The sequence below is a fragment of the Nelumbo nucifera genome, chromosome 1 (assembly GCF_055504915.1).
Source record: "Nelumbo nucifera cultivar China Antique chromosome 1, China Antique-T2T, whole genome shotgun sequence".
Taxonomy (NCBI): domain Eukaryota; kingdom Viridiplantae; phylum Streptophyta; class Magnoliopsida; order Proteales; family Nelumbonaceae; genus Nelumbo; species Nelumbo nucifera.
The window spans coordinates 128,842,717-128,914,805 of NC_142649.1; the positions used below are offsets into that span (position 1 = coordinate 128,842,717).

At 38.3% G+C, this 72,089-nt stretch overlaps 3 protein-coding genes and 1 non-coding gene across 4 annotated transcripts; 3 read left to right on the forward strand and 1 right to left on the reverse strand.

Moving 5' to 3' along the window:
* Positions 1-35,917: 35,917 nt before the first annotated feature.
* On the reverse strand, positions 35,918-36,024 carry LOC148803817 (small nucleolar RNA R71). Its single transcript, XR_016081627.1, has one exon. It is a non-coding gene; the product is annotated as a small nucleolar RNA R71 (small nucleolar RNA).
* Positions 35,996-37,978, forward strand: LOC148803818 (uncharacterized). The gene is made up of 4 exons (XM_088897924.1): positions 35,996-36,414; positions 36,597-36,822; positions 37,005-37,804; positions 37,894-37,978. Exons 1-4 carry the CDS (start codon positions 35,996-35,998, stop codon positions 37,976-37,978), a joined length of 1,530 nt encoding a protein of 509 aa, XP_088754050.1.
* A 28-nt stretch (positions 37,979-38,006) lies between these two features.
* Positions 38,007-40,784, forward strand: LOC148803819 (uncharacterized). The gene is made up of 4 exons (XM_088897928.1): positions 38,007-38,576; positions 38,667-38,796; positions 39,454-39,753; positions 40,348-40,784. The coding sequence occupies exons 1-4, from the start codon at positions 38,007-38,009 to the stop codon at positions 40,782-40,784; spliced, it is 1,437 nt and encodes a 478-aa protein (XP_088754054.1).
* A 25,355-nt stretch (positions 40,785-66,139) lies between these two features.
* LOC104613165 (GDSL esterase/lipase At5g45960-like) lies at positions 66,140-71,947 on the forward strand. The gene is made up of 5 exons (XM_010280880.2): positions 66,140-66,738; positions 66,869-66,999; positions 67,251-67,484; positions 69,263-69,530; positions 71,627-71,947. Exons 1-5 carry the CDS (start codon positions 66,432-66,434, stop codon positions 71,818-71,820), a joined length of 1,134 nt encoding a protein of 377 aa, XP_010279182.1. The 5' UTR covers positions 66,140-66,431; the 3' UTR covers positions 71,821-71,947.
* Positions 71,948-72,089: the final 142 nt, after the last annotated feature.

Genomic DNA, 72,089 nt, shown 5'->3' on the forward strand with positions numbered 1-72,089 from the left:
ATGCTTGATAAGGCCGAACGTGCTTTCTGCTTTGCTAGTGGAGTGGCTTCTCTCTCTATTGTCACACATCTAATTGGAACCGGTGCTTATTGATGTTGTTGAATTCTCTATTTTAATTGCTATAGGGCTTTCCTTGTAATCTTCTTGACTTGTCAATTCCCGTTCGGCCCAGGAATTATCCAGGCAACCGATTCTGTTTTACCCCAAACTCAATCCATGGCAAAAAACCGTTAAATCGGTCAACGACCTATTAATTGAGACGGTCAACCCGTTCAATGGTTTTTGGCTGTTTTTTATTTTTTAATTATTTTTTTTTAATTTTTGTTGTTAAAATGGGCCATCTTTTCGAATCAAACGATCAAACTATTAAGTCGAACACCGATGGCCAGAATGATTCCTTTTTCGGGTCATTTTTTAAAACCATGCCTTAGACTAAATTGAAAAGGCCACCATTAGCCCAAAAATGTATGGTGTTAGTAACATCATTTATAATTTGTTAAATAATGAATAAAATAATAGAAAATACTAGCATTACATTGTTATATTCAAAAAACTAAAATATTGCATGTGGATGTGGATCCACCTTTTAGTTTTTTCTTAAAGGATGAAATTTTAAGTCGAAACCACCTATTACTTCTCTCTTAAAAGAGAAAACTTCAAGTGAGTCCCACCTATAATTTCAAGTTGAACCACTTATATATTATTATCAACATTTATTTATTATTATTAAATAGATTTCATTTTATTCAGTATGACACACTTGCATTTTTTTAGTTTTTTATTTTAGTAATATCATATTAGTATTTTCTATTATTTTATTCATTATTTAATAGATTGTGAATGTTGTCACTAATACCATGCAATTTTGGGCTAACAGTAGTCTTAGTCTAAAATCTAAATTTGACCCCTCAAATTATAAAAGGGTAAAAGTGGTTTTTTTCACAAAATTCAGGGGTTGTCAAAGCCAATAATCTCAATGGTTTTGTTTTAAACAGAAACAACTGTAATGTCAGTTAAAATAATACAGTGTCAAACACCTCTATTTGTAGGATGAGCGATCTGAGTTGTCAAAAACTGACTAATTGCTAGTATTACAATAATGGGCCCATATTAACATCAATGAAGTAAGCGCTGAGATCGGCTTCAGTCAGAGCAAGGTTCATTCCAACACTATTCGAACAGCCTTTATAGCCTGTACCGGGAATATTTTCATACTTCTATACTTTATTTCATGAGGAGATATTCCCAATGCAAGGCTATGATGGATGTTCCAATGGAATTTGCTCTGACTGAATCCTGTTTGGTAAGTGCCATAGAGACTTTTAAGTCTCAAAATGGGAAAGAAGAAAACATTGAGGTCTGTTAGGTTGGACCTGGAATAAATGTCGTTATATATGAATTTTATTTTTTACACTTTGAACAATAATAATTAGAAGACTAAACAAAAGCAATTTATTGGTTGCAATCTCACCACCAACACGTACAAAACCAGACCCAAAGCCATAACAAATTCCTGGATCAAACCGTCCCACCATCCAATGTAAAAGTCTATGTAATATAAGGTTTTAAGGTCCAAATGGAAGTAACTTCAAATAGTTGGGCAAGCAATGGCAATGGGGACAGGGTTTTGCCTGCCCTGTCCCCACAAGGACGGAGATCCCTGACTTTGCCCCGCCTTGATCATTCTTACTTGTATACTTACAAATATATATATTTTTTATTTTTTTTGAAATCTACCTAGAACTATATTATGTAATCTATATATATTAATTATTGCATATATAAGCAATTGTATACATCAAAATTCATATAAAATTAAAATTTTAAGTTTTTTTTTCATTTTTTAAATAAATAGCTTTAGTCCGGTCCATGACCCGACCTGGCCCAAGGCTTAATCCACGAGCAAGCCCGACCCAGCATGGCACGACATATCATGTAAATAGATTAATTTCATGCACAACTTATAATATCACCAGTCAAGACGTGGTGTTTTGTTGTTCCCCACTAAATGCCATAAAACTCGCTTCCCTCTCTCTCCTCAGGACCGATGTTATCTGCAACATGTTATTTGTAGACTACCGAGCTTCAATAATAAATTTAATAATTTATCTTATATTTAAGTTAAATTAATTTTCTATAAATGTAATTATTTTCAAATTTTTTTGAAAGTTTAATCTATCTTTTATTTTCAATAAAAATTAATCAACAAATTAATTATCTTCTTTCTTCTAAAATAAATTAATCAATATTTTTTTGAAAATTCAATAATTATCTATAATTATTTTTTAAAACACAACAATTTATCTTCTATTTTTCAATATAGATTAATTAATATTTCTTCCTAAAGAAGTAATAATTTTTTGACAATTTAATTATTGATACTTTATTTTTCAATATAAATTAATCAATAAATCAGTCAAATAACTAATTATCTTTTATTTTCAAAAATTAATAATTTTTGATGAATTGTTAATTTGTCATAATTAACCAATATTAATTTACAGAAATTATTTTCTATTAACAAGTTTCAATAAATTGTCATAATTAACCTATATTAATTTACTGAAATTAATCTTTTTGGTAAATTACAAATTTTTTATTAATTAAATTTTTGGTAAATGAATTTTACAAAATTGCCAAAACTAATCTACAAATATTAGTTAATAAATTTACCAAAAATGATATATCTAAATTAATTACGAAATTGAACAAAAACAGTTTACCACAATTAATTACACATTATCAAAATTAATTTGTCCAAATTCACAAATATTAATTTCATAAATTAACAAAATTGTATTATATTAATTTTCTCGAAAATTACCAAAATTAAAAAAATAATAATTTTACAAAACTATCAAATTTATTGATAATAAGATCTTAAACGGCTTCCCCTTCCATTACTTCTAACCTGTTCAAAGAACACCGACAATTAAGGACCAAAGCTTTGAACCTTTCAGTTCAGGCACTACTAACGTCGCAAAAACATATTCGCAACGGTTATATATAACTGTTGCTAGAAGTAACTATCCACAACGTTTGTTCGTAATGTTTAACGTCGTAAAAACTCTTTCCCGCCATCCCCTCTCCCTCCCGCCATATGTTTTCGGTGACGTTTGTCTTTGAACCTATAACGACGTTTATTTCAAACGTCGTAAAAAGTATTGATTTTTAGTTTCTTAATCTTTATCATTTCTTAAATTAATTATTTGATATAGAAGTATGTTTATATATTAGGTGATAGTTTTAATTTCTTGCAAATTACTTTTAAGTTTTATAAGTATAACTAATGTTTTGAAGTAATTAAATATTTATTTTTATTAGTTTTTTCATTAATATTATAAATTTATATTCAAATATTAAGTATACTCTCATTTTAATTAATATTATTTTGAATATTAAATATTTAAATATATCCATATGATGATTAGTTATAATTAAAATACTTATACATTAATTATAGTAGTGATAGATATATAAATAGGTGAAAATATTTACATTTGATTGGTCGGCTTAAAAAAAAGAAAAATAGTAGGTAAAGCAACCCTAATAAGAATTATATTAATGAATTAAATGTTCAATATTAGTTTAATTAATTAATTAATAATATTTTCTATTATGTTATATTTTTTATTTTTGTTGATAATTATTAATTAATTAATTAACTAATTTGTTCATTAGGGGTGAGTGTTCAATTTAGATATCATGACCACGCCTACAACTTGAAAAAGTTGAGAAGGGTTGGATCAGGTTAATATTTAAGCTATTTTTTTTAGCATATTTAAGTTAAAGTTAAAGTTAGTATGAATCCAACCTAACTTGAAGCTTTCGAGTTGGATTAATGTTATGGTTCCACAACTCATGTTGGGTTTGGTTTACCTATACTTGACGTAACGTAGCCTAACTTATATTAGGGTCGGTTTCGGGTCCTAATACATTATCCCGAGCCCGATTCAGTTATATGTTTAAAAATTACAAACCCTGTTGAGCCCGATTTAGTTATAGGTCCTTAAAATTTATTATTGAATCAATTTTGATTCCAATTAGACCTAACCCAGACCCAATCCATTGACAGCCCTAACTTGCACCCCCTAATCGTGATCTAGTAGAGCGTGCCAATAAAAATTTATTGAAAAATACTCATGCAAAAATTACTGAATAACAAAAATTACTGAAAAATACTCACGCAAAAATTAATTAAAATTTTGAAAATTCTGAAAAACCTAAAACTTTATTAAAATACAAAAAATATTAAAAAATAAATTAATTATATTTTATTGCAAAAAAAGCTTAATAACAACGAGTGGGGAACCCACCCCCGTCAGGGATTAGGGATGGAGGACAAATTTTATCCCCGATAGGGATCACAGATAGGGATGGGGTTAATTTCAGTATCGAGGTCAGGAACAGAGAATATGATCCCACTACAACAAATTCAGCATATATCAGTGGATTTCTTAGCAACACAGCCAACACTAAAAAATTTGTCGCTATACATCTTTTTTAAGTGACAATTAATAAAAATCGCTGCTATGGGAACCAACGTTTTAAAAAATGACCCAGAAACGGAATCATTCTAGCCACTGATTTTCAGGTCAACGGTTTGACCATCCAGTCCGAATGGACGACCTGTTTCTAACAAACAAATTAAAAATAAAAAGTAATTAAAAATTAAAAAATGGTCACAAACCATTGAACTGGTCGACGGTTCGACCGCTCGGGTTAATGGTTTGTTGGCTTTGTCAACGTTTTTTACCAAAAGCGGGTTTTAGGTAAAACAAAACCGGTTGCTTGGACGGTTCAAAAACCTTGGTAGGAACAATTAAGCATGGTTTTTAAAACCGACTCGGGTCCAGGTGCCGGGTCGAATGGTCTGACCAATTGAATCGAAAGATCGGCCCGTTCTAAAAAAATAAAAAAATAAAAAATGGCCAAAACCGTTCGAATGGTTTGAATGACCACTCAGGTCAGCGGTTTTCTGACCAAAGTCAACGATTTTTGAAGAAATTCTGGTTTTGGAGAAAATCAAAACCGGTCACCTGACTGGTTCCCGGTTTTTATGATCCGACCGTCCGGTCCGGTCCGGTTTTGAAAACCATTGAAAACCCTAAACATTCACTCACACATTGAAAACCCAAAAAGAGAGAGTATTCTCTCCCGCGCAAACAAAACTTCCACAGTCCGCTCGTCATCCCTCAGTCTGCACCAGTGAACCTCCCACTTCCGACCATCTCTCCTTAATCTCTTGGGTCTCCTTCCTTCGGCGTCGGAAAAGAAGCGATTGGACTGAACCAGAAATCTTCACCGATTTCTTTGTCTTTCCCCTTCCCCTTACATCTTCTCTCCTTTTTTCATAGTCGAGTGCTCCATCTCTGTCGTGTGCTCTTCATTCTCTTCTTCTTCTTCTTCTTTGATTTTTATGGAATTTCAATTCTAGCTAAGTTTTCTACCATCTCCATCTCTGTCGTGTGCTCCTCATTCTCTTCTTCTTCTTCTTCTTCTTCTTCTTCTTCTTCTTCTCCTTCTTCACCCTAATAATTTTAAAATTCAGTCCAAAGACGGTACTTAATGGAATTTTTGTTTAAGCTAGCATGCTTCTGTGTGGTACATTTGACTCTTCTACACAAATCATTTAGAGATAACACTATTCAAAGAACCATATTTTTATGAGTAGTAAATCCATTGCCCAAATACCTCCATTCCAAGTTTGAGATGGAGTAAATAAGGTGATATCTAGAAAAGTGATGGAATATTAGAGACCATGTCTCTCACATGGTATATTAGAGACCAGTTTTGTATGCTCTTAGCTTCAATCAGAATGATGTACTTTATGAGTTTATTGTAAATGAATAAAAGTGCATATTTGATTCATGTTCCCTTGGTATGTTTCTGTGTAATACCCTTAAACTGGACACTTAATGAGACTCGTGTTAGTTTAGAATGTGCATAGCCAGTGGGTCGGTCTGGGGAGACCTATCCTGATAAGGCTAATACTGTTGTGCCACCAAGTCGGTTGGGGTGGCCTGTCTCAGCTACCAGGGTGGGACCCTAGGCGCATACAGTGTAGGATTAATTGAATCTTTGAACTGGACCAGATTTCCAGTATTGCCCTAGACCTTGCAGATTAATGGGCAAAACTGGAAAGTTACACCCGACCCCTAGACTCGATTATGATACTGCACTAGGTGTCGGATTGGGTTGTCTTTGATGTACCAATCAGTGAGATCCTTAGCGGAGGTCAAAACCTGAGTATGTGGGACAATCTGAGAATTCATCTGAGTGGGTGATCATAGTGACAGGATCAGCCCCTTTGTCGGACAAAGGTAATAATCGGGGATGCACTCTCACTGATGGAAACCAAGACCGCCCGACAACCGATTTCAATCGTTGAGATTTGTTTTGCAAAATATATTTTATATGAGATATAAAAGTATATATATTATGGTTTCTAAAATGTTTGCAAAAGGTTTTAATTCTCGGGATCCATATAAGCAGAGAGTGCAACACTATTCCTTCCAGCCGAGGGTAATACCTGATGGGCTAATCTTGCATTTGCCCACAGTCCCTGGATGTTACAAGGTGGCTTGGCCCAAAGACCACTTAGGGTAAGTGTTGGGCCCATAGAGCCCATTTTATGGGTTTTCAGGGGGTGCACTGTCCATAGCAATGTATTTGGTCAGGCCTTGTAACAAAGGCTGGGCCAAACCCATGTGGCTGATGTGTAGATCAATGCTTGGGTCCCACGCCATACAAGGAAGCCCAACTGGGCAGCAGTTAGGAAGGCTAAGTGAGCACATAAGCTTAATGGGCCTAAAGCTCATTTCGAACTGGACTAATTTAATAAGTTAAATATAGGCGAATTCTGAGATGGATCAGTAGATAGGATAGGGTCTTAACCCCATCCACTCAGAGAGTCCAGATCTGAAGATGATTCAGATCTAGAAACCTCCTAATGAGATTAGGAGAAGGCTGATCTAATCTGCAGATAAGATAAGGGTTTATCCTTATCACCTAAAGAGATGTCTGATCCAAATATGATTTGGATCAACAGCTTCTAATTGGATTAGGAGATGATCTTTTAGGGTTACAAAAGAAGGAGGGGGCGTCAACCTTTAGAAGAGACATACTCACATCCTCTTCAGAGCTGAAATCACAGAAGAAAGATTTCTGCAATCCTTGCGAAAATCTTTCTTGCCGCCTCCTTCCTACAGCTGCTAGACATCCAGTTCGATCTCCAACTTTGTGGGAGAATGTCAAGATTCGATCTTGACATCAGTTCTTTGTGAAAGAATTGATAGGAAGCTGTGCTCACGTACCATTCTACTGTTTCTTGCGAAGGACAGAGTTCTTAGAGAAGAACGCTGTTGATTCTGCTCCATCCTACACTGCACCATCTTCAGTGGGAACAGTCTTTGGATCCTTCCTTGGGCGTGAACACCTTCGTTGGGAGATATTATTTCTCCGTATCAGGTATAATCCTCTCCAACTCCTTTTGGTTCAGATCTGGTTTAGTTCATGGTTCAAGATTGATCATTGAAAATATGATTTTCTAAATAGGGAATGTGAGTCCCAGTTGAAGGGAGAGAAAAATTTTTGAAATTCGTTCCTTTATTCCGCAAGATTTGGGCGTCCATACGATAGATCTCTCATCCCTTCAGTGGTATCAGAGCCATGGTTCAAATCTTGAACCAATTTGTTTTAGATTTGAACCCGCGCAAATGGGCAGAAGGCGTTCTACCCAATTTGCGTAGATATGGGTTTTGGGAAATTTGCTCTCAAAATTATGGGCGAATAATCTAAAATTAAATTTTATATAAATCTTATTATTATTTAGAATTGTTCTTTTTGATTTTCTTGATTTATGGGCTGGTCGTACAAGAGGAGATCGAAATCTTGATTTGTGCAGGGAACCTGCGGTTTTGTAGATTATGTTTTATTACATTTGGTCTGTAAAATAATTTTTTTGATTTTTAGACTGAATGTATAGGTATTCGACCTAATGTAATTATTTATAGAAATTAGGATTTCTATTTATTTATTTTGGATCGAAGATGGCGGCGCAAGGAAGGAGATTTCGCAGATGGGAGAGTCGCAATCTGCGATTTGCAGTTTATGAAACTGCAAACTGTGATCTAACCTCTGTTTTGCAGGATGGGTTGTGCGAACAACCCTGTTTGACTGATTATTGCTTTTGTATTATCAGTATTTAATTTCATATTATTTTCTTGAATTAAAGATTTAATTAAAGATTAAACCCTAGACCCATTCGAACCAAGATTGGTTCAAATTGTTTGGACCAAATCTAGGGTTCGATGAAGGCTGAAAGTCAGCCCTTATTTTTCCCACTAATGGGCCTAAGGATTGATATTTAATTAAATGGTTAATTCGGCCCAACTTGTAAAGGCCCAGTTTTAAATGGTTAAAACTGCTAAAAGCCCACTCTGCGGATAAAGCTATATGGGCCAAACCCATCAACCCTAATTCGGCCCATATACCTAGATAATATTAATGGTTAATATTATGGATTTAAAATGGGCTTCAAATGGGCTTTACAGATAATTAATTGATCGGATCAATTTATCCTTGCATGTGATGTATGGATGTGTGATGTGCTACGTACATGGACCATAAGTACTTGGCCCATGCTCGATCGACAGTGGCTCTTGCGCACACCATGGCTAAATGCACATCATTGCCATGGTGTCCCTTTTTGGTCATTGGATGACCTCCCTCAATGGTGGGCCCTACACCTCATCGAGAGGTTACGTGCAGAACCCTAGCCGATTTAGGCCCACCGAAATCTGGCTTTATGAAAGTTAGTGGGAGCCACTTTGGTTTGACCTAGATCAAAATAGGGTGTAATTAACTGTTCCCTCCAGCTAATATGAGTGCATGTGATAGGGAGATTCATATGATGAACTCTCTAAAGGCCTTCCATCATTAGCATGAGGATGGGTCCTTCAGTAATGAGGAAACACACCAGAAAATGGGCTATCCATTTGCTGTTAGGTTTGTCTGAGTGTTTCATAAGATGATAGAGGCATCATAGACCAATGTGGGAGGGGCTTCACTAGAAAATGGGAACTCTCTCACGGTACCTTGGCGTTCACGAATATGATGGGTAAGCACTCACTGGGCAGAAAGGTTTACTTGAAAACGGCTCTGAACCTTGTCTGATAGAGGCCAAAGGGAAAACTCATATGATGAGTGGATATGATCCCTCACAGAAAGGTGGTGGGGCTATGCAGCTGAAACAGTTGGCTCCATGCACCCTATGTGATTTCCCACATTTCTAGAGACAACCCGCAGTCTCCATCACTGAGAAATGAGGGAAATCTCAGAGATGAATAAATGGGAATGGAACGTTGATTAAAATCCATATCTATGTAACGAACATGAATCAAATTAGGTTGTGGACTCATGTTTGCTTTTTTATCAGAAAATGGCAAATGGACAATTTGCAAAGTTGCTTGATGACAACAAGTTGAAGGGCCCAAGCTATGCCGATTGGTACAAGAACCTTATGTTGGTCTTAACCTCTGAGAAATTGGATAAGGTAGTCAAGAATCCTGCCCCAGATCATCCGGGAGATAGGACTTCTGAGGCCCGGATAAGAGAATACCAAGAATGGGAGGAGAAAAACTCCCTTGCCCGCTGCTATATCATTGCCTCCTTGGACAACCCAATTCAGAGGCAGTTCGATCAAATCGAACTTGCTAAGGACGTATTGGACAGTCTCAAGACAATGTACGAAGAGCAGAATCGTTCTACTCGGCAGAAAGTCTTGAGACAGTTCATGACCACGTAGATGTCCAAGGGCCAACAGGTTCACGATCATTGTCTCCGGATGATGGGCTATATCAACGAACTGGAGGCTCTTGGATCTGGGCTGGATCTGGTAACACAGATCGATGCTATTCTCAACTCTCTGCCTCCATCCTTTAATCCATTCATCATGAATTACAACATGAACAAGCTGAATGTCAGCTTGCAGGAACTCAGCAATATGTTGCAGAGAGCTGAAGAATTGATTAAAAAGGATGAGCCCATTGCCATGCTTGTTGAAACTGGCAAATCGAGCAAGAAAAGGAAGGCAAAGAGAAAGCCCTAGAAGAAGGCTGCCAAACCCAAGAAACAGAGGAAGGACAAGGCATCAGTTTCCTGTCATTTCTACAAGAAGACCGGCCACTGGAAAAGGAACTGTCCTGCCTACCTGGAATCCAAGAAAGGTAATTTCAAAACTTGTGTTATAGAAACCAATCTGTTGGTAGTTTCTGGGTGGAGGCCATGAGAGCAGAGATGGGCTCAATGGAGACCAATAGAGTCTAGACTCTAGTATATCCGCCCTCCGGGGTAAAAGCAATCGGTTGCAAATGGATTTACAAGAGGAAGAAGGGCCCCGATGGTCGGGTTGAGACCTTCAAAGCTCGTCTGGTGGCAAAAGGGTACACTCAGAAAGAGGGCATCGATTATGAGGAAACCTTTTCGCCTGTAGCCATGCTTAAATCCATTAGGATACTGCTAGCTGTAGCAGCATACCATGATTATGAGATTTGGCAGATGGATGTCAAAACTGCATTCCTGAATGGAGATCTTACTGAAGATATCTACATGCAGTAGCCGCAAGGCTTCATTGATACAGGTCAGGAAAACATGGTATGTAAACTTAATAGATCCATTTATGGACTTAAGCAAGCTTCTAGAAGTTGGAACATCCGTTTTGACTCTGTTGTCAAATCGTTTGACTTCAAGCAGAATTCGGATGAACCCTGTGTTTACAGAAAGTACAGTGGAGATAAGGTTACCTTCTTGGTTCTGTATGTAGATGACATTCTACTCATTGGGAATGATGTAGGAATGTTAACTACGGTGAAAGTATGGCTTTCACAGCAATTCTCCATGAAAGATATTGGAGAAGCCTCCTATATATTGGGTCTTCGACTCTATAGAGATAGATCGAAGCGAATAATAGGATTATCCCAATCTGCTTACATTGACAAAATAGTCAAAAGATACAACATGGAAAACTCCAAGAAAGGAAATGTTCCTTTCAGGAATGGAGTCACTCTCTCCAAGAATATGTCTCCCAAGACCTCTGAGGAGATTGATGGCATGAAAGACGTTCCCTATGCCTTTTCCGTAGGGAGCATCATGTATGCCATACTATGCACTCATCCTAACATTGCTCAGGTAGTGAGTGTAATAAGCAGATTTCAGGCCAACCCAAGGCAGGAGCACTGGATTGCTGTGAAAAACATACTTAAGTACCTTCGAAAGACAAAAGAGTTTTGTCTAGTATTTAACGGTAGCTCACTATAGATCCAAGGGTATACAGATGCTGATTTCCAATCGGATCTAGATGATAGAAAGCCTACATCTGGATATGTTTTCACGATAGGATCGTGTGCTGATAGAAAGCCTACAGACTCCACGACCGAGGCCGAGTACATTGCCGCAAGTGAGGCTGCCAAGAAGCCGTGTGGATGAAGAAGCTCGTTCACGAGTTGCGAGTAGCTCCGTCCAGCACATCACCCATCCCGTTGTTGTGTGACAATAATGGAGCCATTGCTCAGGCTAAGGAGCCACGAGCCCACTCGAAGTCGAAGCACATCGAGAGGAAGTACCACGTACTGCGGGAGATTGTTGGTACAGGGGACGTCCGGATTCAGAAGGTAGCGTCAGCGGAAAATGTAGCAGACCCATTGACAAAGCCACTATCACAGAAAGTGTTTGAGAAACACATGGAAAGCATGGGACTCTGGCTTGTACCTGATTGGACCTAAGTGCAAGTGGGAGCTGTTAGACATTTTTTCTATGCCCTTAGCTTCAATCAGAATGATGTACTTTATGAGTTTATTGTAAATGAATAAAAGTGCATATTTGATTCATGTTCCCTTGGTATGTTTCAGTGTAATACCCTTAAACTGGACACTTAATGAGACTTGTGTTAGTTTAGAATGTTCACAGCCAGTGGGTCGGTCTGGGGAGACCTATCCTGATAAGGCTGACACTGTTGTGCCACCAAGTCGGTTAGGGTGGTCTATCTCAACTTCTAGGGTGAGACCCTAGGTGCATACAATGTAGGATTAATTGAATCTTTGAACTGGACCAGATTTTTAGTATTGCCTTGGACCTTGCAGATTAATGGGCAAAACTGGAAAGTTACACCCGACCCCTAGACTCGATTATGATACTGCACTAGGTGTCGGATTGGGTTGTCTTTGATGTACCAATCAGTGGGATCCTTAGTGGGGGTCAAAACCTGGGTATGTTGGGACAATCTGAGAATTCATCTGAGTGGGTGATCATAGTGACAGGATCAGCCCCTTTGTCGGACAAAGGTAATGATCGGGGATGCACTCTCACTGATGGAAACCAAGACTGCCGACAGCCGATTTCAATCGTTGAAATTTGTTTTGCAAAATATATTTTATCTGAGATATAAAAGTATATATATTATGATTTCTAAAATGTTTGCAAAAGGTTTTAATTCCCGGGATCCATATAAGCAGAGAGTGCAACACTGTTCCTTGCAGCCGAGGGAGATGTCCTCTCTTGTCGGACAGTGTTTGATCATTATGGACTAAGAGGTTAAGTATAAGACCATTGAGGGTAATACCTGATGGGCTAATCTTGCATCTGCCCACAGTCCCTGGGTGTTACAAGGTGGCTTGGCCCAGGGACCACTTAGGGTAAGTGTTGGGCCCATAGAGCCCATTTGATGGGTTTTCAGGGGGTGCACTGTCCATAGCAGTGTATTCGGCCAGGCCTTGTAACAAAGGCTGGGCCAAACCCATGTGGCTGATGTGTAGATCAATGCTTGGGTCCCATGCCATACAAGAAAGCCCAACTGGGCAACAGTTAGGAAGGCTAAGTGAGCACATAAGATTAATGGGCCTAAAGCCCATTTCGAACTGGACTAATTGAATAAGTTAAATATGGGCGAATTCTGAGATGGATCAACATATAGGATAGGGTCTTAACCCCATCCACTCAGAGAGTCCAGATCTGAATATGATTCAGATCTAGAAACCTCCTAATGAGATTAGGAGAAGGTTGATCTAATCGGTAGATAAGATAAGGGTTTATCCTTATCACCTAAAGAGATGTCTGATCCAAATATGATTTGGATCAGCAGATTCTAATTGGATTAGGAGCTGATCTTTTAGGGTTACAAAAGAAGGAGGGGGCGGCAGCCTTTAGAAGAGACATACTCACATCCTCTTCAGAACTGAAATCACAGAAGAAAGATTTCTGCAATCCCTGCAAAAATCTTTCTTGCCACCTCCTTCCTGCAGCCGCTAGACATCCAGTTCGATCTTCAACTCTATGGGAGAATGTCAAGATTCGATCTTGACATCAGTTCTTTGTGAAAGAATTGATAGGAAGTTGTGCTTACGTACCATCCTGTTGTTTCTTGCGAATGACAGAGTTCTTGGAGAAGAACACTGCTGATTCTGCTCCATCCTACACTGCACCATCTTCAGTGGGAGCAGTCTTTGGATTCTTCCTTGGGCGTGAACACCTTCGTTGGGAGATATTATTTCTCCGTATCAGGTATAATCCTCTTCTACTCCTTTTAGTTCAGATCTGGTTCAATTCATGGTTCAAGATTGATCATTGAAAATATAATTTTCTAAATAGAGAATGTGATTCACAATTGAAGGGAGAGAAAAATTTTTGAAATATGCCCCTTTATTCTGCAAGATTTGAGCATCCATATGATGGATCTCTCATCCCTTCATCTCACATAATTAATGCTCTCTCTACAATTTGTCAGATAAGAATTCCGGAAGTTTTGGTTGAAACGTTCTCTTTTTGATAAGTCCAAGATGCCTAATTGTGGAATGTGGATCATGCAACATGATATATGCAACGTAGATTTTATAAGGTTCAGGGTGCTCCAGAACCAAGGTCCATGAAACCAGAAGGAAACCAACAAATGGATGAGTTGGAGTAATATGGACATAGCTTACTTAGGGATAGAGTGATAATGTATTAACCCTGAAATGGCTCACCAAGATCTTGAAAGGTGGTTCAGCTATTATTGAGTGCTAATTGGATAACCAAAGAAGCATTCTCGTCTAGCCAGCAGATATCTGTAATTCCATACAAGAAAATCCTTCAGTAAGTAGATACATAAAAGTGATATGTATCCATTAGCATAGGTTCAAACTATGCTAATGGATATCATAGAAAGTGGAGGTTGAGGAAGACTGCCAAACTATAATTTGCTGGATGGGGAAACATGATATGATTTCTTGAAGACCGTCACAGTCCTTAGGTACCTTATTGAATGGCCCATTCTCACACTTATCAGCTGAAGATTTGACCATCATACTAAGTAACATCCCTTACCAACTGTCTTAGATGTTGACACAAATTTATTCATCCAACACTTGAATTTAAAACTGAATAGGCAGCTTTCGGTGGCAAGATCCAATGACCCAGGCTGACAAACCTGAGATTCTGGACTCTAAATCCAACACATGTTCTTTGGATGCATTGTTCTATATATTGCATGTATAAGTGACTAATCGCACTATTGACTTGTTAGTATTTTAATGTGAAGAGTCCTTGGGCCCAATGCATGCAAAGTCCATTTTCATAACAGTTTTGGGCACTTTTGTAATGTTGTCTTGGATCAGTTTATATTTTGATTTCTTTGTAACTTCTTGTTGTATATTAAAGTTTCTTAATTAATGAAAATTTTCAGAGTTATTGATAAAAAAAAACATGAAAGCACACACACAAACACAAAATATCTCTAGGCCAAACCTCAATAAAGAGAACTCCATAAGATATACTATTTATAAACATTCACATCATCAAATGATACAACCTTATGTTCGCACCATATATTGAGAGAGATTATCCACAACTCGACAACCTTTTTAATGGAAATGACCACTAGATTGGAATGATATCAACATACATTGCATGCTTGTACAGGAGTCAGAACTCTATCACCCAGTTAGATGCATGGAGAGCAATTTCAATCCAAACCCCAAATGGGTTTCATTTTCAACCTCCTTTGGACTAGAAAAATCATAATCTTCTAATTGAACTACCACTACTGAACTGAACTGAACAAAAGACTCACTCTTTCTGCTACACGTGTAGGTATTTCATCAAGCTTTAGTTTGCCCCATGTGAACTACCAAGAGGGGTAGGTTGAGTACTTGAGTCGGAGCAATCTGTGAAACGACTTTTCTCTTTGCCATCACTTGGTTGAGGTATAACCCAAAGCCACTTGATTGAAAAAAAAACAACTCTTTTACAACTATGCAGAAAAGTAGACAATAGCAAAGGCACTGAACACACAGAGCTCTGGGTGCTCACATCACCTTGACCTCTTATACTTCTCAACAATTTCATGTTTCAAACCAGAAAAGTCGACCTGATAGGATTAGGGATTCATAAAATTAATTACACTTGTAGTCTTAATTAGAATCAAATTAATATGGCTCAAAGTTGCTTACATTTTAGCTAAAAAGGCCCTTTCAAATCGATCCCTAGAATTTTATGACTGTTTGGGTGTAGGTCTGCATTATTATTGAGGTAGTGGCATTCTTATGAGAGAGAGAGAGAGACAGGCTAAGGTTGCAGGTCAATAATCACTATGACCCACCGTCCCTGCAAAACTGTCTACGACCACCACATGAATAAATAAATAAATTAATAAAAGCTTATGTTAAATGAGAGAATTCCAAAAAGATGAAACCCAAGACAAATCTGTTATGTTCTATTCATATAAACAGAAGTCCAAAGTATATGCTAGCTTTTATATGAATAGGGTAGGAGTTTGCTAGTCCAGTCTGACCCGGGAATCTTTCACGTGACATTCCATTAGGGCTCCATGTCTTCCCCTCCCTCAGAAAGAAATAAAAAAAGAATTGAACTTTAAATCAAAGAATTGAACTCGTGTAGGTCTGCACTATTATTATTTAATAGTTTTCTTTTCTTTTTTTTCCTATACACTAGAAGGGTTATCTTTTTTTTTTTTATTTTCTGATGAAGAAAAACAACTGTTGGCTTCCCTTTTGAAGAATGGATGCCCAGAAGAAAGAAGAATCTAGTTTAAGAGGTTTCTATGTTATAATTGTGGTTTACCTAACTCAGAAAGTCATGTCGTCGTAGTGTTTTGCATCTCAAGTGCTATCTCATGAACTCCACAAAACTGAAAACCCTTACTATGACAATTCACAGTATACGTGTCCTGTTTTCTAACAATCAGATAGGGAGGAGCTATATTTTAAAATGCAAAGTATACAAGCTGAATTCTGTAGGTTAGACCATTGAATGGTATGTCCCCAAAACAGTGATCAAGTACAGCTTTGAAACCATTTGAAAAGTGTAAAGGTCCCCAAAACATCTTGTATATGCAAAGCTTCAGTTTGCACTCTGTTTTCACAGAGATCAAGTACAGCTTTGCAACTGTCGAGCGGGGTTAGTACAAATATCTCCTTTAGGCTCAGCTTATGTATCAGTAAACCAGCCACCCACTCCAGTCCAAAACAAGTTTGTTTGCTATCAACACCAACTTCTTGGCCGACTGTTCTTTCTTGAAGTTTACAGCCAAGCTATTTTTTTCTTTGAATTTCAAAAAATATATATTTTGTGTATAACCATGGATCGAAAAACAATCCTAATTTGGGTGAAAATTACCTCCATACCTCTCATGATGCTCTGCTAGCAAACCCTGTAAGCCATCTCAACTTTATTTTTATTTTCATGCATTTATAATTTTTGTATAAAAATAATATTCTATTTTCATTGTCTTTTACTGGAGACCCAATAACTTGGATTAGGAGCATCTCACGCACGTGAAACAAGCAGGAAAGGGAAGGAGCATCTTATGCACATCAAACAAGTCGAAAGAGGGAGAGGGGGAATGTAAAGGGGAAGAAGAAAGTTCTCTTTAGATGATGGATCTTTATTTTTTTTTGGTTTTGAACATAAAACTATCAAATATTTTCTTGTAAAAAGGATTGTTGGGCTTAAAGATTATTGAAAATTTAATATTTAAGTTTATTTTTAAATTAGGCATTGTGTATGAATGTGAATTCAAATTACATGTTGATAAAATCTTATTTGGGCAAATTGCACAAATAGGTGATGTATGGTTATTAAATCATCTAATAAACTTTCGACGATGTTTAATTAAATGTCAGCAAAAGTGGGTTTTGACGACATTTGCTTAACGTCACCAAATATATCACTTTCAACGTCAAAAGTGATATATTTGGTGACATTAAGCAAACGTCATGAAAACTCATTACTTGCATTGTGAAAACATTTGATTTGCGACATTTGTCAAACGTCGTTGATTATTTTATAAACATCGCATAAAGTTTCCACAATGCTAAAGATCGCGGCGTTTGCGCATATGTTGCCGAAAATGTACCATGACGCCAAAACCCTGTTTTTTTTGTAGTGAGGTGTGTTCGGCTTGTTATTTAGTTCAATTTTTTTAGCATCTATCCATTGCAAATTGTTAACAAATTCTCTCTCTCTCTTTCCTCAATCGAGGCATCAAGCCTTAACACCAAAGGTAGGGAACTGATGCAACGTGGAAGCAATGAGAAACCGGGCTGGCTATGCAAGCACTGGGCGATCGCTAGCTTCTAGCGAAAAACACCGAATTCTCTAGGAGAGAGAAAGGTGGCGAAAATAGGAAGAAGAGAACTTGAAGAAATTCTGAAAATATGAAGTATGAATTGATGATTAATTTTGGGAAAATAACAGTATTTATAATACATTTGGAAATTGTAAAAGAACTATGAAATAACAAATAGGATAGATCCAAATATCTAATCTGATAGGATCGAACTCTCCTTGGTTTGATCTCCACCGTCCGATCTCCCTAGATGCATGAATCTTAGATTATCTTGCTAATCTTGATGCTTCTTGGAGTCTTTCTTGATAATCTTGGAAGAGTTTTGGAAAAGTCTTGCTTTATCTTGATAATCTTGGAAGAGTCTTGGAAGAGTCTTGCTTTATCTTTCTAATCTTGGTAGAGTCTTGCTAATATTGGATTCTTGGATCCCTTGCTTATCTTGAATTCTTGGATCTTAGTTAAAATTATTCTTATCCTAGGAGCTGCCTCCCCTAGGGGCGAGATGGGCCTTGTAATGGGCCTCCATCATTCTCCCCCACTTGGAGAGAACTCGACCCCGAGTCATGACTAGGATAGGCAAGTGTTATTTCCGGCAGGTACCGATGAAGGTCAGCAACGTTGAAGGTCTTGGATATACCCATATGTTGTAAGTACCGATGGGCCTTCCAAGGCTTCAATTTGTTGTAAGTACCTACGGGAATCATTTCCTTCCTTAAGAAGACCATAACCTCATCACCTACATCAAACACTTGAGGTCGGCGGTGCTTGTCTACGGTCATCTTGTACTTGGCGTTGGATTGCTCTAGCTTCTATTTCACAGCCTCTTGGACGGACTGGATTTGTTCTGCCATCTGCTCTGCTGAGATACTGGCGCCGGGTACTTTGGGTAGCTTCACTAAATCCAATGCATGGTTAGGGACCTTCATGTATACGATGGAGAATGGGGATCTGCCTGTAGAACTGTGCACTGCATTGTTATAGGCGAACTCAGCTTGGGCAATGGCGAAATCCCACTGTTTTGGCCTCTCCCGGCATATGCTGCGGATTAAATTCCCTAAGGTCCGGTTTACCACTTCTGTCTGTTCATCTGTCTACGGATGGGCTGTACTGCTGAAATTAAGTGATGAATCAAACAACTTCCACAGGGTCATCCAAAAGTGACAAAGGAACTGTGTGTTACGATCTGAAGTGATGGTCTTGGGTACCCCATGCAAGCGGACAATCTCCCTGAAAAACAATTTGGTTGTTGCGGATGCATCTGCTGTTTTCTTGCATGGGAGGAAGTGAGCCATTTTTGAGAATCTGTCAACCACCACGAAGATGGAGTCCATGTTCCTCTGGGTCTTTGGCAAGCCGAGCACAAAATCCATGGACAAGTCTTCCCATATAGCAGTAGGAACAGGTAGGGGCATGTAGAGACCTGTGTTCTGGGTTTGTCCCTTAGCTGTCTGACAAACATAGCACCTGCTTACAATGGTAGACACGTCCCTTCTTAATTTCAGCCAGTAATGTCGCCCCTTAACTGCTTCTACTGTTTTGTCCCTTCCTAAGTGTCCTGCTAATCCACCCCCATGCAAATCCCTGATGATCTTTTCGTGGAGGGAAGTGCAAGGGATACACAACTGTTCCCCTTTCATAAGGAACCCATCATAAATAAAGAAGTTCTCTGATGGCTGCTTGTTCACACATTTCTCCCATACCTGTTGGAAGTCTTCATCTTGGGCATATAAGTCTTTTAGGCATTCAAAACCCACAATCTCAACACTAAGGGTATTGATGAGAGCTACTCGCCTGCTAAGTGCATCAACCACTTTATTTTGCTGTCCTGTCTTATACACAATTTTATATAGGAACTTGTCTAGGAAAGCAGACCATCTGGCATGTAAATCACTTCTTAATTGCTTTTGCCCACTAAGATATTTTAGGGCCTGGTGGTCAGTATAGAGAACAAATTCTTTTGCAATTAAATAGTGTTCCCATGTCTTCAAGGCTCTAACCACAGCATAGAACTCCTTGTCATAAGTATACCACTTTCTCCTGGATTCACATAATTTTTCACTGAAGAAAGCAATGTATCTTTTCTCTTGGGACAATACAGCCCCTATGCCAACTCCATTGGCATCACATTCAACTTCAAATAATTTATTAAAGTCTAGCAAGGCAAGAACAGGAGTAGTACATAATTTTTCTTTTATGAGCAAAACTTTGTTGTTGTTTTTCTCCCCATTGAAATTTACCCTTTTTCAAGCATTCAGTAATAGAAGCCATAATACTACTAAAATTCTTAATAAAACGCTTATAGAAGGTTGCCAACCCATGAAATCGCCTGACATCTATGATAGTGGATGGGGTCGGCCACTCCCTAATGGATTTCACTTTTTCCTCATCTAGTTTCACACCATCCTTGCTTATAATAAATCACAGGAATAATAAATTATCATTCATAAAGATGCATTTCTTCAAATTAGCATATAATTTATTTTCCCTCAATGTTTTCAGGACCTCCCTAATATGTCCCACATGCTCAGTGACAGATTTGTTGTATATCAAAATATCATCAAAATAGGCTACCACAAATTTACCAATGAAGGAGCGCAATACCTGGTTCATCAGCCTCATGAAAGTGCTGGGTGCGTTGGTTAGTCCAAAGGGCTTGACTAACCACTCGAACAAGCCATCTCTAGTCTTGAAGGCGGTCTTTCATTCATCTCTGGGACGGATCCTGATTTGATGATATCCACTCTTGAGATCTATTTTTGAGAAAACTATAGCTCCGTTCAGTTGGTCCAGCATGTCGTCCAGCCTAGGAATGGGAAATTTGTACCCAATAGTAATCTTGTTAATGGCCCTGTTGTCGACACACATTCTCCAACTGCCATCCTTCTTAGGTGTAAGTAAGGTAGGTACTGCACAAGGACTCATGCTGATTTGAATGTGTCCCTTTTTCAATAATTCTTCTACCTTTTCCCGTAAGATTTCATTCTCCTTAGGACTCATCCTGTAATGTGGTAGGTTAGGTAGGCTAGCACCTGGAACAAAATCAATATGGTGTTGTATATCTCTCATGGGAGGGAGTTCATTTGGTAATACCTCTGGAAATACATCATTGAATTCATCCAGTAGTTCCTGTACTTCAACTGAAATTTTATTTTCATCATCAACATCTTCTCCTTTTACTACTAATAGATGTATTTCATGAGTATCCTTACATTCTTTAACAAATTCAGCATGATGATGGGTGATGGTAAGGAAATTCTTCTCATGTGTTTTTGGAACATTTGTAATATTTTTTTCTGCTATGGGTAACAAAGTATAACGTGCACCCTCTTTTTCAAGTTGGTAGGTATTCTTCCTACCCATGTGCCATGCATCTGTATCAAACTGCCAAGGCCTCCCTAACAAAATATGGCAACCATCCATATCAACAATATCACAATATACTTCATCATGGTACTTACCAATAGAGAAAGGTACCTTGCAGCGTTCTTCCACTCGTACGCTGCCTCTTTCCTTGATCCACCCAATTGTGTATGGGCTGGGATGTTTTTCAGGAATTAGCTGTAATTGTTGGATGACATCCCTGCAAATGATATTTTCTTGACTGCCACTATCAATAATTAAATTAAATAATTTTCCCTTGACAGTACATCTGGTACGAAATAATCTATGCCTTTGAGAAGTATCCTTATTTTTCTATGACAACATTAATTTTTTTACCACACAAGTATACTCCTCATGTTCATATGGACCCTCTTCATCCTCCCCATCAGGTCCACAGTATACTTCCTCCTCTCTTTCTACCATATTAATTGCCTTCCTCCTGGGACAGTCACTGGATCTATGTCCCACCTCATTACATTTAAAACATTTAATATGAGCAGGCCTTGCATAAGGGTTATTGGGTTTAAGAGGGTTGGAAGGATTACCTCGAGTATGTCCTCCTGTAGTAGCCTTACCGGCATTACTTGTGCTTGCCAGGTGAGAAGGTTGTACTGTCGGGACTGATTTGTTCTTGTCGACAGTTGCCGGTCTGTTGTCGCTCCCGCTATACCGGCGGTAATTATCACTGCGTGCCTTGTCTTGGAACATTAATTCTGCTTTTAAGGCTAGGTTCCTTGCTTCCTGCACATTGAGAACCATCTATATACCAATTTTGTCCCTGATGGACGGTCTCAACCCGCTCAGATAACGGGCTGCCTGCTGGTTATCGCTTTCAGACAACTGGTTTCTTTCTGCTAATCTTAAAAATTTTGATGTGTACTCATTAACACTAAGCGAACCCTACGCACACCTCTGATAAAATTCAAACATATATTGTTCATAGTCAGGAGGTAAAAATCTACCTCTGATTAATTGTTTCATGCGCCTCCAGGTTCGAACAGGACCCCTTCCTTCTCTCATCCGGGTCTCTCTCATCCGTTCCCACCAAACAGATGCTTCTCCCTTTAATCGGAAAGCTACCAGTTTTACCCTTCATTCCTCTGGTATCTCCATGTAATCAAAGAACCTATTGACTTCCGTGATCCAATCCAGAAGTCCCTCTATGCCAAGATCTCCACTAAAAGTAGGAATATCTACCTTGAGTTTAAATTCATCATTATTCCTACGGGGATTAAAATTACCTTGATTGTGCCAATTTCTACCGTTTCTGTCGTTGCCGGGAAGAACTGGAGCACCACCAAATTCCAGATCATCATCACTGTCATCGTCCAGGACTGGTCGTTGTAGCGCAGTATGGACGGGTGGTCTATCATGGTAGTCTCCCTCGATTTGCTGTGGATGTTCCCGGTTCCGTGGAGCAACCTCCCATAACAAGGTTCGCAGTTGTTCAGTCATCCTGCTCAATGTTATGTGTGGTTGTACTCCGTTACGGGATGGGTTGCGACTGCTACTGTCTGGGTTGGACATGACTGGGCGAATTCCCTGCTCTGATACCACCTGACACAGCGTGAAAGTAATGAGAAACCGGGCTGGCTATGTAAGCACCGGGCGATCGTTAGCTTCTAGCAAAGAACACCGAATTTTCTAGGAGAGAAAAAAGGTGGCAAAAATAGGAAGAAGAGAACTTGAAGAAATTATGAAAATATGAAGTATGAATCGATGATTAATTTTGGGAAAATAGCAGTATTTATAATACATTTGGAAATTGTAAAAGAACTAGGAAATAACAACTAGGATAGATCCAAATATCTAATCTGATAGGATCAAACTCTCCTTGGTTTGATCTCCACCGTCTGGTCTCCCTAGATGCATGAATCTTGGATTATCTTGCTAATCTTGATGCTTCTTGGAGTCTTTCTTGATAATCTTGGAAGAGTCTTGGAAGAGTCTTGCTTTATCTTGATAATCTTGGAAGAGTCTTGGAAGAGTCTTGCTTTATCTTGCTAATCTTGGTAGAGTCTTGCTAATCTTGGATTCTTGGATCCCTTGCTTATCTTGAATTCTTGGATCTTAGTTAGACTTATTCTTATCCTAGGAGCTACCGCCTCTAGGGGTGAGATGGGCCTTGTGATGGGCCTCCATCAGGAACCCTTGAAATTTCTCACCATGATTCAACTCTCTTCTCTCATGTTCATTAATTGTAGGTAAGGCAAATAACTCTAGATCCATCATCTTTCTTTTCTAACTACATTCTATTGTTCTACTGTTACTAGTTTTCCTTTTAAGATTCACTTATATATATGAATTGCAATTTCTATAATGTATTATCTTAATGTGCTTTTGTTATTATTCTAAATTAATATATATATATATATATTAATTCTATAATGTATTGTTTGCAACTTTACATCTTAATGTACTTTTGTTCTTCAAGTTAGATTTGGTTTGATAGGAAGTTAGAAGGAAATAAAAAGTTGAGAATCATCATAGGCATTCAATCACTAGAGATGAGAGAAAGAGAAAAACAAAAGCCAATGAAAATAAATATTTTATGGATTTTTTATAATAAGTTTGTCATTCTCAATATAGATCTTTCTTCCCATCCCCAAACACATAATAATCATGGCACCACACAAAAATCTATCTATCTATTCCAAAATTTATGATACCTGAAAAACATGGTACTGGATATTCTTTGACCAATCAAATTATCCCCTTAAACTTTAATCTACATCATACTTCAAAATCCTCATTGTAATTTTAATATATATATATATATATATTCATTTTAATATTTTTATTTCCCTAATTAATGATACCATCTCATTGAATCACTCATAAAACCAGACCCTTTTCTAAAATTTCTCTTATACTATCTCTTCAACGTAATTTTTTCTAAAGCATTTCTTAAATATTATCTCACATCCCCAATCAACTATCTAACCTCTCTCTCTCTCTCTCTCTCTCTCTATATATATATATATATATGCACACATATATACATACATATACATATACATATACATATATATATATATGTTATTTAAATATTTATTTACAATTATGTTTATATCACATTTTTGTATTTTTTTATTATTTTTTTATAAAAATATGTGTTATATATGTGATGAAAATAGTTGAAGAAAATACTTGTATTTTTCATTTTTGTTTATATAAATTGTTATATATTTTTTAAATTTCCATAAACTAAATTAGATCGGATCATATTCAGATATCTAACATTATTAATGGACTCGAATTTGAATCCATGTCAATGAGATAAAATTGAATCTTCGGATCAGATTGAATCTAATGTTTAAACTATCTAGGCAAAATTCATAATTACAGATTTTGTCATTCACTTCATGGCCCCCTGCAGCTTCTATAGACCCTCTCTCCTTTCTCCATTCGTTGCGGCTCCTTAGACTCTACGTCTCTCTTCCCAAGTAACATATATTTTTTCTCCTTCTCTCTTTAAATGAAATCACAACCTTCCATTTTGATGCATTGTTTTGATCCCACCCTATGTCAATACATTGAGGGTCAAGATTCACAACTTTAGCCCACGACTAATGTAGTGGTAAAGTAGCTGATTTCTCAACAAAATAGTCCACTAGGTGCACCAATGTTCTTTGCATTTGGGCTAACTCTATTGGCAATAAGATAAGAATTGTGAGATTTCATACTACTCATCAGTCCTAGACTTCCCGAGAAGAAAGCTAAAGCTTTATATATTGCTCCTTTTCTTATTGCCACCATTGTAACTACTATTACGCCCTATTCAGATCAAATGGTGTATGTCATGTAATACCTCATAAAAATGTCATAAAAATTCCCTATCCCCACCTAGATGAACCTAAAAATTACCATATCATAATATGAATGGGATTATTAGTATTACATTTGCAATATATAATGCAAACACTTGCTTGGGCTAATTGGCTTCACATCCTGACGACCATGTGAAAATTCCCCTCTTGCATTTACCAACCAATCTATATTTATTTATTTATTTATACACACACACTAAAACAAGGAAGTCTATCATTTTTCTCATTTTTTAATTTTTGCTTTTATTTGATTGCATGTCATATTTACAAAACAGCTAATACATAGAAAAAGGTATAGTTGTTTTTCTTATCTCTAAAGGTGTGGCACCACTATCCCTTACTCTCTTCTAAGGCTGTGTTTGGCTGCAATACAAATAAATTTGTATTTATGCAAATTAAATTCTGGCCTTTTTTTGTTTCTAATTTTAGATTATTTTATTTGATTGCAATGCAAATTAAGTAAATTAAGGCATAAGGCAGAATAATGTAAAACCCAAAACAAAATTAAACAAGAATTTACATTTTTTTTCATTGCAATCCCATGCATTTGTACTAGTACAAATAAAATTGCACTACAACCAAATATAGCATAAATTACTTCTCATTAATCATTATCTGTAATTCCACTTTATCTACTAAATTATCTCTAATTTAGGAAAAGCATTTTTCTCATAAACTATCTATATTCCATATTTATCATCTCTCCCACTTTTCATCTATATATACACTAAAATAAAGCAGGCTATGTCAGATGGCCTCTCCTTGCTCTATTACACCAACCTGCATTTCTAAAAGGGGTGCATTATTCTTTTTCCAAGTATTCGGAGTAGCCATCTCAGATGACTTATCTCTTTTTTTTCCTTTCTTTTTTATTAGGAAACTTGATGAAGGGTAATTTGGCTCGACTTCATAACAGGGAGACACGTGGACGTGACTCGACATAAGTAACAACTCAGCATGATCAGTTCGCTACGTGGACGTGACTCGACATAAGTGACAACTCAGCATGACCAGTTCGCTACAAAGCAACCTCGGGTACCCTGTTACCCCGAACTAAAGTTACTTCGAGCCAAGGTGATCCCGAACTAAGATCACCTCGGCACCAGATCGCGACCAGGATAGCGGTGTCAGGTCCACTACAAATCGAGCCCAAACAGCTAGGCCACCTCGGAAAGAGTTCACCTCAGGACAAGCCTATGTCAATGCAAGATCACCTCGATACTAAGGCACTTCGGCATTCACCACAGGTTGGATTTGAAGAACACGAGCTCAAGTGATACCAACCACAACATGATAATTCCAAGGATCTCACCATCGTACCCCATGTCTTATGGGATCGTGCCTTGTAACAGCTATATTAGCTCACCCACTCCCCGATCAGACGGAAATGGGCAACCTTACCGGTTGGTGGCGTTATCCCCAACTAACATGGAAACGGATTCCACCACAATGGGGATCCAGGAATTACTCCACCAAACCCATGAGGACTCCGGTATATAAAGACCTCACCCCCTAGGGGCGAAGGTAATGCGTAATCTCTGCTCTCTAGCTCTCTCACAATCTATTATCATCTTCAAGCTCGCAACTAAGTGCTAACTTAACCATCAGAGTGTCCTTGCCGAGTTCTCTGACTCATCTCTTGCAGGTTCATCAAGCCCGTTGTTGCTGGTAGCCAGATCATCTCCTACAGGGAGCAGTCGGATTGCACTACATCATTTGGCGCCGTCTGTGGGATACCACTACTAAAAGCCCTTGTTTCCATTCAAAAATCTCAAGCTCAGAATCAAATTCATGGATTCCTCCAGCAACGCCAGACAAAACAACGAAGTGAATGTCTATGGGGGCAACCTCAGTTCTCGTCTATCTGCATAGGTCAGTTCACCATACCGCTCTCCGCGGGTGGGATCCCAGCATTGATTATGCCTCAAACAACTGTGCCCGTGAACGCCCCACTTCCCCCTGTAGTGGGTGTGACTCTTGCTGAACCAGTTGTGGTTCCCCCTGGAGTCGGACAGAACCAACTGAATGACCTGGTACACTGTGTGCAGGCTATTCAAGCCCAAATGTAGCAGGTCCAATAGTTTCAACATTACCACCAGCAGGTTCTACACCACATCTACCAGCAATAGTTCCCACCGCTGTAGCAGAATCAACAGCCAGCCCCGCATCATTGTCCGATCACTCCAAGCAAGCCTCGCCGTCATAACAGCCATCCTCCTTGTCGGGGAGAGACTTCCCAGGTCTCGTCCCACAGTAGGAGGGAAAGGCAAGTTGCTCCTCCCGCCTCACAGCAAGTGAACAGGTCGGGAGAAACTCGATCCACCAGACGAGGCCTTTTTGTCCATAGTAGCCAGCGTCAGCAGTCCGAATCACTTCAAGCCAAGACACTATCTGACAGCACAGAAGTCAGCAGCACGCTGTGGAACCAGTCAAGAAGCAGCAAAGGCGACATGCTAAGGCACATCGAACAGTAGATCCAAGCTAGCTCGGAGGACCTAGCCGACCCGGGCAGCCTAAAGGCAAGGTGGAGGTAAGCTTGGAAATCACAAAAACCGCTCCCCTCCTCTCTGTGCCCTCTCCTTTGTCCTCCGAGCTCCTAGCCACCCCAATGCCGAAGGACTTCAGGGTGCCTCCCCTGGATAAGTATGACGGGTCATTCGACCCAAATGATCATGCAGACTCTTTTCAATCCCAGATGCACCTCACTAGGGCTGACAAACCTTGCATGTGCGTTGCTTTCTCTACGACCTTCAAAGGAGTAGCTCGTACATGGTACAGAAACCTCACGCCTGGGACAATTAAGAGTTGGGTGCAGCTCGTGCAAGTGTTCACCTCGCAATTCATCACCAGCAAGAAGTGTCCGAGGTCACAAAAAAGCCTCCTCAGCATAGTCCAGAGGGAAGGAGAGTCGATTCGAAACTACATGAAATGCTTCAATGACACCTGTTTGCTAATCCCGGACTTAGATCCCATTGTAAGACTCGCGGCAGCAAAGAAGGGTATCACCCACAGGAAATTCAAGTGACACGTGGTGGCAAACAAGCCTAAATACATTACCGAATTCCTCAAGCTCGCCGATCAGCTCATCGGGACCGAAGAGGAGATGAACCAAAAGACTGAAGCCCCAGCGGAGAAAAGAAAGAGAGAAGACAACAACTCGAACAATGGTGACATTAAAAGGAGAAAAAGCAAGTCCCCAACCAGGGGAGGGAACATGTCAGATCTACGTTCCCAAACTCCCCCGGTTGAAAGGATGAACTTCACACCCCTCAACGTGACGCGGGGAGAAATCCTCATGGTAATCAAAGATGCCCCTTACGTAAAGTAGCCACCTCGGTTGAAGGGAAACCCTGCCACAAGGAATAAAAATGTATATTGTCACTTCCATAGAGACCACAATTATAGTACCGAAAGTTGTAGGACCCTCTGCGACGAGATAGAAGAACTCATCCATCACGGATACTTAAAAAATTTTGTACAAAAAAACAAAAAGAACCACACAGATCGACAGGGGGAGCAAAGGAGAGATGTTCCCGAGTCCAGCAGCAGGCACAATGAGCAACCCGCAAAGACAGTTGCCCGAGGAGAGATCGATCTGCGGGATGATCAACACGATTACTAGCGGATCCATAGTCGTGGGTTGCACCTCGACAGCAGGAAAGGCCACAGCTCGCGAACTGGAACAAGAAGAGCATAATCCACCGAAGCAACCTAGGCCCGAAGACCCGATATTCTTCACAAAAGATGATGCATGTGGGGTCCAGTACCCCCATGACGATGCACTAGTTATAAAGATGAGGGTCAACGACTTCGAGGTGAAGCGTGTCCTAGTCGACTCCGGCAGTTCAGCAGACATCCTATTTAAAGATGCATTCGACAAGCTCCAGCTCAAGGAAGGCGATCTCAAGCCAACAAGTACTCATCTGGTAGGTTTCAGCGAAGAAGAAGTCAGGCCCCTAGGGCGAATTTCAGTACCTGTGGAGGTCGGCAATTGGCCTAGTATATCGAGATTCGAGCACACTTTCCTGGTAGTCACGACTCCCTCCCCGTACAATGCCATAATAGGTCGGCCTATCACCCACACGCTTCCCGCAATGGTATCAATCTACTACTTGACTATGAAGTTACCCACGGACTTTGGAGTAGGGGTAGTGCGAGGCGACTAGCTCAAGTCCCGCAAGTGCTATGTCACTGCCCTCAAAGGGAAAGCCAAGCTGGCAGACAACGTTGAGTTAGAGCAACCCGTGAAGTATTTCGAAGAGCGAGCTACACCAACCGAAGGGGCGGTCCATATCCCAACCTCAAAAGTAGAGCGACAGGCAACCAAGTACATCATGATAGACGGACGGTTGTACCGGAGATCTTACATGCTCCCTTACTTGCGCTGCTTGCGACCTTCAGAGGCTGAGCTCGTTCTCCGTGACACTCATTTAGGCCTGTGTGGCGGACACTTGGGGGGTAGGGCTCTCACCCAGAAAGCGCTGCGACAAGGATATTACTGGCCTACGTTGAAGGTAGACGCACTCGAGCTTGTCAAGAAGTGCGATAAATTCCAGAGGCATGCCAACATCCATCACTAATCCGCTGCCGACCTGAAGTACCTCACTAGCCCATAGCCCTTCGCGCAGTGGGGAATCAACATTCTTGGACCATTCCCGCCAGCGACAGGATAGAGGAAATTCCTGGTGGTAGCGGTGGATTACTTCACAAAGTGGGTAGAGACGGAAACCCTAGCAACAACCACAGCTCGAAGTGTACAAAACTTCTTTTGGAAGAGTATAGTATGCCGCTTCGGGCTGCCTCGAGTGCTCATCTCTGACAACGGTAAGCAGTTTGAAGATATCAAGTTTCAGAACTGGTGTGCTGAGATGGGGATACAATAGAACTTCACTTCGGTAGCACACCCTCAGGTAAACGGGTAGGCAGAAGTCACGAACAGAGCTATACTCTGCGGACTAAAAGCTCGCTTAGCTCGAGCTAAGGGACTATGGGTAGACGAGCTGCCCAGCGTACTATGGGCTTACCGAACCACTGTCAAGACCACCACAGCTGAAACCCCCTTCAACCTCACCTATGGCGCGGAAGCGGTAATCCCAGCTGAGATCGAGGTACCTATATTACGCCTGGAGGCATACGACAAAGAAAACGATGATGAGCTCCATACCAACCTCGACCTGGTGGAAGAAGTACGAGACCTCGCATATATACGGACCGCAACCTACCAACAAAGAGTGGCTCAGTACTATAATGCCCGGGTCAGGAAGTGGCACTTCCGTGTTGAGGACCTGGTCATTCAAAAAGTTATGGTGCTTGAGCCCGGTGTAGGTAAGCTCGGACCGAACTGGGAAGGTCCCTACCAAGTAAAGCGGGTACTTGGGGAAGGTACGTATGAGCTCGAAATCTTAGAAGGAAAGCAAGTACCTCGGGCGTGGAACATCAACAATTTAAGACGATACTACCTGTCATTTCCGAACTGGAGAGCGGACTGTGAGTCACTCCCAGAAGTCCAAGGACTAAAAGGTCGAGCTAACAATGACCTCGGCACCACATAAGACCCAGTGCCTCTTCGGCATGGGTGAACTAGTCCCAGTCGCCTCCTTGGCAAGGGCACATAAGACCCAGTTGCCTCTTCGGCATGGGCGAACTAGTCTCAGTCGCCTCTTCGGCATGGGAGAACTAGTCCCAATCGCCTCCTTGGCAAGGGCACATAAGACCCATTCACTTCTTCGGCATGGGCGAACTAGTCCCAGTCGCCTCTTCGGCATGGGCGAACTAGTCCCAGTCGCCTCATTGGCATGGACATATAAGATCTAGTTGCCTCTTTGAAATAGGCAAGTTACCTCTAATGCCTAAGGCATAGACAAATCGGGTATAAGCCCTACGATGTCTAATCCACCTTGGCATATAACAACAGGTCGAGCCCGTCAGGGAACTGGCATTTAAATAAGTAGCCCATGCGTGAACAGATCGGGTACATACCCTACGATATCGCTCACCAGAGTCGCCCCTACTAATAGCCCTAGCAGACAGCTCGGGGTGACAACCACTTGGAAAAATTCCGCTCCGGTTACCCTTACTCGTTATCTAGCTCGATAGCTCGACAGTTCAGGGTAACCCATATATCCGTTATTTCAGTTGGAAAAAATAAAATTGCACAACATTTATCAAAAAAGTGTATTTTATTAATAAAAGAAGCTCGTTACAACAATGGGGGAGAAAAAGAAAAAGATATTGAGCTCGTAGGCTTGAAATACAACTCGAAAGACTACTCCTCTGGGTGCCCGTCGCCCTTGCCCGTAGCCTTGGCAGAAGAACCAGCTCTGTCATTAGCACTGGCCTCTTCGATGTCAACCAACTCGTCGTCACTCTCCGCTTTGGAGTCTAGGTCTCTGGTAGCTTCAAGGGCCATCTCCTTTGTAATTCGCGAGGTGGTGATGGCACTCAAATCGAGCTGTGGGAACTCGCGCTTGGTCAGCCACCTACTGAGCTTAAAGCCTTTGCGGTAGCCCTCCGACCCGATCTCGATCAGCTCGCCTTCGATCTCCTCCGAGCTCTTGTACTCTTCAACAACCTTGACTTTGGCTTCCTCTATGGCCTTAAAGAGAATCTTAGTCCACTCCTTGACAAGGGCCCCAAGGTTCTCCACTTCGCGCTGCAGCTCCGCCTTCTCCGACATCAGCACTGAAATGAGCTCCTTCTGAGCCCGCGCATCATTCTCTAGCAGACTGATCTTGCTATGAGCCAAACTTAGCTCAGTATGAGCCTCGCAAGATGAGCACTCAGCTGCTAGAGCCCGCTTCAAGTGCTGCTCAGACTAGTATGTCAAGGCATGCACGGCGGAGTTCACCTGCCAAAAGAATATAAGTTAGTACCAACAAAATCACAAGTACAAAATTGAAGAAGTAAAACAAGACTTACCACCATACAGTGGGTAGGCGCCCAAGCCAGCTGTCCTACCTCACTAGAGGAGGAGAAGCAAGAAGAGTGGTAGCCGATTTAGGAGGAGGAGAAAGATGGTCGTCAGCTGTCTTACCTCATTGGAGATGGGGTTGACGGTGGCAGTGGCAGCGGATAGTATGAACATTGGAGGGATTATTCCTTTACACAATAACTTTGGTCGATCATAGATTGGAATTGAGGGATTTTTTTTTCATAAAAAATTAGGAATCTAAATAGCGGAATGGGAATCACATTCCGGGGGGTCGGGAATGGCCATTCCCCCATATGGGGGAATCACATTCCACCTTCCCATTCCCATTCTGGTTGATCAAACATCCAGAAACGGATTGATCCATTCCAATTCTGATTCCAGAGTCCTATTCCCTCGAACCAAACAGACCTTCATTCTTCTCCATAATTATTTGTTTTGCTTTAACTAAAAAAAGGAAGAAACACTACAAAATATGATTGAATTGCTTTTATCCAATCCAAAATAAAGTGAGTGAAAGGCATGGATGGAGCACTCAATCTTGTCATCCCATGGATTAGATCATCAGGAGTCCTGAAATTCAAGTTTAAGATTTGTATTCAAACTATGCAAACAAATGAATCAGTTAACCATTATAAATTCAAATGATTCCATTTGACCATGCTTCATGGTTTTTTACAGGTTTTGTGTGTTGATGAGCAACAAGTTCTATGTGTTGGTGGGTCCCAAACTAAGCAAACCAATGAATCAACTAATGGAGCTCACGTCTTCTTTGTACAGGTTGTATGTGTTGGTGGATCCAAATATCTAATTTTTATATGATTTGTTTGCTGGAGGGACCCACATATTTATTTTGTATAAATTTTATATGTTGGTAGGACCCACATATCTATATTGTTTATGCTTTTTTATGGGCAGAGCCCATGCATTTGCATATTTAGATATGTTCTTGATTTATATCTATTTTGACTCTAAATTACCTTAAAACAAATTTCTTAAGTTCTCTACATATTTTTAACTAGTCTTTAAACATATAAATCTTAGGTGTTTGTAAAATGTCTTGTTTTAGTATTTCCTATTTCAATTTAATGTGTATATATATATATATATATCATGCATAATCTAATTTTTATATTTGTTTTCCTTGTTTTTCACGCTGAACCAATACAAGAATGATAGAAGGAATTGTATAAGATATTGAAGATACAATTTTTATTTTTGTGATTTATTACTATATGTAATAAGAATTTTGTACCTTTTTCTATATCATCAATGTATGGAACTCACATTTAAGATGTACTTTTGTTTTCTTATTAATATATTAGTTTTTATTAAATTTTATTTGAAATTTTGGTGTGATGTTATATGTGTTAATCAGGTTGGATAAATTGCAAATTTATTTCAATTTATTAGTTGGACAAATTGAACAGGTTTTAGCGGCGGATATATTTGCCGCTACATATCTTCCCTTACTTTTTTAGCGGCGGATCTAAATATCTACTATTACTTTTTAGCGGCAGATATATCCGTCGCTAAATATCTACCATTACTTTTTAGCGAAGGATCTAAATATCTGTCGCTAAAATGCAAGAGTTTTTTTTTTTCAAGTGGCGGATGTTTAGTTTTTATAGACGGATTTATCCACAGCTAGGGTTTCTTCTAGTTGCAGATGTATCCGCCGCTATTGGTGACATATAGCGGCTGTTGTCGTATAAACGCTGCTATATCCACCACTGATCCGCCGCTAAACCTCTATAGTGGCAGTTTTCTTAATCTATTGCAGCGGATTGTGCATATACCGATTTTGTTGTAGTGTGTAAAATTTAAAATTCATGCCATATAGCATGTTAAGATTATAGATGATATATTATCAGATCTCCACTAACTATGAGTTTGATTCTCTTACTCTCATCTTTTTTTTTTTCCGTTTGTTATTGCAGAGATGGAAGTAATATTCTCATTTGCAGTCCACAACTCCACATTTGTGCAAACAGGGAGGTTTTGACCCTAGAACTTCATTTTCTTTTGCCAGGTAAGTTGGGAAGAGACTTGTGCACTTAACGATGGAACATTGCTAGAATGCCTATTGGGTCTCAAAGTCTCATATACATGCCTAGTTCGGATTCGGTGTGTATAAATTCTAAAACTGTATAAGAGTACAAGACCAACTGTAAATGCTTTTGCAAAATTGACAGGTCAGAGTGTGATTGTAAAAGCTGTAAAGTGTATATATTAATTGTAGATAATTCCCTTTAATTTTGACAGAAATTGTGCTTAATTTATAAATTAAATTTAAATTTCATATTCAATGAAGCCAAATTAATGTTTCTGGTAAGATGGGCTTGGAATTGAAGAATTAAATATCAATTGGTAGAAATTTCAATTTATGGCGCAATTTGAAGTGAACATTAGTGGGCACGCCTTACCAGTACATGTTTGACAGTTTAATTCAAGAAAGGGGCGAATTTTCAGGCTGATTCACCTTAAGAAGTTCATTTTATTTTGGAAGGATAAGCTGGCAGATTCGATCTATATCTGGGTTCCTATTTTTGTGCTGTGAAGAGGAAGTTATTTAGGAGAATTCAAATCCTATCTTATAGGAGATAATTTATAGGGAATCCTTATCTTTCCAACATGATATATAGAGAGAGTTCCTAAAGAGAAAGGGGAGGGGGGCGGAAAAGGAAAATGAGACAGACAGTTAAATGGCTACAAGGAGAAAACAAGCTCAACATTTTCAATCTCAAGGGCGACATCATGAGTTCTTCCTTGTATCTTGTTTGTTTAATTTCCTTTATCATGAACTAGTTTATTTGTAGCTAGGGCTATGGAAAGCCTAACCATGACAATGGATTGATTTTTATTTAATTTAACCAAGTTGTTTTTATTTTCATATTGTCTATGAGTTATTATGTGGAATGCAATTAGGAGCTTGGCCACCTCTTAGTTGATTTGGTTTATGTGAATGAATCGGAAGGGGAATTCATATAATAGACTAATTAATTCATAATGCGAATTGAATGGTATATAGGAATATATATATATATATATATATATGATTCATCTGATGATACAGGTTTTTCATAAAACTTAATGCACTTTCTATCTCGAGAACTCTAAAAGAGGAGTCTAAGGGTTACTTGATAGAAGTAGGTTTGATATATCTTGGAAGGGAATATTAAACAAATTAGGAAAAACTTCAGCTTATGAAAATAATAAATTATCTGGGTTAATTTAATAAATTGATGTTCATTGGGATGGTTAGGTGGACCAATAGTCTTAGCGCCTTCAATTAGATTGTTGCAAGTTCAGTTATTGATTGCTCTTGTTTTTGTTTCTCTTTTAATCTTTAATTTTCAGCAGTTAAATTTCTTAGATTCAAAATTCGTTTATCCAAATAATTAAGGCTAAACTATAGTTTTAGTACTTATTTTGTTAAATCATCGTGGGAACGATATCTTTATATTACTTGATAACTAGTGCACTTGTTAGGGTTATACAATTATAGCTATCAAGTTTTTGGCGTCATTGCCGGGGATTTAATCCTAAAATAATATTATAACTTGTTAACCTTGGTTAATTTGGATTTTACTCTTTATTTATTTTGTTCAAATTCTTGCTTTGTTCAGATTAATTAGTGTATGATACGCACTAGGGGTGAAGAACTAGCAGAATTTGACCCTGAAATAGAGAGAACCCTTTGCATATTGCAAAGAGCCAACAAAAGTAAAGAGAAAGAGGAGGTTGAAGAAGGCGTCTTAGTAGAAAAAGTTGAGGAAGAGATGGCAGACGAAACAAATCGAACTCTTTTGGACTATGCTTGTCCAACAATTGATGGGGCTACTTCTAGCATTAGCAAGCCAACGATTCAAGCCAATAATTTTGAGATCAAGCTTACAATGATCCAAACGAGTATTCAGTTTAGTGGGTTGCTGAGTGATGATCCTAATGCACACATTGTTAACTTCCTAGAAATATGTGACACATTCAAGCATAATGGAGTTAGCGATGATGCTATTAGGCTTCAATTTTTTTCCATTTTCATTACGTGATAGAGTTAAAGATTGGCTTAACTCATTCCCTGCAGGAAGTATCACTACTTGGAATGACTTGACTCAAAAATTTTTGGCTAAGTATTTTCCTCCATCGAAAACAACAAAATTGATCAATGATATCACTACTTTTGTTCAACTAGAGAGGGAATCTTTGTATGAGGCGTGGGAACGATTTAAAGAGATGCTTAGGAAGTGTCCACACCATGGAATACCAGTTTGGTGCCAAATTCAAACTTTTTATAATGGTATTACTCCATCTAATCGCTCCATTATTGATGCTGCTACAGGTGGCACAATCATGAGGAAAACTCCAGAGGAAGCCTATGATGTAGTAGAAGAAATGGTATCAAATAGCTACCAATGGAATAATGACCAAGCTGATCGAAGGGGAGTGCATCATATAGATTCTTTCACAGCTTTATCTGCTCATCTTGCTAGTTTGAATACAAAATTAGATAATCTCAGTGTTGCAGCAATAAATGTGTCATCTTGTAATCCATGTGACATTCGTGGCCAATTGGGACATATAAACTTTGATTGTCAGGTAGATAATCCTTTTGCTTCACATGAAAGTGCTAATTTTGTTTCTCATGGTGGCAGGTCAAATTTCAACCCTTGTTCGAATACATACAACCCAGGGTGGAGGAGTCATCCAAATTTTTCGTAGAATAACAACTAACAAAAAGCACCCATGGGATTTCAACAACAGCCTCCCCCCCCCCCCCCCCTCCACAAGAAAAGAAGGGAAATTTAGAGGACATGATTTCTAAGTTCATTAATAGTGCTGAAGCAAAGCTTCAAGATCACGAAAAGAGATTCTTAAATCAAGAGGCATCTATTAAGAACTTAGAAGTTCAAGTGGGGCAGATTGTGAACATGTTGTCAGAAAGAAGAGAGGGACGATTGCCTAGCAATACAGAGAAGAACCCATGGGAGCAAGTGAATGCCATTACCTTGAGAAGTGGAAAGACTATTGGCGAGATTAATGATAATGATCAAAATGTTGAGGTAGATGACTCACAAATGGAGATGAAAGGGAGTACACCTAAACTAAATTTAGATGCTATTAAACTTCCTCTCCCTTACCCTAAAAGAGTTCTGAAAGCTAACTTAGATAAACAATTTGAAAATTTTTGAAGGTGTTTAGAAAAATACATATTAACATTCCTCTTCTTGATGTATTGTCACAGATGCCAAGATATGCCAAATTCCTGAAAGAGGTGATTTCAAATAAAAGGAAATGGGAGGAGTGCAAAATGGTGAAACTTAACGAAGAGTGCTTAGCAGTTCTTCAAAATAAATTGGCCCCAAAGCTCAAGGACCCAGGGAGTTTTTCTATTCCTTGCACCATAGGAGATACTGAGTTTGAAAAAGCTTTATGTGATCAAAGTGCTAGTATAAATTTAATGCCATATTCTATCTTTGAAAAACGTGGATTGCATGAATTAACACCTACTACTATTACCTTGCAATTAGCTGATAGAAGTATTAAATATCCTAGGGGAATAGTAGAAGATGTTTTAGTCAAAGTGGGCAATTTTATTATACCTGCTGACTTCATTGTGTTGGATATGGAGGAAGATAGGACAATGCCTTTGATTTTAGGGAGACCGTTTCTTGCTACTGGTAATGCTTTAATTGATGTACAAAAATGTCTACTTACTCTTAGAATTAATGGTGAAAAAGTAGTGTTTAATGTATTTAAAACCATGAAATATCCTAACATAATTGAACATGAAATATATGCAACTGATTGCATTGATGTTTGGGCAGCTGAAGTCAATGCATCTAAATTAGATGATCCTTTAGAAAGTTGCATTCTTAATTCTTGTGAAAATGTGCAGGTCTTGGATGAAGAAATTAAGGAGGTTTTGAACTATTTGGAGGCTGATCAAGAAGGGTTCAAGCCAAGACAAGGAAAATTTTTACCATTGGATGGACCAACCTCTACCAAGCAATTGCGACATTCCATTGAAACACCTCCAGCTTTGTAACTTAAACCTTTATCTTCTCATTTGAAATATATATTTTTGGGAGAAAGTTCTACTTTACCTGTGATTATTTCTTCTAATTTGACAGGTCTCCGAGAGGAAAAGTTGGTAAGGGTGCTCAAGTAACATATATTGGCTATTGGATGGAGCATCGCCGATATAAAAGGGATTAACCCTTTGGTATGCACGCACAAAATCTTGATGGAAGAAGGATGCAAACCCAAGGCACAACCACAAAGAAGGTTAAATCCTAAAATGCAACAGGTAGTGAAGACAAAAATTCTTAAATGGCTTGAAGCAGGTAGTATCTATCCTATCTCTAATTCATCATTGGTAAGTCCTATTCAAATTGTACCAAAAAAGGGTGGGACCACTGTAATTTTAAATAAAAATAATGAATTGACTCTCACAAGAACAATAACTGGCTGGAGGGTATGCATAGACTATAGGAAATTGGATGAGGCTACTAGGAAAGATCACTTTCCTTTGCCATTTATTTATCAAATGATAGAGAAACTTGCAAGGCATGAATATTACTGTTTCTTAGATGGTTACTCTGGTTATCTTCAAGTACCCATTGCACTTGAAGATCAAGAGAAGTCTACTTTCACTTGCCCATATGGAACATTTGCATTTAGGAGAATGCCATTTGGATTGTGTAATGCACCAGCTACTTTCCAACGTTGCATGATGTCTTTGTTTGGTGATTTCATTGATGATTTCATGGAAGTGTTTATGGATGATTTCTCTGTTTATGGATCATCATTCGATGTGTACTTACATAATTTAGAATAGGTACTTCAAAGATGTGAGGAATCTAACCTTGTTTTGAATTGGGAAAAATGTCATTTCATGGTTAAGGAAGGAATAATTCTAGGGCATAAAGCGTCATCCAAGGGCATTGAAGTAGATAAAGCTATAGTAGAACTAATTGAAAAACTTCCTCCACCTCAATCTATAAAGGAAGTTAGGGGTTTTCTTGGGCATGCAGGTTTTTATAGAAGATTCATTAAGGATTTTTCTAAAATAGCTAAACCCTTGACAAATCTTCTAATTAAGGATGTACCTTTTGAATTTGATGATAATTGTTTGCATGCATTCAACACTCTCAAGGAAAAATTGATTCAAGCCCCCATTGTATCAGCCCCTGTATGGGAACTACCCTTTGAAATCATGTGTGATACAAGTAATGATACTTTAGGTGCAGTTTTAGGGCAAAGAAAAGATAAGAAATTTCATACCATTTATTATGCAAGTAGGACCATGAATGAAGCACAAAGAAATTATTCCACTACTGAAAAGGAATTACTTGCAGTAATATTTGCTATTGAAAAGTTTAGATCTTATTTGTTCTTGTCTAAAGTCGTTGTGTTCACTGATCATGCTATTTTGAGATATTTACTTGCTAAAAAAGATGCAAAGCCTTGGCTGCTGCGATGGATTCTACTATTGTAAGAATTTGATCTAGAAATTAAAGATAAGAAGGGTAGTGAAAATATAGTAGCTGATCATTTATCAAGGCTTGATGAAAATTATGTTGAAAACATTAATGATTTTCCATTGCATGATGAATTTCCATATGAGCAATTGTATGCAATTAACATAAAAAATGAACATTGGTTTGCTTAATTTTCTAATTTTCTGGCAGGAAAGGTGATGCCACTTCACTTGACATATCAACAAAAAAAGAAAATTTTCTCTAATGTAAAACATTACTTGTGGGATGAACCTTACCTTTATAAAATTTGTATGGATGGAATGATAAGGAGATGTATTCCTGAGGAGGAAGTACGGAGTGTTATAAGTTTTTGCCATGACAAGGAAGCAGGAGGTCATCATGGAGCATCAAGAACTGCTTCAAAAATTCTTCAAAGCAGTTTTTACTGGCCTTCGCTCTTCAAGGATGTTTACTCTTATGTAAGTGTTTGTGATCATTGTCAAATGACAGGTAATATCTCCCATCGAAATGAGATGCCCTTGAACAATATTCTTGTTTATGAAATTTTTTATGTTTGGGGCATTGTTTTCATGAGGCCTTTTCCTAAGTCTGTTAATAATTCATACATACTTGTGGTTGCGGATTATGTGAGTAAATGGGTGTAAGCATGTGCATATCCAACTAGTGATGCTCGGGTTGTTATTAAATTTATGAAAAAGTTTATATTCACTCATTTTGGAATACCCAGAGCTGTCATAAGTGATGGGGGGATGCATTTTTGTAATAAACAATTCGAGCATTTGTTGAACAAATATGGTGTTATCCATAGAATTGCAACCCCCTACCACCCTCAAACTAGCGGACAAGTAGAAGTCTATAATAGAGAATTAAAACAGATTTTAGAAAAGACAGTTAGTACATCTAGAAAAGATTGGTCCTTAAAATTAGATGATGCACTTTGGGCTTACCGTACTGCATTCAAAACCCCAATAGGTATGTCTCCATATCAATTAATTTTCGGTAAGGCTTGCCATCTACCTGTTGAGTTGGAACATAAAACTTATTGTGCTATCAAAATTTTGAGTTTTGATTTGAAAGATGCAGGTGATAAAAGAAAACTTCAGCTCAATGAAATAGAAGAATGGAGGAATCAAGCATATGAGAATGCCCATACTTACAAGGAAAGAACCAAAGCATGGCATGACTCCCATATTGCAAGGAAGGAATTTAAGGAGGGAGACAAAGTTCTGCTATTTAATTCTCGTCTCAAGCTATTTCCTGAAAAGTTGAAGACCAGGTGGAGTGGACCATTTGTAGTGGCTAAGCACAAACTAGATATGGGCAGTGAAGATGAGTTAGGCATGGAGAAAGATCGAGATATCCCTTCTACGTCAAATGCGCCTCCACAAGCTGATTATGGAGAACAATTGCAAAGGCTAGAGCACAAGCTTATCAAAATGGAGAAAAATTTGGCAGCCTATTTCGCATCTGTAGGATTTCAACCATCCTCCCCACCTCGCCGTTCAGGGAAGTCCCCTTAATTTTTTTTCTTTCTATTCCACTCCAAGTTATGGGTGAGCTTCTTTTATTTTTTGATACATTAGGGACAATGTATATGTTAAGTGTGGGGGAGGGCACTTGATAATTTTTATGTTAACTCTAGCATGCTTTAATCTTCACCTTTTAAACTTTTTTTTTTTTTGAAATTTCTACTCCTTTAAAACTTATTTTTGAATGACTTCAAATTATCATGAATTATGTGCTTAGGTTGAAAAGACAAGATAGGATACAAGCATGAATAATTGAATTTTTTTTTTTTTTTGCTAAGATAAGTATCTCATCGTTTTGAATGGTCAATTTAAAAGAAAAGTGGGCAAGATTCAATACAAATTTAACCCTTATGTGAGCTTTTGAGCCAATGAGCATTCTATCATTTTTGCTCTAATTATTTTTTCCGTTGAGTGATTGTCAAACATAGTTTGATTATTCTAGAACTTGCTTTGTTATGCATGTTGAGACCACATTAATGAGTTCATGGATTAGAATAAAAAGAGTTTATGTTAGCCATTTTGAATTCGTAAAAAGCCTGCCCTTATTTCATTTTCCCTTAGAATAACCAAGTTGAGCCTTATCCCCTTCTTTGTTTAACCATAACTATGTCACTTTAAACCTCTTCATTTTACCTTTAACCCTAAGATCAAGGGATTAGTTGAATTGCATGAAATTTGTAATGCTCTTGTGAAATTTGAAGAAAGATAGTGCAAGTTGTTTTTATTTTCAAAAAAAAAAAAAAAAAAACATTGCCTTGATTGCTCTAGTTGTGATGTGATTACAAGAGAAGTTGAGATGATTAAAGTTGAAATTCATGAAAGTTAATTTGATATATTTCCCTTGATCATTTACACCTAAACTCCTCTTTATCAAACCTAAACCCCAACCCCATTTCACCTTATTCAAAACCCTTTGATTTTTAATACATTGAACTCATGCTTAGTGGTGGAGATGTGATATATAAGCAAGCTTATGATAATAACATTGTTTTGACTTAAGAATCTAATGATACCTTAAACACTTTGAGCATAGAGTGAAAACAATGATAAGGTATTTGAATCTTGTTGCATTTTGATTTTAAAAGAGATTGTTAAGACAATGAGTGCTTATTTTAGTCTTAAAAAGTTCATTCTATGAAATGCTTGTTTTCCTTGATTGTTGATTTGACTTGGGTTCATGAGGAATGGTGATTTGAGATTGTTTTTTGATGAGTTAAGGAGGAGAAAGAAGTGGAAAATGGAAAGATTATTAAGTTTGGATTAAGGTACGCTTGAGGACAAGCATCATAATTTGATAGAGTGTAAAGTGTATATATTAATTGTAGATAATTCCCTTTAATTTTGACAGAAATTGTGCTTAATTTATAAATTAAATTTAAATTTCATATTCAAGGAAGCCAAATTAATGTTGCAGGTAAGATGGGCTTGGAATTGAAGAATTAAATATCAATTGGTAGAAATTTCAATTTATGGCGCAATTTTTAGTGAAGATTAGCGGGCACGCCTTACCAGTACATGTCTGATGGTTTAATTCAAGAAATGAGCGAATTTTCAGGCTGATTCACCTCAAGAAGTTCCTTTTATTTTGGAAGGACAAGCTGGCAGATTCGATCTATATCTGGGTTCTTATTTTTGTGCTGTGAAGAGGAAGTTATTTAAGAGAATTCAAACCCTATCTTATAGGAGATAATTTATAGGGAATCCTTATCTTTCCAGCATGATATATAGAGAGAGTTCCTAAAGAGAAAGGGGAGGGGGCGGAAAAGGAAAAGGAGACAGACAGCTAAACGGCTACAAGGAGAAAACAAGCTCAACGTTTTCAATCTCAAGGGCGACATCATGAGTTCTTCCTTGTACCTTGTTTGTTTAATTTCCTTTATCATGAACTAGTTTATTTGTAGCTAGGGCTATGGAAAGCCTAACCATGACAATGGATTGATTTTTATTTAATTTAACCAAGTTGTTTTTATTTTCATATTGTCTATGAGTTATTATGCGGAATGCAATTAGGAGCTTAGCCACCTCTTAGTTGATTTGGTTTATGTGAATGAATCGGAAGGGGAATTCATATAATAGACTAATTAATTCATAATGTGAATTAAATGGTATGCAGGAATATATATACATGATTCATCTGATGATATAGGTTTTTCATAAAACTTAATGCACTTTCTATCTCGAGAACTCTAATAGAGGAGTCTAAGAGATACTTGATAGAAGTAGGTTTGATATATCTTGGAAGGGAATATTAAACAAATTAGAAAAAACTTCAGCTTATGAAAATAATAAATTATCTGGGTTAATTTAATAAATTGATGTTCATTGGAATGGTTAAGTGGACCAATAGTTTTTATGCCTTCAATTAGATTGTTGCAAGTTCAGTTATTGATTGCTCTTGTTTTTGTTTCTCTTTTAATCTTTAATTTTCAGCTGTTAAATTTCTTAGATTCAAAATTCGTTTATCCAAATAATTAAGGCTAAACTATAATTTTGGTACTTATTTTATTAAATTCTCGTGGGAACGATATCTTTATATTACTTGATAACTAGTACACTTGCTAGGGTTATACAATTATAGCTATCAAAAGCTTTTTGTGAAAATGATGAAATGGGTGATTGTATCCAGCCCCCTCTATGGTCACCCATGTAAACAGAACAGCCAGTTCTGCAAAAATTGAAGAATTGATGCGCCTTAGCACAATAGACAGTTCCACCAGGCTAACTGTAGTAAGTTATCCGTGGAAACGGCCAACCCCCTATTTGATATCTGCTCATTTAAAACTTCACTTTCTGTACCTGAAAGGTAGCTACCTTGCTGTGATGTTCTTCAATTGTGGTATTCTAGCAAATAGGAACCAATCGGCCTGTCCGTATCCTTGCATCTGGCAGTTCATGAAAGAAAGTGGCAGCACCATATATAGTTCATTGTTTGGGACATTTTTTATATATAGGCCCCATTTTATGACCATATATAACTCCAATTCATTCGGCTAAAATCTTGTACCTTTGGCCCAGCCAAGAAAGAATCAAAGGATTGATATGTATTCTTCAAAGTTTAAAGCACGAAGTCGACAAGTAGAATATCAAAAACTAATTACCCTGTCATAATACTACATCAACGGGTTTCATCGGTTTCATTGTGAAAACGTTTAGCTAGTAGTTACATGAACAGGAAATCTAAGAATGTGCAGTTGGGAGCGTAGTTTGCAAAGTTATCTGTCAATTGATGCAAAGATGTAATAATGGATGCCACGGACAAAATTGGCAGGTTTTTCAATGAGATTGCCATACTTCTTGGTGTTAAATAACTCTGGCTGGATGAGTTATAGAGGTGAAGATCGGGCTTCTTTTGGGTGGTAAGTTTTTCTTGCAGCTAAGATTATCTCATTAGAACCATCAAAATCATCAATCCTTGGCAAGCAGAGAAACTGGCAATTAAATAAGGGATTGGTTTAGCCTCCCAAAAGGTGCAAAACTCTTCAGTGGGGGAGAGAGCTAGTGAATGTTCCAAAGTACTTTTTTTGTACTGCATGCTAAGCAATCTGAAATTCCTGAAGCTCATTTGCATTGGCTGCCATCATTGGAATTCGGATGGTTCTCCCCCGGGGTGGCTAAAAGAGTTCAATCTTGGCTCTGAATCTAGTAATGCTGAATGTTCTATTCCCTGATTTCAGTAGTGCTCGATCTTTATGTGGTTTGGTGTAGGTTTGTTTCTTTGAGGTGGATTCAATATTGGTCTTTTTCTCTGTGTCTGTTTCTGTGGTGTCTGTTATGATCTTTTCTATAAAAATTGTTCTTAATCAAAACTGCTAATGGCTCTAACATATCCTCCAAGTACTTCCAAAACTAAAAAATTGTACAGTGACTTTGAGTATCACTTCCGATTAAAAATAGCAAGAGATAACCGATGCTAGACAAAAATACAATTACAAGAAAAGGCTCAAAACAATATGAAACTAAGATATTGAAGGAAATTTTTCATTAATGAACTGATCCAAACTTGGAAATCTGAAATAACTGTCCAATTTGCATCCCAAAATCAAATTGCCAAATGCAATTTGTTTGTCGATTCATATTTATACAAAAGATAGGCAATGGCAATAAACTTTTCATATCTGATTGTACTGCACAGAATATGCTCTTCAGACAAGGAGTTCCGACTTTAGGCCTGAATCTGGATTTATATCAATCTGATGGCTGATTATGTTTCTCCTTCAGCATCGTTTTTGTTCGTGAACCCATTGAATATTCTCATTGTTAGATAAAGCTTATAAGGAATCTCAAAATGCTGATCCCTACAAATAAAATTAATTGAAGAATAGATGCAATCTCCCACTTTATTGGTATACTCACTTGGATGACTGTGAAGAATCAAGTTGCATTGTTACAGGCCCATGGTTAACCAAATTTACCTTCAAAAGTGATCCATTACAATTTCAAGTCAGGATACTTGTCACTGTTGAAAGTTTCTTCAAGTTTACTGGCAGAGCAGGCTTTACCTTCATCATTGCCCCAAATACACCGTCTGTAAGAAAACAGATTAGTGGGAAATGGTCAGAAATAACATTTTTAAAGAACAATAGAACAAATGATGGCATGGGAGATACTAACATGTCCTACAACATAAAACCATTGTACGGCAGATGGAGATAATTTCAGAAATTTTGTGGGAAGTGATGTATGCAGTCGTGTTGTTACATAGCATTGAAGAACATCGGATACTCAGTTACATAACATTAAGCACATGCAAATAATTTATCCAAGGGGCAGTGATGTATGCAGTCATATAGTGAAGCTACACATAATAATTCATGGATTTGTTAAAAATTCATCCAGATTCCAGAGTTGTATGAAAAACAGAAAGCTTTTGTAAAATTTTTCCATACTCCTATTCTTTTCTAGTTGTTTTCATTCCTGCCCAATTAAGGTATTAAACTATGAAGGTTCTTTTTATTCTCACAAAATTAATTGAATGATTCAACGATATTTAACTTCACAGAAGCCTACTGGATATTGTTTTTCCAAGTTGTAGAGCACTTGAGGTTTTTTGATAGATGGTTTCTAAAGACTAATCAAGTGATCATGTGAGCTCTGTTTAGTGTATATAGACTTTTTGATCTTCAAAAATAAAAAAATAAAAAAATCTAAAAAGATGTATTTTTGATGTTCATATTGTGAGTGGGTACTTTTTAAAGACCAAAAAATTTAACAGACCTCACCTTTTAGATTTAACAGACAATAAATATATATATCAAATAAATAATTAAACAGACCTCACCTTTTAGATCTCTCTTCTCATGCTCGTTCATCGTATTACACGGTTCAAACTGCAAAACTGAACCAAACCAAATCGAATTTGTGGTTTGATTCGGTTTGGCTTATGAATTTTATAAACCGAATCAAATCATAAATCAAAATTTTATATATATAATGAATATTTGATATATAAATATTATATACAATATATCTAAATGGAATGCGTAAAATTATAAATATATAATAAACTCTTTATTTTATAATAAAATAATAAATAAAAGTTTTAAGTTTTAATTTTTAGGGGAGCTATTTAGGCTTTCTAATTGGGTTAAGCCCAAAAGAATCACAGAATGGTCCAAAATCCCCAAACCATATTAGAAACTGCACAAAACCATAATAAAATGGTTTGGTTTGGTTTCCGTACCAAAACGGTTTGATTCAGTTTAGAAACTTCTCAAACCATAATTTACCAGTTTAGCCTGAAATCTTCTCCAAACCGCACCAAACCGACCATGAACACCCCTAATCATAGGAAAGGCCAAAGTCTCCGGGTCCATCCCATCACTGGGTCATGGTCTGCAAGGGTTTCGGACCAAGGTGTGGATCATCAGAAAATATACGTCCAATTTCTTAAATTTGGCTTTTTTTCTTTAAAAATTTGAGAAAATATGCGTCATCCCAAGTTAATGTGTAGATTCATGTTTGCTTTCTTCCTCTTAATGGAGATAAATTTGTCCTCATAGATGTGGCTTTTAGAGATAGAGTTAGGGTTTTCACGGTTCGATTAACCGAATGGTGGGCCTATTTTTGAAACCGAACCGGTATTTTTGAAAAAGTGGTAATTGAAACCAAATTGAAGCTAATTGATTTACTGGTTTGGTTTGTCAGTTTTTCGATTTTTTTATTTATAATATATATTACAAAGAATATATAAATATATAATAAAAAACTAGAAACATATATAAAATATTATTATATACAAAAAATATATAAAAATAGATGCATACAGGTCAGTTCGGTTAACTCCTGATTTTCTATATTGGTTAACCGAAATCAATCCAGTACCTTCAATTTTATAAAAATACTGAACTGGCCAGTTCAGTCAACAAGATTTTTATTTCGGTTTAAGTCGGTTTTTTTGGTTTTTCTTGCTCACCCCTATATAGAAGAGTCCAATTTGTGAGGTCTTAAAGGTCAGCCTAGGTCTGATCCTAAATGTGTGAATCTCTTGGGCATGGCCCAACCTGAAGGTCAATCCCAATTTTATCAACCTAGCCCAACGTAAGCTTAATCTTGCACAACTTTGGTTGGGTCAAGATATGGCTAGGTAGGGCTTGCATGTTGGATGGAATAAAAAGAATTTATGAATGTATTCTTATTTAGTCATGTGCTTTGTGACCCAATTTAGGAGTAGAATAGATTAAAAATAGGTAAAACTTTATTTATAAATGTACATATACATATATTGCACAAATATATACAACAAGTTCAAATCTAGTTTGACTGAACACTCCCATGCTTAAGTCAATAATAAGAGCTTAGATAATAAAAAGTTTGAAAGAACAAAAATTAATTTAATTGTACTAATCATGCGTACCTTGTAAAGGTGAAGAGAGTGCCTTTATGTAGGTCAGGGTCCGTTATCCTCAGGGCACGCCTTAGTGGCATCTTGCTAATCCTTATTTAGTTCATTTTGGAGTCAGCGGAACGAGGCTTAACTTTACCGACTGGGCGACGTGCTTCCGTAGGAATCGAAACTGATAAACAGATAGATCAGACACAGAGATGCTCATTCGCATCATCTTGATGCAGGTCGGGTGCCAAGGTGCTTGAGGTGTAATAGTGGATAGCCAGTCTGTTGTAGGGTGGATTGCTGGTCTACCCCAGGTCGTCTTGGGTGGCTCATGCCAGTCTGGTCGAAACAAGTCCGTGCCTACGTGATGCCAAGGAGTCATACGAAGGTTCGGGATGCTACGTGGTGAAATGTTATTAAAGGGTCAAATTATCCCTCATCATTGCCCCCACTCCTGAGCTGAAAATGTTGTATGGGCAGTTCGGATAAGAGAGTAACTTGCGGTAGAAAGCTTTAGCCCGAATGACCCGGTCTATCGACTTGTAGGGCGTTCGACTGGTTCGCCCAAATGGACTGGTTTGACAGGTCACTTGTCGGAGACACATGGACGTCATGTGGGATTATTCTTCATAGACGTAAAAAATGTGCCAAATTCAAATTTGAGCCTTGGAATGTGAAGCGTTGTACCCCTCTAAACCGTCGGATCCAAATGGTCCGTAGCTATTGGTTGCCCGGGTCCTTCACCTATATAGGGGACCCATGGGGGGTCCCATTTTCACAAATCTCTGGAGATTTGAATGAGGCAAGAGCGTTTTGAGGTCGAAGAGCTTGGCAAGTTTAGGTGAGGTTGGCGAGGTCGGTTTCGGTGTTCTTATTCCTTTGTTGGTGAATCTTCCTTTCTTTCTTTTCCTTCTGGATAATTATGTCCTCTAGTGAGTCCAAGAGGGAGGGGCACTAGGTTGCTTGTATCGAGGAAGGGCCTTTGACTCAAGAGCGGTGATCGAGGTTCCCATAGAGGGGCCTCAACCTCCCGTCGTCAATTGAGAATGAGGTCGGAGTTCGGGCCGTCCAAACTGACCAGTGATGATGTTCTCAACTTGGCCAAAATCTTCAAGATACTAGATACCTATGGCTACATCCTACCCGTTGACGGCCAGCTTCCATGGAACCACAGGAAGATTGAGGTCTATGTCTTTGAGTAGGCCTTGGTGGATGGGCTCAGGTTTTCTCTCCACCCATTCATCTCCGAGGTCCTTAAATTCTATGACATCACTTTACGCCAGCTCCACTCTAACTCCATTAGAACGTTGGTCGGCACCATCTCTTTCTGTCATTGCTTCGAGTTCCCTTTAACCCTAGAGACCTTTTCAGGAATTTGTCAAGTAAAAAAGATGCGTGGCGAACCCTACTGCTTCTACTTGTATGATAGTGACTTTTGTTTTTTCTTCCCGTTATACCACCCCTAACCAAAGAAGAAAGAAAGAAGAAGTAAAGACTTGGTTGAATGAAAAACCAATTTATAAAAAGAAAAGAAAACTCGTAAATGTCATTTAGTGGGTGCTGGCCGATGTGAAGAGTCCGGGTCTTCTTGCCAACAAAATATGTACGAACACCCTTCTAACATGATCCCACAACAACATTTCATACATGGTGGGTCCCAGTCTTATGATAAGATGTGTAGTGTCCGATCATGTTGAAAGAGGATTGGAAGGTGTTTTGTACTTTTGTTGAGAGGGAATCCCCTCTCTGTTGTAAATCGTTTTGGATTTTTGGTTCTAGCAATCTTTGAACTTTCTGAAAAAACGACCATTTTCTTCCTTTTATAATTTAAGGGTCAATTTACACCTCAGCTAGCCCAAAAAATGCATGGTGTTAGTAATGTCATTTACAATCTGCTAAATAATATAAAATAATAAAAAATTTTAGTGTGGCATTGTTAAATTCAAAAGAACTAAAAAATTGCATGTGGATGTGGGACCCACCTATTAATATCTCTTAAAGGAGGAAATTTTAAGTGGAAACCACCTATTACTTTCTCTTAAAAGAGAAAATTTCAAGTGAGCCCCATATATAATTTCAAGTGGGACCCATTTATATATTATTTTTAACATTTATTTATTATATATTAAATAGATTTTATTTTATTCAGTGTGAAACACTTGCATTTTTTAATTTTTTCTTTTAACAGTACCATATTAGTATTTTCTATTATTTTATTCATTATCTAATGGATTGTGAATGATATCACTAATACCACGCATTTTTGCATCAACTGTGATCTTAATCTAAGATCTAAATTGACCTCTCAAATTATAAAGTGTAAAAATGATTTTTTTTCACAAAATTCAAGGGTTGTCAAAGCCAATAATCTGAATGATTTTGTTTTAAAGAAAAACGACTATAATGTCAATTAAAATAATACAGAAAACCATTTATATTGGCAAACACCTCTTTAATGATTGACTAATTGCTGTAGAGCCCGGGCCCATGTTAACATCAACGAAGTAAGCGCCACGATGACTTTTAAGTCTCAAAATGGGGAGGAAGCAAACATTGAGGTCGTATTAAGTTGGACCTGGAATAAATGTTATTATATATGAATTTTATTTTTTCACACTTTGAGCAATAATAACTAATAATAACTAGAAGACTACCAAAAGCAACTTATTGATTGCAATCTCACCACCAACACGTACACGCAAAGGCAAACAAACGAGTTGTTTGTCTGAACCGAGCCATTGGACTAAGAGCATGCCAAGTATCATTAAACGGCCCCATTTGTAATGACACAATCTTCACTCTTCAACAACATTTAGAAAACCAAACAAGTTAAAACTTAAAAACCATCATCTTATTTGTTGCCCAACACTATGGTTTGCCATATAAATATATGCACAACAACTGACCAACCACATGAAATGTTTGTAATTTGATTGAGTGGTGCAGGTTTTTTACAGAGTGGAAAAGAGGGTTTTGTGGAACAGGGCTGGTTGAGACAATGTTTTTGTGCAATCTCATGTCTTTGGTTTGCCCTAACGCTTCCAACTATATCTTCTGAGATTCCGTTCACCCAATATGATGTTAAACAGTTTTGTATGCCCTTACCTTCAATCAGAATGATGTACTTTATGAGTTTATTGTAAATGAATAAAAGTGCATATTTGATTCATGTTCCATTGGTATGTTTCTGTGTAATACCCTTAAACTGGACACTTAATGAGACTCGTGTTAGTTTAGAATGTTCACAGCCAGTGGGTCGGTCTGGGGAGACCTATCCTAACAAGGCTGACACTGCGGTGCCACCAAGTCGGTTGGGGTGGCCTGTCTCAGCTGCCAGGGTGAGACCCTAGGCACATACAATGTAGGATTAATTGAATCTTTGAACTGGACCAGATTTCCAGTATTGCCCTGGACCTTGGAGATTGATGGGCAAAACTGGAAAGTTACACACGACCCCTAGACTCGATTATGATACTGCACTAGGTGTCAGATTGGGCTGTCTTTGATATATACCAATCAGTGAGATCCTTAGCTGGGTCAAAACCTGGGTATGTTGGGACAGTCCGAGAATTCATCTGAGTGGGTGATCATAGTGACAGGATCAGTCCCTTTGTCGGACAAAGGTAATGATCGGGGATGCACTCTCACTGATGGAAATCAAGACTGCCGGTAGCCGATTTCAACCGTTGAGATTTGTTTTGCAAAGTATATTTTATATGAGATATAAAAGTATATATATATATATATATATATATATATATATATATATATATATATTATGGTTTCTCAAATGTTTGCAAAAAGGTTTTAATTCCCGGGATCCATATAAGTGGAGAGTGCAACACTGTTCCTTGTAGCCGAGGGAGAGGTCATCTCTTGTCGGGCAGTGTGTGATCATTATGGGCTGAGAGGTTGAGTGTAAGACCATTGAGGATAATACCTGATGGGCTAATCTTGCATCTGCCCACAGTCCCTGGGTGTTACAAGGTGGCTTGGCCCAGGGACCACTTAGGGTAAGTGTTGGGCCCATAGAGCCCATTCGATGGGTTTCAGGAGGTGCACTGTCTTTAACAGTGTATTCGGCCAGGCCTTGTAACAAAGGCTGGGCTGAACCCATGTGGCTGATGTGTAGATCAATGCTTGGGTCCCACGCCATACAAGGAAGCCCAACTGGCAAGCAGTTAGGAAGGTTAAGTGAGCACATAAGCTTAATGGGCCTAAAGCCCATTTCGAACTGGGCTATTCATTTAGTTAATTAAAGGGGCGAATTCTGAGATGGATTAGCAGATAGGATGGGGACTTGACCCTATCCACTCAGAGAGTCCAGATCTGAATGTGATTCAGATTTGGAAACCTCCTAATGAGATTAGGAGAAAGCTAATCTAATCTGCAGATAAGATTAAGAGAAGTCTTATCCAAATATGATTTGGATAATCTGCTCCTAATTGGATTAGGAGCTGATCTTTTAGGTTAACAAAAAGAAGGGGGCGGCAGTCAACACACACATCATCAGATTTTCTTTAGTGCTGAAATCAAGAAGAGAGATTTTTGCACCCTGCGAATACTCTCTTGTCGCCTCCCTGTTCTTGCCGCCCTGTTTGCCAGTTCGATCTCCAGTTGTGGGAGAAGTCAAGATTGGATGTTGACATCAGTTCTTTAAGAAATGATTGAAAGGAAGTTGTGCTCACGTACCATCCTACTGATTCTTGCGAATGACAGAGTTCTTAGAGAAGAACACTGTTGATTCTGCTCCATCCTGCACTGCGCCATCTTCAGTGGGAGCAGTTTTTAGATCCTTCCTTGGGCGTGAACACCTTCGTTGGGAGATACTATTTCTCCGTATCAGGTATAATTCTCTCCTACTCCTTTTGGTTCAGATCTGATTCAGTTTAACGTTCAAAAATGATCCTTGAAAATATGATTTTCTAAATAGGGAATGCGATTCCCAATTGAAGGGAGAGAAAATTTTTTTGAAATTTGCCCCTTATTCCGCAATCTTTGGGCGTCCATGGGATGGATCTCTCATCCCTTCAGTGGTATTAGAGCCATGGTTCAAATCTTGAACCAGTTTGTTTCAGATCTGAACCTGTGCAAATGGGCAGAAGGTGTTCTACCCGATTTGCACAGATATGGGTTTTGGGAAATTTGTTCCCAAACTTATTGGGCGAATAATCTGAAATTAATTTCACATAAATCTGATTATTATTTAGAATAGTTCTTTATAATTTTCTTGATTTATGGGCTATTCGTACAAGAGGAGATCGAATTCTTGGTTGCGCAAGGAACCTGCGATTCTGCAGTTCTTGAATTATTTTTTGGTCTGTAAATAATTTTTTTTTTATTTTCTAGACTCAATGTATTGGTATTCGATCTGATGTAATTATTAATAGAAATAGGATTTCTATTTATTTTATTTTGGATCGAAGATGGCGGCGCAGAAAAGGAGATTTCGCAGATGGGAGAATCGCTATCTGTGATTTGCAGTTTGTGAAACTGCATTCTGTGATCTAACCTCTGTTTTACAGGATGGATTGTGCGAACAGCCCTGATTGACTGATTCTTGTTTTTCTTTTTTCAGTATTTAATTTCAGATTATTTTCTTGAATTAAAGATTTAATTAAAGATCAAATCCTAGACCCATTCGAACCAAGATTGGTTCAAATAGTTTGAACCGAATTTGGGGTTTAATCAAGGCTGAAAGTCAGCCCTAATTTTCCCACTAATGGGCCTAAGGATTGGTGTTTAATTAAATGGTTAATTCGGCCCAACCTGTAAAGGCCCAGTTTTAAAAGGTTAAAACTGCTAAAAGCCTACTTAACATTTAAAGCTATATGGGCTGAACCATTCGGCTCATATACCTAGATAATATTAATGGTTAATATTATGGATTTAAAATGGGCTTCAAATGGGCCTTACAGATGATTAATTGATTGGATCAATTTATCCCTGCATGTGATGTATGGATGTGTGATGTGCTACGTACATGGGCCATAAGTACTTGGCCCATGCTCAATCGACAGTGGCTCTTGCGCACACCATGGCTGAATGCACATCATCGCCATGGTGTCCCTTTTGGTCATTGGATGACCTCCCTCAGTGGTGGGCCCCACACCTCATCAAGAGGTTATGTGTGGAACCCTAGCCGATTTAGGCCCACCGAAATCTGGCTTTATGAAAGTCAGTGGGAGCCACTTTGGTTTGACCTAAAATAAGAACTAGGGCGTAATTAATTGTTCCCTCCAGCTAATACGAGTGCATGTGATAGGGAGATTCATATGATGAACTCTCTAAAGGCCTTCCATCATTAGCATGAGGATGGGTCCTTCAGTAATGAGGAAACGCACCAGAAAATGGGCTATCCATTTGCTGTTGGGCTTGTCTGAGTGTTTCATAAGATGATAGGGGAGTCATCGACCGATGTGGGAGAGGCTTCACCAGAAAATGGGAACTCTCTCACGGTACCTTGGCGTTCACGAATATGATGGGTAAACACTCACTGGACAGAAAGGTTTACCTGAAAACGGCTCTGAACGTTGTTTGACAGAGGCCAAAGGGAAAACTCATATGATGAGTGGATATGATCCTTCACAGAAAGGTGGTGGGGTTATGCAGCTGAAACAGTTGGCTCCATGCACCCTATGTGATTTCCCACATTTCTAGAGACAACCTGTAGTCTCCGTCACTGAGAAATGAGGGAAATCTCAGAGATGAATAAATGGAAATGGAACGTAGATTAAAATCCATATCTATGAAATGAACATGAATCAAATTAGGTTGTGGACTGATGTTTGCTCTTTTATCAGAAAATGGAAAATGGATCATTTGCAAAACTGCTTGATGACAACAAGTTGAAGGGCCCAAACTATGCTGACTGGTACAGGAACCTTATGCTGGTCCTAGCTTCTGAAAAGCTGGACAAAGTGGCAAAGAATCCTGCCTCGGAGCGTCCGGGTGATAGGGCTTCTGAGGCTCGACGGAGAGACTATCAAAAATGGGAGGAGAAAAACTCCCTTGCCCGGTGTTACATCATTGCCTCCTTAGACAACCCGATACAGAGGCAGTTCGATCAGATCGAACTTGCCAAAGACATATTGGACAGTCTCAGGATGATGTATGAAGAGCAGAATCGTTCTACTCGATAAAAGGTCTTGAAACAGTTCATGACCGCACAAATGTCCAAGGGTCAACAGGTTCACGACCATTGTCTTCGGATGATGGGTTACATCAACAAACTGGAGGCTCTTGGATCCGGGCTGGACCTTGCAACTCAGATAGATGCTATCATTAATTCTTTACCTCCTTCCTTTAATCCATTCATCATGAACTACAACATGAACAAGCTGAATGTCAGCTTGCAAGAGCTCAGCAATATGTTGCAAAGAGCTGAAGAACTGATTAGAAAGGATGAGCCTGTAGCCATGCTTGTTGAAGCTGGCAAGATAGGCAAGAGAAAGAGGAAGGCAAAGAAGCCTTAGAAGAAAACCACTAAGAGCAAGAAGCAAAAGAAAAACAAAGCATCGGATGCCTGTCACTTCTGCAAGAAGACCAGCCACTAGAAAAGGAATTGTCCTGCCTACCTGGAATCCAAGTAAGGTAACTTCGAAACTTATGTTATAGAAACCAATTTATTGGTACCTTCTGCGTCCTGGTGCATTGACTCCGGGGCTTCAACTCATGCGTGTAATTCACTGCAGGGGTTCAAGGTAAGCAGAAGGCTGAGTGAAGGAGAAGTCACACTCTACTTGGGGACTAATGCAACTGTTGTAGCCGCGGCCATAGAAACCATGGAGTTATTTTTTAGAGAAGGAACAATTGTACTGAAAGACTGTCTTTATGTACAAAATTTAAGGAGAATTTTGATTTCTGTTTCAAAACTGTGTGCAGATGGTTATTCTGTGTTCTTTAGTAATACGATTACTATTAAAAGAAACAACAGATTCATCGCATACGGGGAACTAGAGAACAGTCTCTATGTTCTACATCCTTCTCTAGAAACTAACATAACCGAAACTACGTCGGCAGAAATCCCCAAGAAGAGAGCCCGTGATACAGTTAATCCCACGTGTTTGTGGCATTACCGACTTGGCCACATCGGTGTTGACCGAATCACAAGATTGGTAAAGGATGGTCCTTTGGATTTTCTAACTATAGAAGATCTTCCCACTTGTGAGCCTTGCCTACAAGGCAAGATGACGAAACGGCCATTTAACGGTAAGCCTGAAAGATGTACAGGCACACTTGACCTAATACATACTGATGTATGTGGTCCCCTGAGTGTTAGGACACGAAATCAACACGTGTATTTCATCACCTTCACAGATGATTTTTCACGATATGGTTATGTGTGCCTAATGAGACACAAGTCTGAATCCTTTGAAAAGTTCAAAGAGTTTAGACAAGAGGTCGAGAAACAGTTAGGGAGAGAAATTAAAGCCCTTCGATTAGATCGAGGTGGCGAGTATCTCTCTGACGAATTCAGGGATTACTTAAAGGACAATGGGATAGTATCACAATCAGCTCCTCCTGCTACACCACAACTTAACGGTGTTTCAGAGAGGAGGAATAGGACCTTATTGGATATGGTCCGGTCGCTTCTCACACACTCAGAGTTACCCACATTCTTTTGAGGTTACGCATTAGAGACTATGATTTATGTGCTGAATCGGGTTCCAACCAAATCGGTTCCGAATACTCCATATGAACTTTGGACCGGAAAGAAACCAAGTGTCAGACACTTGAAGATTTGGGGTTGTCCAGCACACGTTAAAAGAACGAGTGCAGACAGGTTGGAATCCAAGACCAGCCGTTGCCTATTTGTAGGCTACCCAAAAAGCTCTGTAGGTTATCTATTCTATGACCCAAGTGAGCAGAAAGTGTTCTACAGTCGAAATGCACAATTCTTGGAAACCGATTATATCCTAGACACCCATCGTCAGGAAGTTGTTCTTGATGAAGAGAGCTCAAGAGCAGTGGGAGATATCCCACAAGTTCCAAGTAGTGACCAACCTAGAAGATCCACTCGGGTATCCAGGCCACCAGTCCGTTATGGTTATGACCAAGATAGTTACCTGGTGGAAACCTTGACTAGTGAGGAGGATCCCGTGACTTATGCGGAAGCTATGTTGGACATAGATTCCCAGAAGTGGGTGGAGGCCATGAGAGCAAAGGTGGACTTAATGGAGACCAATGGAGTCTGGACTCTAGTAGATCCGCCCTCCGGGGTAAAGGCAATCAGTTGCAAGTGGATTTACAAGAGAAAGAAGGGCCCCGATGGTAAGGTTGAGACCTTCAAGGCTTGTCTGGTGGCGAAAGGGTACACTTAGAAAGAGGGCATCGATTATGAGGAAACCTTTTTGCCTGTGGCCATGCTTAAATCCATTAGGATCCTGCTACCTGTAGCAACATACCATGATTATGAGATTTGGCAGATGGATGTCAAAACTGCATTCCTGAATGGAGATCTTACTGAAAATATCTATATGCAGCAACCACAAGGCTTCATTGCTGCAGGACAGGAAAACATGGTATGTAAACTTAACATATCCATTTATGGACTTAAGCAAGCTTCTAGAAGTTGGAACATCCGTTTTAACTCTGCTGTCAAATCGTTTGACTTCGAGCAGAATCCGGATGAACCCTGTATCTACAGGAAGTACAGTGGAGATAAGGTTACCTTCTTGGTTCTATATGTAGATGACATTCTACTCATTGGGAATGATGTAGGAATGTTAACTACGGTGAAAGTATGGCTATCACAGCAATTCTCCATGAAAGATCTTGAAGAAGCCTCCTATATACTGGGTCTTCGACTCTATAGAGATAGATCGAAGCGGATAATAGGATTATCCCAATCTGCTTACATTGACAAAATAGTCAAGAGATACAACATGGAAAACTCCAAGAAAGGAAATGTTCCTTTCAAGCACGGAGTCACTCTCTCCAAGAAGATGTCTCCCAAGACTACTGAGGAGATTGATGGCATGAAAGACGTTCCTTATGCCTCAGTCATAGGGAGCATCATGTATGCCATGCTGTGCACTCGTCCTGACATAGCTCAGGCAGTGAGTGTAGTAAGCAGATTTTAGGCCAACCCAGGTAAGGAGCATTGGACTGCTGTGAAAAACATACTTAAGTACCTTCGAAGGACAAAAGAGTTTTGTCTAGTATTCGACGGTAGCTCACTACAAATCCAAGGGTATACAGATGCCGATTTCCAGTCAGACCCAGATGATAGAAAGTCTACATCTAGATATGTTTTCACGATAGGATCGTGTGCTGTTTGTTGGAAAAGCAGCAAACAGGGGTCCACTATAGACTCCACGACCGAGGCCGAGTACATTGCCGCAAGTGAGGCTGCCAAAGAAGTCGTGTGGATGAAGAAGTTCGTTCACGAGTTGGGAGTAGTTCCGTCCAGCACATCACCCATCCCATTGTGCTAATTCTGCTCCATCCTGCATTGCGCCATCTTTAGTGGGAGCAGTTTTTGGATCCTTCCTTGGGCGTGAACACCTTCATTGGGAGATACTATTTCTCCGTATCAGGTATAATTCTCTCCTACTCCTTTTGGTTCAGATCTGATTCAGTTTAAGGTTCAAGAATGATCCTTAAAACCATGATTTTCTAAATAGGGAATGCGATTCCCAATTGAAGGGGGAGAAAAATTTTTTGAAATTCGCCCCTTATTCCGCAATCTTTGGGCGTCCATGGGATGGATCTCTCATCCCTTCACATGAGACATCATACTTCCTAATCTTCAACTCCTTCAAAGTTACTATAGATAGCCTCTTAAATTAGGAGACTGTATTCATTAGGCATACCACTGTGAGCACATTTAGGGGATGTTTGGAACCGTGGCCGTTTTTCAAAAAAGCAGTGCCATGTCGGATCCACATAGGTGTTTCAACAAACGCCCATGTATCTCATTGTTTAGTTCAGCCGATTATTAAAAAATCGGGCATGTCTCGAAAATCAGGACCTCACCGATCATGAATCGGTGAACCATTTCCCCAACAATTGACTGATGTGTATCCTATGTAGTGCTTACCTGTCAGCATATACATGAAAAACGGTACTCACCAAACAGCATAGTATATTGCTCACTGCCTACGTGGCAGAAGCATTTTTTTGATAAAAATGGGTCTTGGAAGTATGGGCATTTTTTCTTGAAAATCGGTCCCAAAAGCGCCCACGCTTCCAAACACCATGTTGGGTGTTATTTGGTAAGTCGTTTTAGAAAGATCTTCCAATATTCCAGATAGCCAAAAGTTATATCGACTTTTGGGATCATGTCTTTAAAGATAAAGACCCATTGGTAAGTGATTTGATCTACCGAGCTTTTAAATAATAGATTTAAAGGCTATCTATCATGCAAAAAGACCAAAAAACTTCATTTGAAGCTTCCCAAAATTTGACATGTTTGGTCATTTTGAATCTTTCTACACATGAGTCTTCTCGTCTTTTCATCATTTGGTTACCAAACAGAAAACGACCAATTTTTAGTCGTTTGAAATTGCTGAAGCCCAGAAGACTGCCTGGAAAGACCTGCCAAACACAGCCTTATTAAGCACTCGACTGAGGTATTTTAGGAGATAGATGTCATAAAATTTCCTGAGTACGTGCTCATCTTTTATGCCTATCTCATCCCAACTCTGTTTTCTTTTTTTTTATTTTTATTTATCTTTTGATAATCTCGTCCCAACTCTCATCTTGTATGCCTACCTCATCCCAACTCTTTTTTCTATTTTTTTTTTTGATAACTTCATCCCCATTCTCGAGTCCTTTTTTTTTTTTCTTTTCTAGCTAGAATTTTTCCCGGCAAGCTATGCCAATGCCTGATCACCTCACCACCTTGGAAAAATTACATTCAAGGCAATTCTTCAACCAATCTTTGGTAATTCAAGGCGGTGTTTGGAACTGCTTAAATCTCGTGGACGGGATTTGATCGTGTTTGGCTGGCACCCCAATATTGCGTGGACAGGTCCCGTCCACACTCCAATTTCTCATCCACGGTAAAATCTTGTGATTGGAGACTGTTCACACTTAATTTTTCATCCCCTACTTCACACTTTCCCTGAAAGGCTGCACTATTGTCTGTTTCACATTTTAATATTTTTGTCAATAAAATATTAATTATTTTACTTAATTTTTTTATTTTTTATTTTAATGTTTTATCAATAAAATTATATTTAAAATATATTTTTAAATTTTTAATTGTTTTACTATTGTTTTTATAAAAAAAAATAATATTTATTAGTTAATATTAATTCATTGATGCATTTTTTTTATCATATAAAATGCAAAAAATAGATATTTATGATTAACTATGTAGATCAAGGTTTTCAAACCGCCGTTGACCTGGACGGTCATACCATTCAACCCAGGAGCCATCTAGGCAAGCAGTTCCATTTTACCCCAAACCTGGTTTTTGGCTAAAAAGCATTGAAAAAAACAACCCGTTGACCCGAGCGGTCAAATCATCAACCCGTTCAATGACTTTTACTGTTTTTTATTTTTTTTTATTTTTTTAATTTGTTTGTCAGAACGGGCCGTCCGTTCGAATCGGACGGTCAGACTGTCAACCCGAAAACCGGTGGCCATAACAGTTTTCTTTTTGGGTCATTTTCTAAAATATTGGTGTAGATCATTCATAAAATGTACATGAGATACATAAAATCAAAAAAGTGTGGTATAAACTGGTCCACACCACACTACAGAACGCCAATGTGGGTGTAGACTAGTCCAGTCCACACAATTTGTCTACAGTTTAGAACAGCTGTGGACTGTGGTGTAGTGTAGATTGGTCCCTACCATAGGGTGTGGTGTGGACTAGTCCACACCCACCAATTTCTCATCCACACTACAGAACACCCCCTAAATGATAGGAATACAAATTGAATCGCCCATATGAAAATTTTACACTGCAGTTGGCCCAGATTTATAAGCCAGGCCGATTCAAATCTTGAAGAAATACCAACCCGAGTCCACCCAAATTGCACCACTATTAAATGGGTCAGATCGACCATTTCGGGTTAGAGTTTAATTTGGAATATGGACCTTGATTGCAGCACTTGAATGACACCTCCATGATGGAGAAAATCATTCTGTTTTTCTTTCTTTTTCTTGGGCTAGAGAACAATGTAATTAAAATTTATATTGGCTACATTCGGGTATATACTAATCGTAGAGAAATTATTTTCTGATTAAACCCCTAGATCTTGTCTATAAATGCATATTGAGTGATCTAATTCACTAGGAAACTAAAAAGGGAAAGAAGCAATGCTTCTGATGAGTTGCGTCAAGTCAAGTCGTGTTAAGCTGGACTTGGGCTAAATGCAGTAAGAAGTCAGAACACTAAGATTCTGTTTTATTTGAAGAAACTATATAAGATTTGTAAAGGTTTTCTATCTTTTTCTTCCTTTTACTTTTTTTTCTTTTTTTCCTTCAAAAATCAAACACAATCTAAACAAAAGCCACCATTGTTGGTTACAATCTCACCACCAACCAAAAAATCACAACACAGTCAAAGCCAAATTCCTTGTATGCATGCATCATTGGACTCAGATGGGCCCCATTTGCCTACGATTATACTTTTGATCTTCACTCTTCAAGTCTTCAACAATGCTTAAATAACCAAATAAAATCCTTTTCTTATTTGGTTGTAAGCCCCTCGCCCAACACAAGTAGCTGCATGCATCCCATAAGCCGTGTATAATACATCTAAATTTCAATTTTAAATCCTATTTAATTAAGCGGAATTTGAATCTCCCTCTCCAGGAAATTTTCCACCTAAAAGTTTAAGGTAGATGAGGTCCAGTGGACAAGCACAAATCCATAGGGTACCTTATGCTGAAATTTAGTTAATTATAATATAATTGGAGCAACGAGGATCGAATACTAAATTACTTTGTTAAATAGACTTTGAAACCATTTCAAGAAACCATTCACCCTAACAAAGTCCCTTCATAGGTTTTTATTCTTTCTTCTCTGTTTTAGGTTTGGAAATCTATTAATTAATTACAAATTTATTATATATTGCTATTGTTTTATTTTATTTCATGGTAGTTGTGGTTCTTGCCAACAATTTAATTATTTAATTATTTACGCCAAATTTAAATGGCTTAAAAGGGGGGCTTTTGATATGAGGTTGTCTTGTGTTTTTCAATCCAAAGTAACCCAACTTGATTAATTAACTAGTGCTGCAAGCGTGCAACTTAAGTAAGCCTGGGTTGGGAAGTTTTAGTTAAACTTGAATGAGGTAGGCCCTACAGAATTCAGATTTCGTCCTTACAAAATTTGGTTCTTATACCATCTTCACGACACTTTAGTCATACATTGAAAACATCTTATAAATGAAAATATAGAGAGATGTTCTCAATGTATGGTTGAAAGCAATATGAGGATAGTGTGAGGACCACCTCACACTTAATTTGTGAGAACGAAATCCAATCTCAGCCCTACAATCTTCAAATCATGTACTATGCAGGTGTTTCAATTCGTCATCAACCCAACCAGTTGATCCAGTTATTCGGTCACAATTCCAATTTGGATCAACCTCTCATTTATTAGTTTGGAAGGAGTACAAATGCAAATATATACAATGTAAATATAAATAAAATAATATAAAATACAAGGTTCGGCACTCTGCGTATTTGTATTTAGATGGTTGAATGGTTCATCCATGAATCCATGCAATGGATTATGAGGTGGTTTTTCTTTTTCTTTTCTTTTTTTTGTATTTCTTGTTTTAATAACATTACAAATTGACCCGTTGACTTAAAAGGTTGAACCATTGACCTCTTACAGGGAAAAATAGTTAAACCTCGGGTCTAGTGTTAAAATAATTCACAACTTCACATGGTGAACCCAAGCAGTAGACAATAAATGTACAAAGGGACAAGACAATATGCTTGCGCCATGGTTATTAAATGTGCATGGTTGTACATTATGCCACAAAAACTTGTGACGCGCGAATAAGATGGTAATTTATCATAATAATAAGAAGAAGAAGGATGAGGAGGAAGAGGAGGAGGTAGTTATTTATCAAATTCAGAGGGGGGAAGTGCTTGATTGGTCAAACTCCTTCCGGTATCATGTCTGGCCGGCAATATAGATTTTTCCTAGAATCTCACTAGAATTACTATTTCTCCATATTTTATAATTAAATCCAAAATATAATTAGAGCATGGATCTGCTACCAACATGCCACTATTGTCACACATCAAGAACATCTCTCATAGTGCACGATCTAGTAGCTCCCTATTGGCCGGTGATTCAGATGTTGAGCTGGATAGTCCTTTGTTGTAAGGGTTACTCAGATGCCAAGTTAGATAGTTTGGTAGGGCGACCTGTAGAGAGATAGTGTTAGAGTGTCTGGATTACTTTACTCGGGATGGACACTCAGATGCTTAAATCAATAAACTAGAAATTTTTAGAGAGAGATAGAATGCTAAATAACCAGAGTATTCAAGAGCTGAGTCGCATGTACCCTTTCTCAAGGAAGTGATGCCTTTATATAAGTGTAAGGAACCAAAGGCTCCTTGTAATGGGTTCAAGATTCCCGGGAACCGCTCCCGCTAAGTTTAGAGAGGTTCTCTCAGTCAGTTATGCGATCCACATAGAGGGATAAGGTCCATTCGATCAACTCTAATGCAGATAATGCGGGTAGGCGAGCTTAACGGTTGAGCGTCATTACCCCGAAGAAGTCAGTCTCGATAATTGGGTAAGAAATAGGTCGGTGAACACGTCAAGCATGTCGCTACCCTGGACCCTAGTCTGCTTGGCAGGTCCTCAAGGAGGTCGCTCCTTGCATTGAGTTCCCTTAGATCGGTAAGGCCGAGGTACTACAGGTCGACTCTGGACGAGGTGCTGCTAGCCGCTCTGCCGAGATGATCTCTGCTTACTTGGTGTTGAGATGTCATTCAGCTGTTCAAAAATACCACGTGTCGTGATGTTATTTGAAGGACCAAATTGTCCCTCATCAATCTCAATTGCCTTCTATGAGGAGATGTTCCAAATGTATAGCGGTAGTGCCTTTTGGATACGTGTAGGTTGGATCTTCATGGATAGCAGATCCGAGCTCATCTAATTAAGGCTATCCAAATTTGATTTATTTGTAAATGAACCTACTATGGATCCACCCCACTCCAATTCTTATAATGGTTTCTAGCCAGCTTTCCATCCTTATTCCTACCAGATCCTAACTCAATAATGAATGAAAAAAAAAAGGATAAGCATAAACAGAATGGACTTCCCTAGAAATAAAAACACTCTGCAAAGCATAGGAATTCAGCCACACATTAGGAGCATCTGCCCATGAATTCCACATGCGTGTACCGAAAATAGGAATTCAGCCACACATTAGGAGCATCTGATTAATTCTGAGTTTAAGCTTTTGTTATATTAATAGTCAATGTTATCAATTTCACTTGCTCGAGGGGGAAGGTGTAAGAATTAGAGTGGAAGCAAAGGGTGGTTTTAGCTTTTAGGGTTTGTTAGAAAAGTACTTGGGGGAAGTACAAGTACTTATCTCTGAAAAATACAGTAACAAGAAAGTACTTTGACATCTTTTTTTATTTTGTCCACATGTTGGGATACTAGTTATTAATAAAAAGCAGAGCATGACACAGAATTTGGGTAGTTCAGAGCTTAAATTAGAGTGATGAGCCATGGTTAAAACCAGTAGGTGCAAATTAAAAATTCATTCTTGGAGGACGCAAACAGTACTTTTCTTGTGCAGTGTTGTGCAAACCATTAATTTCAAAGAAGCAACATTATTGGAAACCTGGAAAGTCTTGATTCTTTTTCCTTTCTTCACTTCATCTCATATTCTCATGTATTTCCATTCTAAGAAATGGCTTCATTATCCATCCTTTGCACCTTTCTGAAAGTTAATTTGAAGATGACAAATTTGTCTTCGTCTATCTACTCCTTATCTGATAGACCTCTTTGAATTAAATAGATGCTGTTTTTGTTTAAATGTTGTAGCTAGAAGGAAATACTTTTGTGATTAATTAAGAGAGCTATAAAATGGTTTTGGGCCACATAATTTGGTATTTATCACATATTCAGAACGTCAGGACCCTCAATGAATGGGCGTCGCTATACAGATTAATTGAATACTGTAAGTGAGAGGCTGTGAACACTGTCACTATAAATCTCCATTACTGAAGCACATAAATCTTGTATGCTAGTTTTACATTTTTCTATTTTCTCTACTTGCCAATCCATTTTGTTATTCTTGGGTTTGTTAGTACCCACAACAATTAATCATTATATTCTTAGAAAGCTCCAAAAAATAATGCATCAATGAGAAAGAATTTCATTTAATTCATCTTCTACCAAAAAAATGAGAAAGAAGTTCATTTAAATATGCCAATATTCCATAAACTCCATTAAGAAAAGGGAAAGCAAAATCAGGGTTTAGATCTTTCAGTGAAGCAAGTAATATTAATTGTCACAGGTGTTCCAACTATTAGCAGTAGAAGATTTTGTTCGTATGTACACATGAAATCTGGGGAATGGAGCTTTAGGTGCGTAACAGATTGACGACCTGTCAACAGTATGAACAGTGTTATGATTTGGACAGCACGGACAAAATTAATTAGTGAATTTATATGCGAGGAGGCCAAGTATGATGATCCCTCCTTGTCACCCAAAAGAAAAGATTAAACATAAGAATGGTGACCCAATATATTAATACACGAATCACTCTTTCTTGATTGTTATTTGTTCAAAAAAATTGCCACATGGCAATCCTTGTCCTTGACTTGTGTGTATCCATGGCCATTGTATGGGCAAGGACCTTTCCGGCTGCCGGTAGTTGTTCATTTTGTAGAAGTAAATCAACTCCATAGTCCGTAGCAATGTTTTAAATACCGACCCAGAACTGAAAATCAGTTTGACCACCGGTTTTCAGGTCAGCATTTGGACCATCTGGGTCTAACAGATTGACAGATCGACCACCCTGGTCAGCGGGTTGCTGATCAATTCAGTGATTTTTATGAAAAATAAACTGTTCAGGACTGAAATGAAACCAATAGCTAGCTTAATTGGTTTTTGGGTTGAATAGTTCAACCATATGGATCAATGATAATTTTTAAACCTTGGTGCTATATATGGTTTGATAGAAAACAAAACAAAAATAGAAAACTGAGAGAATCATCCCTACATTGCCTACACATAAAGGAAAACGAGTAGCCTAGCTAACCCCAACCATCATCTACTGAAATTCTTGATATATATGGTATTGGGTTCCAAGCAAATAATTCCAAATAAGTCACCAATTAATCAATTGGCCCCACTTAGTTGGCTATTAAATCCTTAGCTTTGAATTCCATACAACATCCAAATCAGTACTCCTTTCAACATTCCACACTTCAAAATGATACGAAGTTAATTAATTCTCAGGCTGATTTCCTTATTCTTAAAGATACCCTCATCTTTGGTTATTTCCATACTGGGAAATGTGCTTTTCCTATTTATTTCACGTGGGGTAGCACGACCACCAAAAGTCCTCTCTAGAGTAGCTCTATTTGATAGGCCAGAAATTTTCAAAATTAGTAGTTGAGAATTTTAGAGTTTCGATAAATTACAAGAGTTGGCACTCCAACCATAGCGACTCATTTATTTTCTTTAATATATTGATCAGGGTGTCTTCTTTAATGGATGATCCCACCAGATGGCAATTGGCAGAACAAACTATAAGACCTAGATAGGCTTCCATTTCCAGATCAATGAACACAACCCACTTGATACATTGAGCTCATTTGTGGTTTCAGAGTTCCAGCTTATCCACCCTTCAATATCTTTTCATGTCTTTGCTTGTGAAGATGAGCTCTTTTTCTTTTTCTTCTATTCTTCTTCTTCTTCTTCCTCTCTTGCTGCCTGCGTTATTCTCTACCTTTGGAGCTGAAGCTCAGCCCCTATTCAATCCCACTAAGGTTGTGAATTATTCGGTTTCAGCCATTTACATATTCGGGGACTCGACTGTGGACTCAGGAAACAATGACTACATAGCCACTCCTTTCAAGAGCAACTTCCCACCCTATGGACAGGATTTTCCAAATCATATACCGACCGGAAGGTTCACTAATGGCAGACTTGCCACAGATTTCATTGGTAAGAGGAACTGATCGATATCCAACTCCATTAAAAAGGAGCTGAGAATATTTTTCTCTTTTTTTTTTTCTCTAAGTGTTGTAAATGTTTCTAACTTTGTCTGGTCTCAATATGTATATATCTGGTGCAGCGTCCTATGTGGGAGTTAAAGACTTCGTGCCTCCATATTTGGATGAAACACTGGGTTTGGAGGACTTGATGACCGGGGTTAGCTTCGCCTCCGCCGGTTCAGGATTTGACCCACTTACAGCACAAATAACTGTATCTCACTCTCTCCTTTTTCAACTATGTATTTTGCACTAGTTCGAAATTTCAAATGGGAATTTCAGTTTTTTTTTTCTGCTTAGACTGGGAACATAAAGCTTTGCTCACATTGTGGTACATATTCCGGTATAACAATGTGTAGGTGTGGATGTTGATAGTGTTTCTGAATCCTAACAGAGTAACAGTGATTGATCATCTTTTGGATTTCTGGCCTTACTGATCAGATATCTTTGTTTGGTTGGTTGCAGAGTGTAATTAAGATGTCCAAGCAGCTTGAGTATTTCAAGGAGTACAAAACCAGGCTGGAAGAAGCAATAGGAAAGGAGAGAACCGAAAATCTCATCCAGAAGTCTGTGGCTATTATCAGTGCTGGAACAAATGACTTCGTCTTCAATTACTTGGCTGTCCCGATTCGACGACAGGGATACAGCCTTGAGGATTATCAGCAGTTCCTGATGCAAAATCTCCGGGAGTTCATTCAGGCAAGCTTCTAAATTGCTCATTATATTGCAGTGAACAGTAGTGAAGATAGAATATATAGTTGATAGTTAATCCATGTGCATCAGCCTGAGAACTGCTGAATCATTACTTAGAGTACTGAAACTATCACATCAACGGAGACCATTTGTTGGGCAATTTCTGAAGAGAATTTCTGCTTCGAAATTGAAAAAGAAGCAAACAAAAGAAGCTATCCAAATCAGGTTGTTCTAGCCATTTGGTGCTTTAGAGTTTCTTAGAACAGATCAAAACCATGTTCTGTGGCAGAACTCATTTATTGGATTTTAGATTCAATAGCAGCTAAATTAAATGCAGCCTATGAACTGTGAGGATAGGACATAGGCGGTTGGTAGCATTCCATATACAAATATATATATATATATATATATGATGAAGTGTTCATTGGAGGAAGCATGAGAAGTTGATAGCCTTCTCACCAATCACCATGAATGTGGACCCCATAGGTTGGTAGAATGTTTGGTGGCTGTTAAAGAATATTTAATTCGAGTTTTTGCAGCTCCTGCCTGTACTTCGATTATTCTAGGGTTTCCAAGGTGTTTCAGTATTACGAAAATTATTTAAGTGTAAAAAGTTTCGTACTTCCCGACGTTCTTTCTTTCTTCTCCTCTTCGTTTGTTAGGGTTTATCATGGCCCGGGCTGGTCCAATTGGTCTTAGCACCAACTATAAATGGTTATAGCCCCGCCCTAGCGGCTTAGCCTGGTCTGTACGGGGCCGGGCCTGGCTTTAGGCCTATGAATTTATAATTTATATAAATATAATATATTATATAAGAAGGAAAGGTCGGATTAGGATACTTAAAAGGCATGATATCTGTTGATTGGAAAAAGCTTTTCAAGTATATATAATATCTTTTAGGACTATTATACAATGTGTCATTTTATAACATTTAGATCCGTTCGTTTTTTGGTAAGTTATTTATCTGGGTAAATGTAATCATCTGAGTAAGTTTTCTTGAAAAACACTTACCCGAGTAAGTGTATTTACCCATGCTCTTTTATTTCTAAGGTAAATAAGGTAATCATCATTTTAGCCATAAAAATCTATTATTAAAAGGGTCATTTTTGTCTTGTTCAAGTGTTGGCAACTTCTCCCATGTGGTAAAGTTATTTACCCACCTAGTTAAGTGATACTCTGGAAAATAAACTTTCCCTGGTCTCCACATAAATTTAAAAAAGGAACATGGGATTCTTGTCAATAGGAACTAGACCTGTTCACGGGCCAGGCTTCAGGCCTGACTTACACTATGTCGAACTCAGGCTTCAAGCCGGGCCCCATTCAAAATTTGGTAAAAGCCAAGCCCGAGCCCAGCCCATGAATAGGTCTAATAGGAACCAAAATCCCATTGACCAACTTTTCTCCCTCTCAAAATCCAAAAAATGAAAACCCCTTATATACAATATATCAAATAATATAAAATAATATATATATATATATAGAGATATTAAAGGCCGGGCTATAAATAATCACCCCTATTGCAAACCTGATTAGATACCTTGCCTTATTGGAAAAACATCCCCATACAATTAATGAATAAATTACTTCACTTACTCTAAAAGACTCTGAAAGGAAAAAAAAAAAAAAAAAGCCAATTTTCCTAACCCAATTGACATTCTCAAGTGTCTATCTTCAGTGATAAATCTAGGCTCTATTCTAATTACAAAAAATAAAATAAATAAATAAATTATCTAATAATCCTAACTGGTGCGACCTTCATTACTAAATTCTATTATTGTCTACAGGGTTTATGGGAACAAGGGGTACGAAAAATTGCAGTAGTTGGGCTTCCTCCGATGGGTTGTTTGCCAGTTGTTATCACCTTCAATTCACAAGCATCAGCACAAGGAGGCTGTGTAGAAAGCTACTCAGCAGTAGCAAGAGACTACAATCTGAAGCTCCAAGCTGAGTTAGCATTTATGCAAATGAGCGTTGCATTTTACGGGGGTAGAATCATGTATGCAGACATATATCAACCCATAACTGACATGATCCAAGACTACAAAAGATTCGGTGAGTGCTTAAATTAAAGGACCCCTCAACCTATTGTCGTCCGTTGGCATGAACATGATATATCGTTAAACTAGCTTTGTGGCCATCTGGTATAGGCTTTCAGGCTGTGGCTTATGGCTTATTTGCGAGATGGAGCCCATCCGAAAAGCTTATAAGCATCGGTTGAGTTTAATAAGTTTTCCGGAGAGCCCAAATTAAAATTGATCATCAAGCAGCCATTTACACGGCTCTCCATTGAAGTCTCTTCTTTGGAGGAACACTGAGAGCCCATCTCAGCGCTTCTGTCATCGGCCATGGAAACCTCTTTCATTAGCTTCGTTAAAACAACTTAAACAAAGCAGCTAGTTACATCCTTTTGGTTCCATGGAGTTACATACAACGACGGATAGCCCATCCCCAAGGTCCCAACTTGGTGAAGACCGCAAGAATTTAATTACAGGCCTCCCAAATGAGACTCTATGTAGGGGTGCAAGTTGGGTATCTGATTTGAAAATTTTACACTGCATAGGATCCAATACCCCAAACTTTCAAACCGGGCCCATTCAAATTTTAATAATTTTTCAATTTAAGCCCACCCAAGTTACACCTCTAACAAACAGAAAATTGAGGGGAAGTTGTTGATAAATTTTATCAAATTCAATTCCTTAGACCATGGTTTTCAAAACCGGATCAGAACGGACTGTCGGATCAGAAAAATCGGGAACCAGTCAGGTGATCGGTTTCATTTTTTATCAAAACCAGATTTTGGTTAAAAAACATTGATTTAGTCAGCAAAACACTGACCCGAGCATTCAAACTATTCAACGGTTTTGATCATTTTTTAATTTTTTAATTTTTTGTCAATACGGGCCGACCGTTCGATTCAAACGATCGGACCGTTTGACCCTGAAACCGGACCCCTGACTAGTTTGTTCTCTGGGTCACCGAACGGTGAAACCGTTTGACCCGAAAACCAGACCCCTGATCAGTTTATTCTCTGGGTTGCTTTTAAAAACCTTGCTTTAGATTGTGTTTGGTTTGAAAGAAAAGGTAGGGAAATTTATACAAGCCTTTCCCCGCCTTTTCTTTCAAACGAAACACACCCTTTTCTTTCAAACCAAAGACTTCTGTATGTTCTAACAAACTTAATAAGCACTACTTCAAGTTGTCCCATTAACATAGCCTTTATAAGTGAATGGGATTATGAAACACTCTTATGTTGCATCTGGATAAGCATCATGTGTGTGCCTTTAAAACTCAAATGCACAAACCCCCAATTTATACCATTCTGCTTTGGGGCTTAAAGTTCTTTTGGCTTTAGATTAATTATTGTGTTTTCAAAAGTAATTCCTTCCAAACACTCATTATTTTTCAAAATGAATTCTCGTTATTTTTCATTCTTACTCAAGATGAAAATCTAAAATAGACAAGAATGGGTAAAATGAGAAAATATTGCTATAAATTGAATGTTTTTTTCTTAAAAAATGAATTCTTTTTAGATTGACAAGTGCCCTATGTTGTTCATTTTCATTCTTCAAAAAATTTTGTGCCGGTGATCATAAACAGCCTGTCTAGGTCTCCAAAATTGCTGTCATAGATGTTTACCAATAGACAGCCAGTAGTAGTCAATGTCTGTGGCAGTCCACCAATAAACATCTATGGCAGCAGTTTTGTAAGCCTAAACCACCATCAACATAGAGTTTCTTTAAAGAATGAAAATGAGCAAGATGGGGCATAATTATTTTTCATGTATAGACTATCCAAAATTTTGTGCTATGGGCTAATTTTTCGTTCTGAAAAAAATGAGACCTATGGCAAAAGATTTTATAATCGAACGCTCTAATATTATTCATTCTATTGCTAATTACTGTTTAAAATGAGTAAGAATTAAAAGAATGAACCCCGGAGCAGCAAACCAAATATGGTCTAAGTTGCATCAAATCCAGGCCTATCCAATTTAAATTCTAACCAACCCCTTGACATCCCAAATTTTGAAACATTAAGGCTGCATTTGGTATTCCTTATCTCCCTTTTCCAATTAAAATAAGGAATGCCAAATGGGGACTAAGCTAAATTTATTTTTCATTTTCACACACTTACACACTTTTGATGTACAGGCTTTGAAGAGTGGAGGAGTGGATGTTGTGGGACAGGACTAATGGAAGCATCATTCATGTGCAATCCCAATTCTTTAGTTTGTTCCGATGTATCCAAGTACCTCTTTTGGGATTCTGTTCATCCAACAGAGAGAGCATATTACTATATCTTCAGCTCTCTGTATAACACCATAGATCACCTTGTAAGGGATTAGCCTAGCCTCTCTAAGATTTTAAATGATTGATATGATGAGATCTATCAACTGATTGCATATGCCAAGAATATCAAACAAATTAAAGAATAGAAATGAAAAGGAAAGTTATTTTTTATGACTTAGAAAATCAAGAAAGTTACAAAGCAAGAAAGGCTCTTTATGCTTTCCATTGCTTATAGTGCTGCTGTTTAGAGCCAAAAACTTGGAATCTGCAAAGGTAGAGATTACAATGAGACACACTTAACTCCCATCATCTCTTTGTGTTGCCT

Bases quoted from the DNA above. Each gene is read 5' to 3' on its own strand.
- LOC148803819 (XM_088897928.1), top strand. From the start codon at position 38,007: ATGGAAGAAGGATGCAAACCCAAGGCACAACCACAAAGAAGGTTAAAT. The intron at 38,797-39,453 runs GTTTTTATAGAA...ATTTTCTGGCAG, and splicing joins GGGTTTTCTTGGGCATGCAG to GAAAGGTGATGCCACTTCAC. The intron at 39,754-40,347 runs GTAATATCTCCC...TGAAAGATGCAG, and splicing joins TGATCATTGTCAAATGACAG to GTGATAAAAGAAAACTTCAG.
- LOC104613165 (XM_010280880.2), top strand. From the start codon at position 66,432: ATGTCTTTGCTTGTGAAGATGAGCTCTTTTTCTTTTTCTTCTATTCTT. The intron at 67,000-67,250 runs GTATCTCACTCT...GGTTGGTTGCAG, and splicing joins CACTTACAGCACAAATAACT to AGTGTAATTAAGATGTCCAA. The intron at 69,531-71,626 runs GTGAGTGCTTAA...TTTGATGTACAG, and splicing joins CCAAGACTACAAAAGATTCG to GCTTTGAAGAGTGGAGGAGT.
- LOC148803818 (XM_088897924.1), top strand. From the start codon at position 35,996: ATGCTTAGGAAGTGTCCACACCATGGAATACCAGTTTGGTGCCAAATT. The intron at 36,415-36,596 runs GTCAAATTTCAA...GTTCATTAATAG, and splicing joins TTTGTTTCTCATGGTGGCAG to TGCTGAAGCAAAGCTTCAAG. The intron at 36,823-37,004 runs GTAGATGACTCA...GTATTGTCACAG, and splicing joins ATAATGATCAAAATGTTGAG to ATGCCAAGATATGCCAAATT.